The 72089-nt window shown below is 37.2% G+C and overlaps 3 protein-coding genes across 4 annotated transcripts in view; all 3 read right to left on the bottom strand.

Annotated features, from left to right (window-relative positions):
- LOC139694134 (phospholipase A2-like) overlaps positions 1-2672 on the bottom strand; it is a 5456-nt gene extending 2784 nt beyond the window's left edge. The window contains exons 1-2 of the mRNA XM_071592564.1: positions 2390-2672; positions 698-857 (exon numbers count right to left, since the gene is read on the bottom strand). Of these exons, the coding sequence (XP_071448665.1) occupies positions 698-857; positions 2390-2672 (443 nt within the window). The remainder of the gene's footprint in view (positions 1-697; positions 858-2389) is intronic.
- Positions 2673-14679: 12007 nt separating this feature from the next.
- CngB (Cyclic nucleotide-gated ion channel subunit B) lies at positions 14680-47919 on the bottom strand. Of its 2 annotated transcripts, none has more exons than XM_071592061.1 (15): positions 47696-47919; positions 46196-46416; positions 45773-45972; positions 43439-43525; positions 41082-41761; positions 40266-40361; positions 38053-38240; positions 36083-36224; positions 35817-35976; positions 34946-35127; positions 31886-32067; positions 30468-30569; positions 29284-29413; positions 26022-26251; positions 14680-15333 (listed from the first exon to the last, which is right to left on the bottom strand). In XM_071592061.1, the coding sequence occupies exons 2-15, from the start codon at positions 46396-46398 to the stop codon at positions 15312-15314; spliced, it is 2604 nt and encodes an 867-aa protein (XP_071448162.1). In that variant the 5' UTR covers positions 46399-46416; positions 47696-47919; the 3' UTR covers positions 14680-15311. The 2 variants fall into 2 exon arrangements, with proteins under 2 accessions (XP_071448162.1, XP_071448163.1); XM_071592062.1 differs by having other exon boundaries at positions 41082-41305.
- A 1807-nt stretch (positions 47920-49726) lies between these two features.
- On the bottom strand, positions 49727-53020 carry LOC139694379 (mitotic checkpoint serine/threonine-protein kinase BUB1-like). The gene is made up of 4 exons (XM_071592889.1): positions 52888-53020; positions 51702-51808; positions 51482-51605; positions 49727-50114 (listed from the first exon to the last, which is right to left on the bottom strand). Exons 1-4 carry the CDS (start codon positions 53002-53004, stop codon positions 50016-50018), a joined length of 447 nt encoding a protein of 148 aa, XP_071448990.1. The 5' UTR covers positions 53005-53020; the 3' UTR covers positions 49727-50015.
- Positions 53021-72089: the final 19069 nt, after the last annotated feature.

The following is a 72089-nucleotide window of genomic DNA, read 5'->3' as shown; positions in this document are numbered from 1 at the left end:
ACCAGATGATCGTCCACTGAAAGTGCACGAGATAGCAGACATAGTAGGCATTTCAAAAAGTGCAGTACATTGCATATTAACTGAAAATTTGGACATTTGCAAGATGGGTGCCGCCTTTGCTGACACTCGAGCAAATCCAGTGTCGTGAATATGTTTCAATTGAATGTTTAGCAAAGCTTCACAGCAACAAAGCAGAATTTTTGCACCGTTTCATAACCATGGATGAAACATGGGTCCATTACTTTACACCCGAGACAAAAGAACAATTTTCAATCAAATTTCAAAACAGTTATCAATAGGCAATCATCATCACCTGATGATAACGCCTAAGCATTGAAACTAGTAGCACAAAAATAAAGAACAGTGGAAATATAAATTGTGTCCATCATTTAATGAGCTCATAGCTTATCATAGCTATTAAGCAATTTTTTTCACCGTACACTAACTATTGCCACAGAGATTGTTTAGTGTATGATTGGGACAGAATAGTAGCTTACAACTTCTACTCTTGGAGTACATCTATTCTTTTCTCATGAGAAGCTTAATATTCTTAGCCTGGATCACCATAAAATAATGCCAACAAACAACTAATTAATTTTTCTCCAAAATCGCTAATTCATATTTACATTGATAGTTATAAAAATATTCCATATATTTTTACAAGAAGACTCATTGGAATGTATAACATTGACAGTACCTTGTGTAAAAAGCATCATTTTGAAGTCCATATTTCGTATCTCTTCCAGCAATAAAATCTGGGCAGTAGTCATGGTCTTTACAGCATCTGTCAGTTTTTTTGAAATATCCATAATCTTCATCATGCATTGATATATTTCCATCTCCACACCATTTTGTTCCTAAAATCAATGGATACATATGCCAATCATTCTACTTATTATGATGAAGACTAATGAATGATATGTAGTATCACATATACCACTATACATGTAAGAGGAGTTTTAGGGTGATTTCGTGAGTGGATGGGCCTTCTGACTTATGTGAATGAGAAAAAGGAATGGTTAACTTTTTCATTTTAGGATTCACCTCTGTACCTTCCACCTCTCTCGTCATAGCACAATCTCATTGAAAAATATTTCCTCATAATTCATAATATATGGATAAAATTTGTGGAACACCAATTGTATTTAGAATTTTGCACAGGCTTTAGTAACAGTTGTTGCGGTGTCTCTCCATTGCATCCAATGTGGCAGGCTGGCATTATTTCCTTGACTCTGATATAACTGGCAGACAGCATGGAGGCATAGTACAGTTTCAATTGCAGCTTCAAAATAGTTAAAATCAATAGATTCAAATTCTTTAGGGAATTAATTGCAGTGTAATAACAACAGGACAGAGATAAGGGTGTCTTATTCTGGAGGCCTTTCCAGAGTCTAGAAGTAAGGGCATGAAGCTCATTCAGGAGGGAGGAGTCACTTCTTTTATTAAGAGATAGAACAAGGATTGTTTAGGTGAATCCATATTTCTTACAGTTATTATTTGCCCTCCAGAAAAGCATGCCTTTGGTGGATGTATTTCTTGAGCATTCTCACACACCCCTAGAGGGTGCTCCAACTCCTTGGATAAACACTACATTCTTCATTCTTGATTTCCACATCATTTTTTAAATTTTTTGCGCCGTGCATAATATTTTAACAATCAAACATCATTGAAAAATGTTTTTATTTGGAAAAAATGGATATTTTTCAGTCTTCCCTTGAAAAGAGAATTAATTTGTCATCGTTGAAATATAATATTTTTTTGGATTGAGTAAACCAATTGATTAAATATTTGATTGCACTTAAGGCACACACGGAAATATTTTCCAGGAAAAAAATGCAGGCCCATGGTCGAACTTTTACTTTTCATTAGTTGGCATTTAAAGCAAGAGGGATCAATTTTCCCCTGAAAGTTAAAGACTAAATGTTTCATCGTGGATCAGAGAGGACTTTTATGAGAAGTTTTCGAATAGATGAGCATAGAAGATTACGCCAAATCATCAGAATTGTTGAATTTGACAAAATCGAGTAACCGAATCTCGACATTGGCGAGGTTGTGACGTCACTTACTTAATAGATGTACGTGTGATGTCACAATTACTTTTTTCATAATTTCATAATTGCTCATGATTAATTTATTTTTAAAAAATGGAAATGGATTTCCTACAGTTGACTTAATTAGGAAATATTCGACACTGTCCATCCCAGAATGATATTTACAATTAGTTTACGCGATACAGGCTATAATGTTGCGCCACAGTTTCGTAATTTTTGAGATTCGAGAACTGTGTGTCCTTCACGAATGAATTTCCAGGACCTGCTTCCAGAAATCATTTAGAACGCAAGAAATACTGCGAAAATATTTTACGTAAAGTTAGGATTCCCTTCCTCACCGGGAAAAATAAATTGCCGTTGCATCAGTAGGTGAGTATCCTCCGCGCTCTCTGGATCCATGACCCTCAGGAGTTTAGGCACGTCCACCTGGACGGTCAGCGACCGTTCCTGCGAGCGACCGGTGCCCAGCCGGACCGCGAGCAGCAACAGTGCCCACACGAGGGTCTGGCCTACGTTCCACCCGCGGCTTCTTCCGCTCGCGAACAGGAGGCGGTAGCGCCACCTACCGCCAGGTCGGCGGTGCAGAGAGCACTCGTGATTCTCCGCGAGACCGGGATCCATCCTCGGTTATCGGCTTGAAATACAAAACACAATGGCCATCAATTGACGCACGTTTTAAGAAAAATTCTGATTCGACGAGACACAACATTCATTTGCAGAAATGTGTAATCATGAATAATGTAGATGACATCGTCCAAGAGTATCTTATAACTGAGTCTTCCGCGACTTCATCTATCAATTCAATTTTAAATTTTCGAAATCATTAGAGACGGTAAAAAAATTAATGGGTGTCTGAAATTGTCTTAAAGATAACGCTCGCATTCGTTTTCGTTATCTTTGAAAACGGAATTAGACAGTGAAATTCGTAAGGTGTGCTTCTCTATACATTATTGAGTATTAAAAAATTCGCAATTCAAAATAAATTTGGACTAAAGAACCCCTAAATTTTAGCAAATCCCCGATTCTTATTACAATTTCATTTTCGTGGAGAGATAAATAAAGCGCTTAGTAACAGTTATTGGAAGAAATTTGGATTCTCTCATATTATAATCACTCTATATATAAGAAATACCTCCTTCAAAATTGATTTGTATGATTAAAGAAAATTTTCGCTAACTAATTCATTAATTAAACTGAATAAAGGTGAACTTCGTCGCTAATCCGATGTTCCCTCCTCAAACATAATTATGTGACCGTTGTCATGCATACCGCGGATTATTGATTGTAATTCTTCAAATATACACGTAGTTTATTACGGGCGACTCATTATTAAATATGGGCATCGTCTATAAATGGAAAGATTTTATCATTAAAATTTTAGACCAATAGGACAAATTATTGGACATTAAACGGTACAACACAAAGTGGCGAAACAGTTGCTAGTCGTATGTGATTAAAATAAGTGATTAATGAAATTAAAATGGAGGAATTTCACAAAAGAATGAAACAAGCTGTATTTTCCGGCATTTATCTGCGAATTTGTAGGTACTTCGACTAAAATTCATTAAACTTGCATTAAAAAAGGATCTAAATAGTTGAATTACCGACTGTGTCCATGAAATATGTATTATTATATGATACATTGTTGTATTATTATTATTATTGGTAGTCAACCGTTTAATGTAGGTTTCGGATGGACGCAGACATCGATTTACTTCAAGGTTCGTCCAAAAAGACAAAACCTAATATTCCATTCTGCATTAAAATGTCATTCCATTCCGCTTACAATCTAACTCCCTTCGTTCCACCCGAAATACCTATACCTATCCCCTTTCCCTAAACCTTCCTAATTTGTCCAACATTCTCCTCTCTTTATATCGCAGTATTTTCCAACATTCCATTGCCAATAAAAATGCTATGCAACTATCTTTCCTGGATTATTCCCAACAATCCCCAACATGCCTAGCACTTCTTCCTTTGTTTTCTTTTCCATCCATTTTACCTTTTCCATCCATCTCCACACCCACATTTCAAAACCCTCCATTGTGCGCCTATCCTCTTGCTTCGTTGACCACGTTTCCGAGCCATACAAACCAAGTTCTATGTCAAATTTTGTGTTAAACTTAACTTAATGCCCTTACTCAAATTCCCTGTCATCGATTCTTTCTGGAAATATTATAATAAAATGTTTTTTAATGAGGAAAAAATTCAATACTTGATGTTTATTTTTAAATTTCAGCAAAAGGTGTACAAAATGATATTTTTGTTCCTACATCTGCAATTCAGCTTGAGTTCAAAAAGTATAATCTTTCTTTTTCAAAACACTACAACCTAGCGAATTGAGCAGAATGGTTCTACTTAATATATAATCAAATCTTAATCCATCAAAATATAAAATAATACGCACACTAGTAAAACGATTAAACGTGCGTAATTATTTATTAATAGAGTAATTGTATATCCGATTTTAGGCGGGGAGAGGGGGGATAAGTTGTAGGGGTGGATTGTTTTGATTGCGGCAACCAGGGGGTAAGTCAGAGAGAGAGAGAGAGAGAGAGTTTAGGGGATGGGCACCTTTAGACATCCGCACACAAAATATCTGGATTTCCTCAGAGACGAGACCATGGGAAATCTTTTCCTCCCGCCTAACGGAAATTAAAAGAATGGCGGTTGGCCAAGTGATGATGAGATTTAAAAAAAATAACTTGGCATGGATAATACTGGCATCTGCGCTAAACATGCACGAAAACTACGAATTCCCTCCGATGACATTATCTTTCTTCCCCGGTCTAGCCGATTAAATGACTAAACGAGTTTACTTCACCTTTTAGCAAAATTACCACCTAGTGGAGCTTTTAATTTGAAATAGTTGAAGTCAAAAAGTACCAGAAAATATGACATGAATATAAGTTGAAGCTTCTCCGACTGACAGTTTACTAATTAGGAAGTATTAATTACAAAATGGGATCTCACAAATAAGACTCTTGGAGTAATGTTACATATTTAATACATAATGGTGATAACCTAGACTATCATTAGAAAAATTATTTTTGAGAAAATCCACAGGAAATGTGGTGAGATTTCTGGTACGGAACGCATGACCATAAAATCACTGTACTTACTACGCCAATCTTAGAACCCGAAATAAACTCCTCTCTTCCTTGCTATAGATGGCGTCTCGTGTTTGACGACTAGAGCAGTCTACCGCCAGCGTATTCGTAATGATTGTTGGAGGTCTATGGCGTGTCCCTTCCCTCCAGTTTCTAAATTACTAAATCGACACAGGACAGCTTTATCATAATGTAAGCTTTCCCGTCAGATTCCCCGCAGCTATCGATCGTGGCGCCTCGGATACGCGGGAGGAGGTCCTTAGGTGAGCGCCACATGAATCAGCCCTTCGTTCGCGATCATGTGCAATCGCAGGGCGCGTTACGTCCTCCCGCGGCGCCCCATTCGACCGTCGCGGCGGCGGTGACTTCAACGACCGCTGCCACCTAATCTTTTATTGCCCCTAACAGTGGAGGGGCTTGGGAATTTTCTTCAAAAAACAAAGGTTTGGGCCCTCATATATCAGTTGGTTATCCCACATTTCTCCGCATCCCATGGTTTCAATCTTATTTCCTTTAAACAACATTTCCAACAATGGGGAGTCCGAGAAATTGCATTACCGGGAACGATACTTCCATTTTCAATTTTAGAAAAATTATTTCCTGCTTTCGGAGGTCAAACATTGATGAAACCGAAGCCGGAAGTTTCAAAACCATCTATCTACGTGCCTTGCCTCAAAACGACATTTATCAGTCTGAAGATTGGTTTGATAGCTGAATATGGAGCTTGCCCTACGATAGTAATAAACCCAACGGCGAGATAAATTCACACATTAGCAGGGTAGGAGGGCCAGTCCCTCATTCTCTGTAGTTTCCCAGAAAGATCTGATCCCCAAAAAACGATTTTCCTATTTATATAAATATATCAAACATTTATTAAGACATTTAAACACAGAAACGACCGTCATCGTTAGAATGTGATGACTTCGAAACGTTAAAACTACACATGTGAGTGTCCTTTCTCTATGTACCTGTATTTAAATGTCTTCGTCAGTGTTTATATATATATATATATCTTGGAGTAAAGTCTCACGAATGTGAATAATAAATTAGAAGGAGAAGCTAGATGGTGCCAGCGAAAAAAACACAGAGAAACACATAAAAAATGAAACTCACATGTATCCTAATTTCGGTGGTCAAACCACCACCTTGAAGGTGGTTTGACACCTTCAAGGTGGTTTACATCACTTATGGCAGACAACAAATTTGAGCATTTGGACAATGACCAAAAGATAAAGAAGCGCGGGGGTTGGTGTGGTTTCGGAATTGTATGGAAGGGAAAACGCTGCATCGTAACAATGAAAGTTTCCCGCGTATTTTAAAAGGTGAGGTTACAAAGCAGCCACTGGATACGAGTATCAGTCATATTTGTTCGCATCAACAATGGGCGGTGGAGAGTAGAATGCCCCTCTCGGTAGATTTGACTCCCCCATCGCTGGCGCCCAATCGCCCAGCTGAGAGTGAATCGCGGCGATATTCGGGCACGCTCCTCTCCTTCCTCCCGACAGCTATCGTACCTCGTCCACTCCCGATCCTACCTCCCACCAACCGCCAAGACAAAGCCGGACGTGCTCCAACGCAGGAGGCTAGATTTCTTTCGAAAAACTTCCCCCCCCAGCCCTCCTTATCCGGCGTCCTCTCCCCCTACAACACCTGTTCGTCCCCCCCCCCCACTCTCGTGCAAAGGCACGCACAACGTACGCAACCAACGCTTTATCTCGCGTTGGCACGTCCACTCACGCATTGTGATTACTTCCGCCTCGGGGCATTGCTCTTTCCATTCTCTCTGTGATAGGATTCGCTAAATATGGCAAATAGGGAATGACCCTATTAGGCAAAGAGGGGAGTTATTCAGTATTAAATAAATTACCAAACTTTCTTATCAGCGGTAAAATTTATATAATAAAACTAGTACTTCTCTAAAATCTGAACAACTTCGATGGTTATTGCACGTAATTCCTACCGTTAAAGAGTTTTCTGAAAATCTGCAGTCGGCAATAGTTAATAATAAGATTATGAATACCCAATTTTTGTTAGCTCAGTAATTTTAACTATACCACCACTAGAATGAATAATTACATTGAAAAAACCGGTGTAATTTGTATAAGTTCCGGATAGGCAAATGGAATACCTCCTAGTAAGTTCATCAAGTGTGAGTTGTTTTAAATTCCGAGACCAAAGTAGGTTTGGAACAACTCCTGTTCGATTCACACACTCGGATTACATTTTATTTCTAAAATTTCGGATAGTTTCAATCTCCAGTCGCAAATCCATTTATGCCTGAGCATACATAGGTGAAGAACAAGTCGCTTCTCCCTTTTGGACTTCATCTTTTGGATAGAAAACACTTCAAACGCCTTAAAACCTCAAGTTCAACTTTGCGATCTTTGTATGGTAAAACTTGGATAATTAATCGCGTAATCGACATGAAAAACTTTGCTCTCACCTTTTCATGACTTTCTTTAGCCTAAAAAAAGTCGATATTCGTTGAGGGAAAGGCACAGGTGAATATGGTCAAGGAGACTCTCGAAACGAGGGATATTAAAAGTCTGGAGGGAACAGAAGGATATGCATGAAATACATATCTTGACAACTAGTCGACCAAGGAACAAAATGAAACGTTTCGTATAAAAAATCGCAAACATTAAGATATCATAGATATTGTATTGACAAAATTACTGTTAGAATATAAAATAAAAATACTCAAGAGGACAATATGTTTAGGCCCTTGCTTTCACGTGAAGCATGTTCAAGTGGCTTATTGCCAATACACCTTGGCACAAACTAATAGTGTCTCTCGAGGAAACTCAAGTTGACGGGCGGGGAACTTTCATATATAAGAAAAGTTTCAAATACCAATTTTTCTGGAGCGTACTCCGTATTTCCTGTAGGAAGTTGGAAGACGCCTTACCGGTTTTAAGGCGTCATTAACATCAATAGCAACATGAAGTTTCACACCGGAGAAACAGATTTCTTTTAATTTGAATTTTTCTTCGACGGGTCGCAGAACAAGATCGCGTCCAATGCAGTCCTGCAGATTAGGCCACCCGCGTCGTCAACAAGCGTTGCCGGGCAGCGTCACCTCCGAAGAAAACGGCGGGAGAGAGGGCGCGGTTTTCCATCGACACGTCTCGACTGTAAATGCGCCCATTTTCGCCATATTTCGACAACATTGTCGGCATATTTCGACAACGCTGTCGCAGTAAATCGGTAAAAATGGGCGCCACATCGCCCGTTACCTATAAAAGAAAAATTTCACACCATGTGGCCTCAACGGACGCAATAAATGGTATTTTTTCTGTACTCTACCTCTATCGTCACCCATTACATTCCTCAGCATCAAAGGCATAGCGATCGAGGTCCTTGTTCAAGCGCAGCTTCGGTAACTCAGTGACTCTTTAAGTCTTTTGCTAAGAATAGCTTCATGCCAACGCCGGGTTTCACTCCTCCCATTCCCAGAAATCCTTACCCCAGACAAATTGCCCATCTATCCCTAATGGCTTAGATGAACTCGAGATGTTGATTGCCTCCGCTAATAACTACCACTACTAAACAAATTATTTGGAAGAATCAACGTTTCTTCTTATTTACTCATGAAATGAAAATACGAACAGAGTCAATCAGAAATTATGTACCAGAAACGCGATCAGGAACAAATAGCTAATCATCTGGGCTGTGTGATTTTTGAGAACATCATAAAAAGCCACAGTTCGGATGCTATCAACGGAACTAAATAAATATTTGTACTGAAATTTCTGATTTGGCCATACATGTGTAATCGTTCAAGCTGGGCTAGGGGTTAATTTTACCTCTTTGTGTAGGCTTTTTTCTTTCAACACGAGGGCTATCCAGAAAGTTACTTCCATGATGTTATAAAAAAATACACTGGAATAGATTCAGAAAATTTATTATTTTCATCTCAAAACTACATGTCTCAACTATTTTTATACATATTTCCCAGATAGATGTAAACATTTGTAATATCTCTTAACTACTTTTCAAATTCCTTCAGCATAAAATTCTGCCGTCTGAGATCTCAGCCAACCGATGAAGGCATCAAGAAGTTTCTCGTCGAGACGAGCACAAAACATACAGTCGTCTAATTTTTCAGTTGTGTTTCCGTGCAAAAGAGTCGTAGAAATCTGTGGAAAACTTTATAAAGATTATAGATATCATAAAATACCAGTTTTCATGAATTTTTTCATCAATTTTAAGGTACAGTTTATCGTTCACCAATTATGTCATCATCATGGACATTTACGTATGTTCCCTCTAACAAACAACAACTCTTACACACAACTCTTGTCACTCGTCACATTTGGTCTATACAGAGTACAAATTTCCCGATGAATATCAGTAGCTTTGAATTTTTTTATCAATAAAAACCCTATCACTGAACGAACTTCACATTTAGCTGGAAATTCAATTGTATTGTTCATTTTGACTCGTTATTGTAAACAAACAACAAGCAGCACGACCTTCCAACCACTGCAGCTTGAGGCATACTAACCTACTGTGTGCATCAATACAGTGGCCATTCGTCTCCCTCAACTACTTCTCTCGCTGCACAAAAACGGAGATTACTTTCTGGGGAGCCCTTGTAAATAAATAAAGGTGAATGCACAACATTGTACTTGATAGGTTAGTATGCCATGGTTGAGCTTTCCTGAGCGATTGGACCTAATGCTTGTCAAATCTATAGCAGATGGATCCCCACCTCCTGAGTTGGACAATTTTTACATTGGATTACTACGCAATACTCAAATCTGAACTTTGCAATGTTATGTCAATTAAAATAACACCAAATCAGTAACTTTGGCATCAATTATTCTGACAATATGTACTATTAAAAAGAATACTTTTTGGTGCTGAAAATGTCACAAAACATGCATGGAAATGGAGTAAATGGCATTTTCAGTCAGCAAGAGTTCCCTTGATATGTTGAAATCATCTAGAATTTATTTTATCATTTTCCTTCATTCTGCACAATTAAATTGCCGTATTTTCCCACCGATAATGCGCACCCATAACTTTGTAGTTATCATGAATTTGTATTCATATGCTTGACCAGGGCTTCATAATTATATTGAACGTGTATAGATGCCACGTATCTGTATATACATATAGATAAAAAACCATAAACACAGTAATCAACCCGAAGGTTGGTTTAGTGGGTGATGGTAGAGTTCACCCAGTACTAAGCCCTATACGGCGTGTGAAATTCACACATCAGGGTAGGGGGTCAGTTCCTTTCCCTGTGCCGGTTATGGTTTCCCAGGAAGATCTGGTACCTGAAAAATCACATAGCTTGGGTGGAGCTGCAGGTGCCCAGAGTGCCTTGCCCGGGACCCTCAGGTCAGTAGCCCAACGCTCTACCCCTTGGACTACCGCGACCCACACACACACACATATATATATATATATATATATATATATATATATATATATATATATATATATATATATATATATATATATATATAAATATATATATATATTCTGTATATATGAGTATATATATATATATATATATATACTCATATATACAGAAACAGATATAAGGAAAAGGGATAGGAACACACATAAAGGACGAACACAATAGAGGTGGGGAAGGCGGAATCGAACGGATCACAAGAGTAAAAATATTTCCTTGACCGGGACTCGAACCTCGGATCTTTCCACTTGCCGGGCGGATGCTCTTAACCACTTGAGCTATCGAGGAAACGTAATTTACCCTGAGATCCGTGGGTCTAATATGTCGCCAAGCGCCCCGATTCTTTAGCCAAGAGATGGCGTTAGGGGGCTGTTTCACCCACCAAAGGAGAAATAGACAATACACAAGAGGAAAGGACAGTGGGTTAGAATTCATACAACATCATAAAGGAAAGGAACAGTGCGTTTCGTGGCACGCATAGCCAGAAGAAAGAGATGAGCCACATGGCCAAATACACATTCAAACACGAAATCCCGCCAAACGGCGAATAAATACTCATATATACAGAAACAGATATAAGGAAAAGGGATAGGAACACACATAAAGGACGAACACAATAGAGGTGGGGAAGACGGAATCGAACGGATCACAAGAGTAAAAATATTTCCTTGACCGGGACTCGAACCTCGGATCTTTCCACTTGCCGGGCGGATGCTCTTAACCACTTGAGCTATGATATAAATTATTTTATTCGGTTCAGAATATTACAGAGTTTGTTTGCATTATGCATAATATCAGGTCACAGATTATGGGTACATCATGTTTTTCTTTAGTTTAAGTGTATACATGGGTACATACATAATGCATATACCACATATATATCCACTTGCACATACATACGCACACATGCACATCCACACGCACATACATAAGCATATGCATACAGACGCATACTCGTACATTTGACCATTAACATTTAGAAAGTAAAAAGAAAGGAAGACAAGGTTCACAGATATTAGGATGGAGATTTTAGCTAGCAATGGAAAATTATGAATTGTAAGAAATTATCAATGGCAGGGTTGAAATTATCGATTCAATCAGTCATTCAGCAAAAAGAAAAAAAAACTCTTCAACGATGGACGAAGTGTGTCCGGCACCGGGTGGCTACCGGACATCACTTCCCAGAGTTCTGATCGTGGCTAGCGTCGCTCCGGTCGCGACTCGACCCCGGGCGACGAGTGCTTCGCCGTTTCCCGGGACGCCTCGTCCAACGGGTCGACGAGCGAGGACGCGGCATTTCACCGCATCCCTCCCCCCGGCCTCGTCCGAAGAGGAAGAGCCAGCCGTGGTCTCGACGAAGAGCGGGTAATTCGGCAGCGTTCCACAGGGGGCCTTCTTCGACGGAGCACCGCTGGGGGCCGCCAAGGGGCAGGAGGTACCCTCGGGGAGGGTCGGAGTGGCGGACTGGGGCTCATCTGTGGAAGGGTTGTGGTCGGGAAAAATCAGGGGAGATAGTTGCTTGTGGTCCGTATCTTGAGAAGCGCTGGGAAGATCGTCGACACCTTGGCTGTCCTTAATGGGGAAAGAAGATGGGGTATGTGGGATTTTTGACTTTGGGAAACTTGTATGCGGGTCGACTTCCGGGGTCGGTGACGCTTCCTTTATAGTCAATGATAAAGGGGTCGAGGGATGAGCTGTTGGGGACGGGAAAACATCGCAATCAGATCCATCCTCCTCACCTGTCACCAGAGGTTCTCAGGGTGTTTGAAACCCGTGATGCAAGGATTGCGTAGCGAGGGCGTCGATGGCGTGAGCGGGGGGAGGGGGGGCGAAAGACCATCCCTCCTCATTTGACGAGTTCACGGAGACGGGGGCTGGAGGTCGTGTGATATTAGGCGAGGTGGTAGGTACGTGAGCCATTTGTAGATCGGTATTCGAGACCAGGAGCTTGGGTTTGTCTGTCCTCTTCTTTTTCGGTTCCCTTTCCTCCGTTGACGATTTTCGCTCCCGCTGACATTTCCCTCCAATTGAAGGGAGATGCGGGGGACCGACGGGAGCAGCCGGGGCCGCACCCTCGATGAGTAGAAGCGACCGCGCTCTCTCCTCCACAGCCACTTCGGGCTCGTCCATCTCCACGGCGGCGTTAGGGTTGGAGGGCATCGTCATTGCCTCCACATAGCTCTTACCTCCCTGGTTCCGAGGGCAGGTCTTGCGCTCGTGGCCTTCTTGGTTACAGCGGGCGCAAGTGCGGCGCTGACCCTCATAGATGATGATGGCCCGGTTGCCGCCGATGTGGAGGTACGAGGGGATATTTCTCTCGACCGTCATCCGCACAACCCTGGTGCCAGTAAGCACCCGCGCCATCTTGTCTCCCTCCCACCTGTTCTCCCACGAGCGATGGATTTTACCAAAGCGTTGGAGCTCGCCTGTTATGTCTTCCAATGGGGTCTCCACGGGGAGACAAAGAACCCTGACATTACACGGGCTGCCGGAAGTCTCGTCAATTGTTATTGTCGTCCTCTGGTCACTTAAAGACGGAAACGTTAGTTTCCGCGGAGTATTGTCTAAAATCCTAGTCATTGTAGCTTCGGTTGCCAACTTCAGGAATATCAAATGGCGATTGTATCCAAATTGGATAGCCACTATCTCTTCGGGTGTGAGGCCCAGCGACTCTAACGTGAAGAGGTGGACCTCCAACGGGGTAGAGGGCTTCGCCTTCTCGTCAACTTGCAAGGCGAGCGTGTTTAAGCGGCGCACAGCCATTTAAAGAAATCAAATTCAGCACACTAGCATGAAGAAGGAAAGCGCAAAAAAAACGAGCACTTTAAAGGGAAATAAAACAATCACGAACGCTCCCTCCCCGCCACACGCACCCGGCGGTAGCAAACAAAAGGAGCCTAAGCTCTACACCAGGAATCAAGGTCAGTCTTGATCCACTAAACAAAACAGAAGTACGGCCTTCCCGGCGGAAGAAGTCGAGAGTCAAACTGCACGCTTCTTGATGAACTAGATGGTCAACCGCCGCTCGAAACAAAACACGATCGGAACCTCGATTTCCGAGAGAGTCCGGCAGTGCCGCTCTCCAAACCCCGGCGGCCGAAGCCTCGGAGGCCGGCGATTTTAGACACTCGGTGAACACAGGCACGTCCTGCTATCGAGGCAGCTATCGAGGAAACGTAATTTACCCTGAGATCCGTGGGTCTAATATGTCGCCAAGCGCCCCGATTCTTTAGCCAAGAGATGGCGTCAGGGGGCTGTTTCACCCACCCATCCGCCCGGCAAGTGGAAAGATCCGAGGTTCGAGTCCCGGTCAAGGAAATATTTTTACTCTTGTGATCCGTTCGATTCCGCCTTCCCCACCTCTATTGTGTTCGTCCTTTATATGTGTTCCTATCCCTTTTCCTTTTATCTGTTTCTGTATATATGAGTATTTTTTCGCCGTTTGGCGGGATTTCGTGTTTGAATGTATGTATGTATGTATGTATATATATATATATATATATATATATATATATATATATATATATATATATATATATATATATATATATACATACATTATATATATATGTATATTATATATATATGTTATATATATATCATATTATATATATGTATGTATATATATATACATACATATATATATATTTATATATATATATATATATATATATATATCATATTATATATATGTATGTATATATATACATACATATATATATATATAATATTTATATGCGCATGCGCATAAAAAATATATATCGTGATGAGTAAAAATACGCCTATATCGGATGTGTGTGCGTGTAAAAATACGTCTATGTTTGGATTTTGTCAATGTTATTACGTAACGTTGCATCGTCATTTTTTCGAACATCTGAACATTTTCCAATAGATAAGGTGCCCGTTATCGATGGGAAAATACTGTAATTTGTAATGTAAATTGATTTTCCATGTCTGATTAAGAGACGGCCAAATGAATGACCCACAAGTCTTGTGATCAAGAGGGAATAGTGGTTCATATGTAATCAGTGAGTAACGTTTGCCAAAGATGAAACAAGGGTGATCAATAGAATTTGAGACAAAGAAATAATTTTGACAAATTCACAGTTTAATATCACTTGCAAACATCAAGCACTACATAATCATCTTGCTTGCATTCACATACAATTTCTTTGGATGAGATCAGAAGTGCCATTGAAAATTTACCATCACAAATAAATAATTGAAGCTGACACTTCTGTGACAAAGGTGACAAGACAACAAACACCACTTCCCGACACTTATATAACTTTATACAGTGACACTTATATAGTGACCTCAGGGTAAAAACATAAGCATTTCAGTACAACAGTCAACATTCATAAAATGATTCCATATAGTTATACAAAATAAACATGGTCATAAACTTTAGCTTAAATGACATCAATTTTTTAACAAATACCTTAAGACACTTAATATCACAAGGAATTCTATAAAAATAATGTGCGATGCAGCAGTTCACTATACGACTATGCACACGTAAATTTTCCATTTTTGATCAATTCAAAGAATCACTGCAGCTCAAAGTTCTCGTGTTCAAATATCAATGCATACTGGTTGGAGTGCTGATTATTACAAATCTGTTGAGGGTGCATTGCCTCCATCCAGTCAGCAGCCAGCTTCAGCATAGAGTCGTTAAAAGTGTGCTTCTAGTCACTATTAAAGCTGGTGGCTGATTAGCTAGGGCCCACCCCATGCCGACCTGTCATAATCAATGAACTTTAAGCCAAAGCAGTGACACATAAAACACTCATTAACAGTAATAGAAGCCATTATATTTGTTTCAGCACACATTTGACTTTCAATAATATTTTTCAGCCTCCACAAAGGAAGTCGTGAAACCTTTAAAAGAACACTCAAAAATATAATGCACAAATCTAAAAGAAAAAAAACTTAGTACATATGAAAACAATTTTACTGCTGTATTGGTTGAGATACATTAAGCAAATTGCACCTTCCATGAATGGTTAAAATATATCAGAAGCAAACATCTTTTATTCCCTTCCCAAACAATTACAAGTCAATAGAGGACAGGTATTTATCTTCGCTATATTATATATTTCATTTCTGTTCATTCTGACTAATACTAGTGTTTCACTGCAGATGGCAAGCAAATTATTTATTTCAGAGAATTTTGCAGCATAAAAAATCTGGAATCACTTTTCATAATGTTAAAAATATGCAGAAAAATTACTACAAGTCAAGGTCAGACAGTCCAAATACTTCTGAGAATATACTGGCATAAATAATATGCAAATTAACTTCCTATGTTAAGGATTGAATTGAAATCAATAAGTGACAAAAATCAGTCACAATAATTCCAATCACGGGAAGAAAGAAAATTCAAGCTTTTTGCATTTTAGTCCTTGAAAAACTAGGAAATGTTTGAAAAACATCCAATCACTTAAATTAATTGGAGTTTTAAGTTCCAGGGATGGTTTCACTTTGTGCACTCTTAGATATACTAATCCATCAGAATTGTGTTATATTAAAGTTTCTTCACTGATTCAACAGTAATGATCTTTATAGCTGTAGAAAATCTTTGATCACAAAAATTGCAGGGACATCTAACCACTAGAATTAAACCATCATTTAAGAAAAAATTGGGAGATTCAACTCTGAGAATGAGAATATTTTCCTTCCAATTCCATGGATGATCATCTGTTTGTGATTCAATGATAGACATCAATGCAAATGAGTAGTTACTGGTGCATAGGATGCACTGTTTTTCTTCCTCAAAATATAGCTAAAATATACAATGTGCTAAGGCACTTAAGCACAATTAGTCAAAATAACAAGTTGAAATTTGTGCCTAAAACTTTTGCTTTATATTAACACATATTTTTAATTATTCAATGGCATTTTTTTTCTTTTTGCAAAAAAGTAGGTTCTAATAAATATTTCCATATTTTTTTTTTATTTTCTGTAAAAATAATAACTTGAGTGATGTATTTTTTATTCAACAACCAAGAGAGGAAGAATTCAAGTAAAATGAGTTCAGATTCACTCATATCTTAAGTTACGATTTCTCCAGTATTTACGTGTATATATTATTTAACTAGGCAAAGCTGATTATATCCAGTATTCCCGATCAAATGTGAATGGTTTTTATCCTAACTTCAAGAAAAGGGAGCCCTGGCAGTAAACCTGCATTCTTCATCACTGCATGAGTTTCAGTAAAGCCCTATCAGTCATATTTTTTACTCTTGTAGGTGAGTTTATCATCCAAAATATGAGGGGGTTGGGGTGAGAAAGTAGGCAGAATGGCCATAGCTGGATAGCCATGAGCCCAATGTATTTGTGCAATCATGGGTAATCACACTCATTTCATTCACTCATCAACAAAAACATACAAACAGAAGGGTGTTACCTTTAGTTCAAGTATCTAAAAGCATTTTTAAATTAAATATTTTTTTACAGATCATAAAAGTCATTTTCATGTTGACTGCGGCAGATGTGTGGATTTTGTGGCAGAGAATTGCCCAAAAACAACACGGTTTTCTGCTATGGCATTTCATTCAAGCTACAAGTGATTATGTATGTCAAAGATCAAGGAAATGGTAGAAGAAAGGTTTTTCAGATCAGCACCAACTGAAAAGTTGATAAGAACTTAATAAAGACAGGAAGCGGACCTAGAAAAAGCTATGCATAGTAAACGACCTCTGAGTTGGCATTGCTAAATGGCTGGAACTAGAAGAAGAATTAAAATCTTGGATAACAGACCACAGAATATTAAGATTTTCAGTTTCCATAAAAATGAATATTCAACAAGCAATCAACATCATGTTGTCCCAGATTGACATAGGGAAATGACCTACACAAAAGAACTAAAACTAAAATACCACAGAAGATGCCAACAGCATATGAAGACAAGAGAATAAGAGTAGCACAAATTAGTGATTGATTCAATAGAAAGAGAGATTTGTGAAATTTCAAAATTTTGAACTTTGTCAAATATGAAACACGGAAGAAGTCCCACAGATGTTAGATGTGCCCTCAAATGAAATATTAGATCCCAAAGGTACAAAAAGTGTTATTGTTTGAACTTCTGGGCATGAGAAAACATATCACACAGTCATTTTGTCTTGCTGTGATGATAGAACACAACTGCCTCCCCTTTTGATTTTCAAAATTAAACCTTACCCAGGGAATACCTGCCTACAGGTGCGTTTGAGCACATTCATCCTAAGGATTGAACTGATAAAAGGGTGATGAAGTTGTGGATAGGCAAAGTGTGGTCTTGGCACCCTGAAACCTGTCTTGCTAGTATGCAATCAGTTTCAAAAGTCACGGAACAGAAGCTGTGAAAAATAAAATCAACCTGTAAACTCAAAAATAGCTGTAATTCCAAGTTGTCGAATGAGCCAGCTTCAACCTTGAGTTTTTTCAGCACAAAAAGCCATTTATAGGAATAATGAAGGAGATATGAAACAGATGAATTCAGTCTACATATTTTGAGGTGACACCTTCAGGAAGGAGGAGGAAGCCTAGCATTTCAAAGATATGTGAATGAGTCAAACTTCATGGGATGCTATGAAATGTGAAATTTGTTAAATCAATTGAGAGGAGTGAAAATATTAATGCACTTACTTAATGGCACAGAGGATGATTGGTTGTAGGAACGCTTAGTTTCTGAAGAAGAGGCTTCCAAATGATTCTTCATTTGGCTACGGGGTTGATTTTTTAGGTTTTGAGATAGGCAATAAAAAGGCTGAAATATTCCCTTATGAGATTTTCATAGACATTTATATATAAATATATATAAATATATATATATATATATATATATATATATATATATATATATATATATATATATATATATATATATATATATATATATATATATATCCCCTCCCCGGACTACAACCTTGACGTGGTGGAAGGGCTTGTGCGTTCCGATGACCCCTAGAGCTGTGCTGGCGGGAGTAATAATGATTGCTCCCGGTAGGGTCACCCATGCCAGATAGGTCGAAGGTTAGGAGCCAGACGAAAGGTAGTCCACGCAGCGTCTGTTCCTCAGTGAGGCGGCTGCAATGGCGTCTGACCCCAGTGGGGCGGCCAGTAAATGATGGTGTCATGTTAAAAACACTATTGAGGAAGGCAACGGGAAACCACCTCAATTATCATTCCCTAGAAAAATATGATGGACAATAGAGATATTTTGAGTCCTGGCAACCACGGGGCTCGGCCCAATCGGCCGTGTGTCGTGCCCGGCAGCGGGGGAGGCAAGGCTTCCGCGGTCATCATCCCACGAAACCCTTGCAAGGGAAAACCAGCAGCAGCAGGACAGAAGACGCAGGAGAAGAAGACAAAATTAGTTAGAATAGGAACGTGGAATGTTAGGACAATGATGAGGACAGGGAAAGAGGAGAATGGAGAATGTTAAGCGAGAGATGGAAAGGGGAAATATAGATATTTTAGGTCTATGTGAGGTGAGATGGAAAGATAGCGGGGATTACTGGAGTGATAAGTATAGAATAATATACAGCGGTGGGGACGAGAGCCAACGAGGGGTTGCCATAGTATTAAATGAAGAGGTAGGAAGAAGCGTAGTCAACATAGAGCAGGTAACGGATAGAATACTACTAGTGGAGATAAAAGCAGAACCGACGAACTTAGTTATTATTCGGGTATACATGCCACCGAGCAACCATAAGGAAGAAGAGGTCGATAAGATATACGATCAGTTAGAGGACATGATCGCGTGTGTTCCTGCAGGGAAACATTTGATAGTGATGGGGGATTGGAATGCGACGGTAGGCGAAGGAAGAGATGGTGCTTAGGTGGTGGACTACGGTTTAGGCACGAGGAATGACCGCGGGGAGAAAGCAGTTGAGTTCTGCGGAAAACAGGGGTTAGTCATCACCAACACTTGGTTTAGACACCACAAAAGACGCAGGTATACATGGAAAATGCCAGGTGACTCAGGAAGATATCAGCTAGATTATATCCTGGTTAGACACAGGTTTAGGAACAGTGTGATAAATTCCCACAGCTTCCCGGGAGCGGATGCGGACTCAGACCACAATTTAGTTGTTATGAAATGTAGCGTACGTTTCAAAAAGATAAGGCAGGGGCGGCGAGTTAGAAAATGGAATGTAGAAGCATTAAATGGGTTGAAAAGGAAGGAATACAAACAGGCGGTAGAGAAAATCATGGAGGATGGTAGAGGGCTTAGTACTATAGAAGAAAAATGGCAAATGATCAAGAAAGGGTTGTCTAAAGCCGCAAAAGACACTATTGGAACCGTTAATGCTAAAAGGACTAGGAAACCATGGATCACGGATGAGATGATTACAAAGATGGATGAGCGGCGAAAATGGAAGAATATAAATACAGAATTAGGCAAAATGAAGTACAAAGAATTGAACAATAAATTGAGGCGGGCAACAAATAAGGCAAAAGACGCATGGTGGAAGACGCAGTGCGAGGATATGGAAAGTCTCCAGAGGAAGGGTGAAATCGGTGCGCTGTACAGCAAAGTTAAATCGTTATCGGGAAGTAAGAAAGGAAGAGCTATGCTAATAGTTAGAGATAAGGCGGGTAAGGTAATAGTTGATGCAGGAAAGATCCAAGAGATATGGAAGGAGTATATAGAAGAACTGTATAGTAAAGAACTCAGACCAACACAGTTAGACATTGAAAAAGAAAATGACGTAGAGGAAGACAGCTTAGGGTAGTAGTAGTAGTTTTAAGGGGAGGCGACCGACAGCTAAGGTCATTTGCGCCATAGGGGATGGACAGGAAAGGATGAAGGGTGGAGAGAAACCCGGCGTCGGCATTAGCCTACTCTTTACGAAAGGCGCCAAGGGGTCCGCAGTTTAACGTCCCATCCGACGGACGGCGTACTCACTCAAAGTGCCCTCCACAAAGCACCTCAAGTAGGGATCGAGATACCTCTGAAAAATATTCAACACCGCCGGGATTTGAACCCGCGCCCTCAGGGTGGGAAGCCAGTACGTTAGCCCCCGCACCATCTCGATCCCCAGACAGCTTAGGTCCAGGAATACTAGACAATGAGATAGAAAGGGCATTAAGGGAGATGAAACTAAATAAGGCCATGGGGGTAGATAACATTCCCGTGGAACTTTTAAAATGCTTAGGAAAATGTGGGAGGAAGAGGCTATATGGGCTGATCCGTAGCATTTATCAGGAGGGAATCTGGCCGGAAGACTTTGTGAGAGCACTTTTAGTTCCGATTCCGAAAAAGGTAAAGGCCACGTCATGTGAGGACTATAGGACAATTAGTTTGATATCCCACGCAGCTAAAGTTGTTCTCAGGATCATAAACAAAAGGATAGAGAGTAGGGCAAATGATTACTTAGGGGATGATCAGTTTGGGTTTAGGAAGGGGAGAGGTACACGTGATGCCATTGCAGTAATGAGATTATTAATCGAGAGGAATATAGAACACAACCAGGAGGTATTTGCCTGTTTCGTAGATTTCGAAAAAGCGTTTGATAGAGTGAATTGGGAAAAACTAATGAGTATTCTGCAGAAAATAGGAATAGATTGGAGGGAAAGGAGGCTAATCCGCAACCTGTACATGTCTCAGACTGCTCAGGTGCGGGTGGGAAACGGGGAGTCAGGATGGGCAGTGTTAGGAAGGGGTGTAAGGCAGGGTTGCCCATTATCACCGTTGCTGTTCAACCTGTATGCAGAGGAAATGATTAAAGAGGCATGGGAAGAACTCGAGGTAGGAATGAAAGTGGGCGGTGAATTCGTAAAATCAGTTAGGTTTGCTGATGACCAAGCTTTAGTTTGTCAGTCAGCCAAGGGGCTGCAAGCATTGCTGAGTGAATTGGAAATTCAGTGCGACAGCAATGGGATGAGAATCAATATTAAGAAAACAAAGGTTATGCGATTTTCTAGAAAGAAAAAGGCCAAGCTTAACATTAAAATAGGAGGGCAAAAACTAGAGCAGGTAGAACAGTTTACGTATCTCGGTAGTGTTTTGGACCAACACGGTCAAAGTAGTAGGGACGTAAGGAGAAGAATTGCGCTAGGCAAAGAGGCTTTCACGAGGAGGAGGGAGTTGATGACGGGGACTTTGAGTAAGGATGTTAAGAAAAGACTCGTAAAAACTTTGATATGGAGCGTAGCTATGTACGGCGCGGAAACGTGGTCATTGAAGCAGGAGGATAGACGTAGACTGGAGGCTTTTGAAATGTGGGTGTGGAGAAGAATGGAGAAGGTGAAATGGACAGAGAAGAAAACAAATGAGGAAGTACTTGGTATGGTGGGCGAAGAGAGGGGTTTGTTGGGAGAAATCCTATGGAGGCAGGAAAAGTGGATGAAGGGGGTGTTGACCGGCAGTGGGATGTTGAAGACTGTGATAGAGGGTAGAATGTTGGGCAAAAGAGGAAAGGGAAGGAAGAGGATAGGGATGTTGGACGGGATGAAGGGCGGAAGAAAGTACTCAGAGATGAAGAGGGACCTGGTGTAGAGTAGAATTTAGGGTTGTGTTTTGTTAGTAGTCACAAAATATTTGTTTGGTAGTTGTGTCCATCGAAAAACCTACCTTAACCGGTAGATTACCTTAAAAAAAAAAAAATATATATATATATATATATATATAATCATAAAATCAGTACAACAAATCATTCTGGAAATTCATGAAAAATGTACAAATTTTTTTCTTAAAAAGTGTATAAAAAAGGTCTTATGTAAAGGAAGATAGTAAGGAAGGGGAGATATAAAGGATGCATCTCATGCGCAAGTGCATCCTATGCAACATCAAATATGGTGTACCTTTTACAATCATGCATATGTTCTACTTTAGGATGAATATCCCAAAATTTCAGTTTTTCCCTGAAATGTAATACTCATACTCGTTACACAAGCAAATAGGAAGAGACATATGCAATTAAAAATTAAAAACTATCAAGTACAAATTATCTAATGTTCCACTATCCAATAGGGAGATCAATCATTGGTCTTGGTAAGAGGTATTCCCTCTCCTCACATCCATTCCCATTCCCCCCTGCCGCTGCAATTCTAGTGGCTAATGATATAAACCTATTAGAAAAATCGTTCCTTGTACACTCAATTGATTTACATGGGTAATTTATATGCATACAATAGCACTAAAGAAGAAAAAATTCTCAATGATGAACCTTTGAGAGCACAGCTCCATTTAATTACAACACAAGTGTACAACTTACTGCATGCTGATGTCCGAGAAGTTTTATTCATGTTTACTTCAAACAAATTTCAGAAAATGGAGGGACAGTGTGTAAAATAGCTATAAAATTATTTGGAAAACATTCAATGAATACTCGACACATAAACATTATGTGGTGAGCGAAGACATAGATAAGAGGATAGATAGCTTCATTAAATGTCTGGGAATAGGGAAGGTGGTGATCTTGGTTTGTTGGCTCCATGGGAGGGGAGAATGTCATTATGAAGAGGATATTTCCAGAGGAGGCAAAAATAAAGGAGAGAGGAAGTTGAGGGAGGCAAGTTTCCTCCCTGTACTGAATAAGTGAGTTTACTGGCATCACTTACTAATGCCTCCACACAATGCATGCCCCTCGATAAACAACATTCTACACTCTGAATCGCCAAAACAAACAATTAGTGATGGAGCATGTCATCTTTCTACTAGTCTCCCCTCTCTCTTCCTGGACTCCATTTCTCCCTTCATGTGACATGCTCAGGCAGATTATTATGAATGAGCCATTGTGACACTAACACAAGCATGGGGCATTTTATGCCACTGTCAAGGAGATAACCTCAAATGCTGTGTGTACCTAAAAATTCGTATAATAAATTCAAAATTGAGAGAGAAACTTCACCTTATAGCGTTATCCACATAGACAAACAATATAAAAACAGAAGGAATGTTCCAAATAAGAATCACAGTAGAAAGTTTTCCGGATTGACTGAAAATCAATGAAGACCCAAAGGATCTGATAAGAAAAAAATGGAAGCACTGATGAATCTGTCAATTCACAGAAAAAGATCAACTCTATTTCATTAATGGAAATTGCGATTGCAAACTTGTATTTTCCTCTACCCATTAAATATTTAATCTTTAATAATGTTTTGAAATTGGCCCTTTATTTTTATGGCATTATTTACTCCAAAATACTGCTCTACCTACCCATTACTTTGGAAGCCTTTTAAATCATGGCACAGTTGAAAAGTGAGAGGTAAAAGATAGGTACACATCAAAATCCTTACATCACCAATCACTTCTCCAGGTCAGGGAGAGTTTACTTGTGGGTCTTTGCATTACATATTTACGCTGAACAATGTGTATGCAACTAAAAGTTCAAATGTCATCAGTTCATAAGGTGTATTTTTTATGAATAGGGATGGAATATAAAAAGATCTGCTAAACGCCTTACATTTACTGTCCAGTGACTGTTTACATCGTATTCGATGGTTTCTGGCTCAACTTTGTGGAAGTTCATGTTCATTAAATGAAGAACACAATGTATTTTTCCACTGCAAAAATACATTATGTCCTTCATTTAGTGGACTGTTCATGTTAGTTGATAGCTTAAGATTTCTTATAGAATTCAACACTGCGTACAAAATGCAGCTGGAAGAAAAAAGATGGCTCACATGATATAATTGTGATTGACATAAATAATGTTGGCAAACCAGTCACCAACTTTGGATTTCTCTGTTCCTCACCTGAGACATTGTAATTAAAGCAGTGAAGAGAAATGTTCTTCCTCCAGTATTCGCAAATTGTTAGAATTGTAGCCAAGGGCTTTAGATGGAGCCTTAACATGGTAACCTTACAGAAATAATCTATTGACACTATGAGCCTAACCTCAAAGACATCTCCTTTCCCTAGATGCTTCCAGGGGAGCTATGCAACCATGTAGGAAAACATAGAGCTATGATTTGGATATTATAATTTATTTAAGGCAATACTTTGTGCAGGCCAGTCAAATATTACGCCTCAGTCTATTTGGTCTTATCATGATGATCACACAATCTCTGCGAACTATTCTAGTTGATACCTCATAAATAATTAGGACTGGTAATATCATTTAATGCCCTTGTTATCCAAGGGCACTATACAAAAAATTCTTTGGAGTTCATTAGTTAAGTAACATAGCCCTTGGGATCACTCAAGTGAATGCTTCACATATTTCCTTGAATACTTGCATAATTACTCAAAGAGTGCAACCATACTTGAAGATTACTGCTTATTCATTGACATTTATTTTGCCAACACCATGGGTAAATAAAATAGGTTGCCATAGATTGTCAACTAGGTTTTTGGTTTGGTATCAAAATGATTATTTCACTTAGAACATCATTTATGCATCTATAGAAAAGGCTAAAAACTAATATTAGAGTATCCACATTCAGAGTGCTTTCAATTCAACATAGTCAAAAGCTTTAACTACTGCAGGATGCTGGGCAGAGCTGGAATTGTGAAATGAGAGACCTTTAGGTCTTAAGCTTTACTTTTGAATATTGAAGGATATATTAAACTTTTGCAGGGCACTTCAATATATTATTCATCAAATACTGGCTGTTTTGCACAGAGAGATAAATATTCCACAGGGAAAAATCTCAGTTGACATCAGAATTTGACACCACTGCCTTGATTTAAACTCTTTCATGACATGGCCTGTGCCAATATCATAAATATACGCCAAAAATCAAAATAAACAATTTGAAAATATTTAAGATTCTTAATCAATGGATAGAAAATGCTAAATTCTGAAAAACTCTTAATCATCATTCCCTATATTGATTTTTGCACTGACCCACACTGCTCGTTATTCAGCTCTGCAGATGTTAATTATTCAAAATCTGTTTTCCTACAATGGAAATGGTAAATTTAACAGCGAACCCTCCTCTTTCTATATTGCACAAGTACCCCTTAAACTGCTTTTCTCATAGAAGGAGAGAATTTGTAATATTTTCACCCTTCTAAATTTTCAAGGAAACGGCATTGTAATTATTTCTTTTGAAGAATGAAGGTATTGTTTGTATTTAAATAAATTTAGTCCTGGAAAATAAAACATACTTCATTTGAATATTCAAAGCATTTGCCATTATTTCTTTCAATAATAATATCATACTCGAATGCAAGACCGAGTGCATATTTAAGGTTCACGCCAAGGCTCAAGGAACCAAACGGGAGCTTTGGTTTAAGTGTTGGAAAACTTTTATGTGGGTTTAAGATGATGAGGTGGCAGAGAAAATAACAACCCAATGGGATTGCATAATCACCCCATCCTCTGATGAACGGTCACATCACCCTCAAACACATTCCTCGGCCCATTCTTTTTGCTGTTGAATTTGTTCCTTCCACTGGGAACAGATGCAATGCCATCTGCAGTGTTGCTCAACCCTTTGCTGGCATCAGTCTCTGTAATTTCATGAGGACTTGGAATATGTGTCCCATACCTTGCTGGTCTGGCAACCTCATCCACGTTTGGCAATGGATTAACGTCACCAAACACCCCATGCTCCCTAGGTTCGGTCCATGGTATAGGGTTTCCTATGGGCTCCCTATTTACAGTCACGACATTACAGGTCTGGTCAGCATGGCCAACTGCAGAATCATTGTTTTCCCAGGTCACAGCCTTTGATCCGTACATCAGAAGCTGGGCAGCTTTTGAATTGGTTCCAACAGCCTGTCAGAGTTATAAAAAAAGTATGAGTAAAACAATTCTTAATTGATGAACATATTAATTCAATGTATTTTATGCATATGGAGATTCATCTGCAGCAACATTCACTCACTGATGCATTTCAAAGTGGCTCAAATACAACTAAATGAATGTAATTTCTAGTGGTAATCTTTATCATTAACAGTGTTGCTATTAAAAATATGCCAAAAGTACAGCCAGATGAATTTGGAATATAATTTGATCATATCCTTACGTGAAATCACCATGGAGGGTGAATTACTATTCCTACCCTATTGCAATTAGCAATCCAGGTGAACAGAAGTCTTCAATCAGAGAGTTCTATTCAATTAAGAGTGGTCAAAAATTTGATTATTTGCATAATTTTGGGTACAAACAATTGATTTTATACTGTATTGTTACCTTTATATAATGTAAATGCAATGAATATTTTGTTGATTTGGCTCCAGTACATATTGTATTAGTGGAAGCTGTTACAAATCAAAACATTTTGTTTGCCTTTGATTGGCTTATGTTGAAAAACACTTCCCACATAGGTGTTTCTTCACAACAATGAATGGGAAAAAATCACCTGGGGCTAAGGTCTTTTACAGCACGTTTTATAAAGCCCACAACTAAACTTTTACACTTTTCACAAGAAATTTTTCAGTTACCAATGCTGGTGGTTCCCAACCAATAAAATTTTTAACATTACTGATGATCTTTAAACATTATTCAATGATATTCTCTAAAAATTGCAACAGATTTACTTCTATGATAAAGGTTTACTTCTGTAGGTACAGTGACTGAAGTTCTGGGTTCACCATCTTTTCACACTGATGGGCCAGCCCTTTTTAATCATCTTCTAGCTGTTCTATTTGGAGAGAACTGGCCATTCATAAGCCTCCTGTAAGATTACACAGGCCTTGGCACACAATTTGTTCAGGTGAAAGCAAAATGCAGTGTATTTCTCATTGCATGTTACTTCCATAATTGCCATTCATGAACACATATCAAATTGCGATAGCCGCCAATGATATTGGAGTTAAACCAATTAAACTTACTACAATATCCAACTTACAATTCAAGCTAACAAACAACACACAAATTCTACATATTTTTGCAATAAATTATGTGAATAAAATAATGTGTAAACACTCTTTATTGAGTAGCCACCATATGACTGGGGATTTTACTGGTATAAAGGAACTCAAAAATCTTTGGGCAATGAGAAGTGTGAGGACGAGAGAGAGATGAAAAGAGATGAGAAGCCTTTTAAGCCTGTCAAAAATACATTTGCTGGGCCTACACAGCCATGCCTTTCCCACATCATGGGTTCTCATCCCTTTTGTACACTCCTGACAAACATTTCATTGTAAACAGTATTTTATCTTGAATCCCAGAAGTTGGATGTCTTTAACCGGAAGACTACCTAATGTGTGCACCACAACTGTATATACAATGTTTTTATAAAATGTATCCATAACAAACCTTTCCCGACATGTCCATGAGGTACTGAATTCAGACCATCGTTTAAGGGTTCACATGATCGCAGATCGTATTGACAATGATAAGATAACAGCGCTGGCAAAAGCATGTCGATGCTCAAGGGATGTACTTTGAAGAATTTAATGTATTGTAGCAAAGAAAAGAAAACTTTTCTGATACCTATTATACAAACCATGTGCTCTTCAGAAATTCCAAATCTTTTATCTAAAACTAGCCTGCTGGAACAGTGCCATAAGCTTTGGTCTTTAAGCTGAGCTTTTAGCAAATGATTTTGTTTCTTTGACACAAGGAGTTCTAGCCTTGGCTTCCTGTCTCCAAAATTATCATGAGACATTTTATGACATTTTTACAACTTTCAGTTTATATGTTGAGGTAGGACATCATGTTTTTTCAGCGCTTCTTTTATTTATTCAATTAATTAATTTGGAAAATTTCTCTTTAAGTTATGACAGAGGAAAATATTTTTAAATGACGACTCTGTGTTACCTGCCAATGTCAGATTAGGACTATCGAGTCTACTATTGATCCCATTGTTATGAGCACTTTCATGAACAAGAATGGACAATCCAGATCTTGCAGTAATGTAAAATATTACAGATCGACGACGACGAAACTTGACTACTTGATCTTCCTGGGGCAACACTGATGGCATAGGGATAGGAACAGCCTATCCCTGTGAAGAATCATGTAGAACTCATTTAATTTTATGGGCCCAAATTTTATGGGCCTTCAACTTTGTAATAAACTACCAGCTGAGATTTAAGGCCCATAAAAGTGTGGCTGCATTTAAAGTCAATCTACTTAGGTTCTTAAAATTAAAAATGTTTCATTCAATTGCTGAATTTCTTGATTATGCCTGATATGTGTCTTGTATTCATGAATGTATTTTGTCACTTTCCCCTGACGTGTCAAATATCAAGTGTACCAGTTGGAACTACTTGATCGCTGGACAAATAAAATGGATTATTATTATTAATAAATCTTGAAATCCTACAAGTAACAAGTATATTTTTTTACACATACCAGTGCGTAAGTTCAAGAAAACATGTGTCTATTTAAAAAAAATGACAGTACCCATGATTATGCCACAAGAAAACGAAAAAAGGCGCATGTAATACAGCATTCCACTTCTTTTTTTCAAAAAGGACCCTTTTATACTGGCATTAAAATTTATAACCATTTACCAGCAAACATGAAAGATACTAAGTCATACCAGATTTTTAAATTTAGGTTAAAATCTTATTTAATCAAGAGTTAATTTTATAACCTAAATGAATATTTTCGTCAAGGTATGAAAAGTAGTTATTTTATTATAACCATTTCTCATACTTTGCCTACAGCATTAAATTGGCAATGAGCCAAAGTATCCTGAGATCATATTCACTCCTTTGAACTCACCTCTACTCTGGAAACTCTCACCTTCTTTGCATTCCGTTTATATGCCTGTACTTACATGGATGTGAGCACGTATGGCTCAAAAATCTTGAAAAAAAAATCAGGAAATCACTTCACAATTTTGAAACACTTACCTGAATCACAGTGTCGATAAGTTTTGGCGTGGGGGGCCGGTTTGGATCTGGTTTAATGATGACCATATCCACTTCCTTCTCTTCCATCTTCATTTTTTTCTCCCTGTCAGCATTCTCACGCATCAACTGACTACAAAAGCAAAACATCCAGTTGCAAGCTAACAGCATCAAACACTTAAAAACATAAATTTCCCCATGACCCACTTAAACACCAGCAGTTGATTTTTTTTTCAAAATCTATGACTGAATATGCAATGCCCTAGGCTTAGAGAATGTGAAATAACTCATTACAGAACCAATTTATCTACATTATTACTTTGTCACACACTTCCATTTTTCATGCTTTCCAAATATTAAAGTGTATCTTATTCCTCTGAATGCAGTCTCCCAGCTTTCCAATCAAAATTTGGAAAAAACGAGGGAGAGGTAACTATGCAGTTGAGGTCAAAAATAAGCAAAAAACATTGATATTGGCAGAAAGCAGTGGCATTGGCACAGAAGGAGAGAAAGGGCAGTCCCTCCAACCTCTTAAGTCTGATCCCCAGAGCTGCTGACTTTCAGCATTTATTGGAGGGGACATTTCTTGGCATAATAGGTGCCATGGATGACGATTACATTATGATTGTGTTGCATCTCACTAACTCTCGCCACTGTTTTATTTCACAATTCATTGATGACAGTAGTATTGTGCATATTTCATCCCTGTTTTCATCCTGAAAAAATTATTTACGGCTAGTGATGTTTCATTTAAACTATGATTTCCTTTGTTTAAACAATCTGTATGAATGTGTCCAGTAATTAGAAAGGCCCCTTTTAACGATTTGGATACATGAATGATGATGCAGTGTCAGTAAGGATTTTTTTAACTTGGGATAGTTCTAGCACGATGTTGATGATGTGGTCCATTTTTTTCATTATTCAATAGCAACAGTTCGATTTTCTTCTCCCTGAAACCATTTCACCCAGGCTATGCCACTGATTAAATATAGCTATTTGTTAAAGCTCTCTCATAATTTCAATGCTTGTTGGATTGCTTTGTTTGTGCTCCATTCCTACCTCAATTCAAATGCTAAGAATGCCATGAGTCCCTGGAGCTCAAGACGGGAAAAATTAACAATAGATAAAACCATATCAAGAGCTATGCCATTCAAAATCACAGCAAAACTAATGCAATGCAGACCAACCTGGCTTTTTCTTTCAGTACTTGTTTGGCCTCTGGATGATGTTCAAGAGCTTCTCTCAGATCTGCCTTACTCAGAACAAACAACGTTGCAAAACCTTTGGACCTGGAAAATATCAAAAAGAGAGATGGTGCTGAATCTGACTCTAAGAGCAAATGAAAATGTGAAAGCATACTCAAAAGCTCATTTCAACACACATGATATTAAAAATGTAGGCATTGTTAGATTTATATTCACAATTATGATTCGATTGAATGAAGTTGGTAATGACTCCAGTAGTCTCTGGAATATATATATATCATATAAATTCTTGCAATATACACAACTTCTTTCTTCACAGATACTGCTATTGAAAAAAAAGGTGTACATCTGACATGAGTTTAAGTCCCTCCCTCTGCCCTTCTTAAAAGTCCACTGTGCAGATCCATCTAGAGGAAGCCCTCTCCAGCCTCCAGGGTCAATACATCACGTGTACTTCATCATTAAATCATTATTATTATAGGTTAAAGTAGGCTTTGGATGGACACAATCTAACAAACCATTCTCTCGTCTCTCCCTCAACTAAACACAACCCAAGATCCTACTCTACATCATGTCCCTCTTCATCTTTGTATACTTCTTTCCTCCCTTCATTTTATCCAACATCTCTATCCTATTCCTGTTTTGTTTTTCTTTGGAATTGTTTTCCTTTTTGAAATGTTGGTGTGGAGAGTAATGGAGAAGGTTCAGTGGACAGAGAGGAAAACAGCTGAGGAAGCACTAGTAATGGCTGTGGTGGAGAGAGAATTGTTCGGAAAAATCAAAAGGAGACAGGAAAAATGGATGCAGAACTTTTTGATTGGCAGTGACATATTGAAGACTGTGAGATAGGGGAGAACGTTAGGCAAGTGTCAGATGTCCTTAAATGGTATAATACCAATATTAATAATAATATTTACATCATACATTATGAGCTGCCATTCAGCATATATCAGGGGGTTTTAGGAGCAAAACTCTTTAACTATCTGACTGTAAAGTGTCCTAAAAAGAATTGTGGGCGACAACAATGTTTTACAGTTAGAATTTGTGGCCTGCTTAACCCTGGTGGCATGACCATGAACTTTGAAAATCCAGAATATATATTCAAAATTTTAGCTTCAAAAAAATTCCTCAAATAATGAATACCAAGAATTCCTTAAGTACATGTTTTAGATGCATTAATTTATATCATTAACTTCTGACCGAATACATGTTAAGGTTTACATGGTAATGTAGGTTTTACTGCTAAACTTTACTGCACTTCTAATGATTACAAGTACTATGATGACATCAGCTCTCACGAGAGAATTTCATCAGCTGAGTGAGTGGCATGAATGATATAAGATTGGCAGCGGATGCTCTTATCAGAGATCCCAAACGACAGTATCAAATGCAATTCGAACCTGACATCAGCCGTCCTCTTGTTCCCCCCACCAATGTCCAGCAGGCTGATCTCTCCAAAGACGGAGCCCTCTGTCAATGTTGCCAGCACCTCAAATCCCTCACCTCCATCCCCTGTCTTCTTGGCACCAACCACTTCAACTATGCCAGCTTTGATTATGTACATTTCCTTGCCCACTTCACCCTGCAAAATGAGAATGACCATGTTCAGTACACTGTCCCAAGGATTTGAAAATAATACATATTTTTAAACTGTTTATTTGCATTTACATTGTTCATTGTGTTTTTGCTCTGTTCATTATAAAATGTCCAGAGTTTAAAATGAAAGCGGACATTTCTTTCTTTTCATACACAAATTCCAATAGTTTATGAGCCCAGAGAAAGCAATAAACAAAACTAATACAGTAAATGGCCGAAGTTGATAAAGGAGGAGGAATTTTATAAAGATAAGCATTAGAATTTGAAATAGCAGTGACACTAGAAGCTCACAATGGTAGGTAAATAGTCTGCGACTCATAAGGATTATCAAATCTGAACATTCAAGATTATGATGATTCTTAAAAGAGAAGGTACATGGAGTCCAAATGATGACAAACCAGAAAACTTTAAGTGGCATTGAAAGGAAATGATGAAATGTCTATTAGTATGGTATCAAACAAAATATGGCATACGAAATCAATGATATGGTATCATGCTATATTGATGATAAAGTCACACTTAATAGCAATTTCTGATTTCATTTCATTTCAACCACACCTGAAAAAAATCACACCCTCCTCCCTATTGAAATTAGATAGGAAATTACTTCTTATTTCTCAGTTTCTAAATTTTTGCATTTACACATTAAGTAAACTTTTAATCGAAAACAACACTTGATTTCTTGTGTTTGCATTGCCTCTAGCTGTTATAGTTTTGGAAGAATACTTCCTATGACCAACCAAAATGTTAGTCGTTGGAAGTACTGAAAGTAAGAAGCAAAAGCTATGAGCACATTACTCATGTATTTTTAGTAGAATGAATTATGGCATTATTGTTGGGGACACTCCAATTTGAACTCAAGGTTGTTCAAAATACAATAGTGGGCTGCAATAATTTTGGTTCATTTTAACAAATACACCAGCAGTGGAGTTATTAATATATCTGAAAGTTCTCATGCTTAACTGCATTTTTATTCACTATGCTATTATGCATGTAAAATAACAGCATTTTATCATTGATATGACATTGCACAAGGATATAGATACCAACAACACTGGAAGAAAGCATTATTTTACAGCTGGGCCCCTCAATCTTTCCTTATTGATCAATAGTCCACCATATGTTGACTGCAAGTTCTATAATCACCTATTAACCGAACTTAAATGTGTTCATCGCAGTCTTCAAAAAGGAACTATAAAAGATTTTATTGTTGATTGCTTTCCAGTATGCAGAAATATTTTTGTGTCATGAATGCTATTTTTTTCCCACCCATGGACTACAATCTTGATATGGTGGAAGGGCTTGTATGTTCCATGACCCCTAGAGCTCTACTGATAGGAACAGTGATAATTACTGCAGGTAGGGTCACCCATGACAGACAGGTCGAAGGTTACAAACCAGACGAAAGGTAATCCACGCAGCGTCTGTTCCTCAGTGAGGCGGCTGGAAAGGCATCTGAACCCATTGAGTGATGGTGTTATGTTAAAAACACTTCCCTGCATTCACCATAAATTCTTTGTTGAAATTAACATCAATTCAAAATACATATGCATAATAAAATAACCAGTCCCTAAATGCAACCAGGTAGGATAATCATTTGTCCACTGTCTCCAAAGAAAATTTTAAAGTAAACCACAGTCTTCACTTCAGACTCATTTGGTCCATCTATTCATGAGGTGGAGATCATCTTGTACTAATCCTTTAAGTGCATTAAGTTCACATGTTTGTAGTATTTTACCAGATAGTTTCCTTGCGACATTTGTCGTTTCCAAGAAATATAAATATCTTGTAAATCAACACAAGTTTTTTTGAGCTCTATAACTCGAATTATTTGACTCCCTGTACAAAATCTTTCACATATATCATCTTAAGGCACACATTTCAGTAATATTAAACCACTCCTCATCCCCATCCACCTTTAAGCTAACAAGGGCCAGCTGGTAGAGTTCAAGGGAATAGCACAGATTTGAAAATAATCTTATCCCAATTCAAACTCTTTCAATTAGCCTTCCACGAATCATTTCTCAAGTTCTTAGACCAAATTTTATCTTCTGACCTACATGGGCATAAACAGATTAACAAATAATCACAAGAATTAATAATAAGAAATAATCACATGCCTTGGGCTGGTGATCATATATTGTGGAGGGTGGGTGCCATGGGAAACATATTTCTACTGTTAAAAATAGATTGGTAAACATGCACTCTTGAAATGTATAGAAAACAACTGAGGTTAATATTTATACATATATTTACAGGGAATCTCAGTTTACACATGATGCTATAGGAATCACACTGAACTCAACATTATGCAAAGGGTGTATGTGATGCCACCTTGAAGAGTGAAAATATTTAGTGATTGAAGATTAAAAACATTGAAGGATACAATGATTTATTTTTAGTTATAACCCCTAGAAATGCTTTGAAAACTTGGGAATCCATCTCAGGGAACATTGATATAATGACAGAACAGAGTACTTGCAGAGAAAGGCCCCCAGTCCATTAAAGAGTGCCATGAAAGAACAGAGATCACCACTTACCATCTTCAAAAAGGAGTATTCCCAGAAAGTCAAAGGTTCAACGCTCAACTCAACAACCCCACTTATTATCAAGGAATGAATTATTCATTTTACTCGTTAGACAAGGAAATTAAGCACTACTACTAACCATCAACTGCTACATAACATGTAAATGCTTATATGTAACTGCTTTTATGTTAAGGGTTAAGACAATAGCAACAAATTAAGAGAGATTAGGGATTTGAATAGGCAGAATCAAGGGTTCATTTTTCATTTGTGTAATTCATGACCAAGACATAACAGGAGGAAAATGTGAATAAAATATATGAAACAACTTCCACTTACTTTTCTGCAAACATAATCTCCAGGTAAATAGAGCACAGGTCGAAGTTTTAGCACCAACTGTCGAAGAAGCTGGTGCCCACAGTGACGGAAAAGGTGGACCTTAGACAAGGAGCCTTCATGGACATCCAGGGCAACATCACCACGAAGTTTCGATGGCAGCCATTCCAAAACCTCTAGCTCATCTGAATGGAGTTGAATGATGAAAAGAGATGAATGATGATTTCAGCAACAATTAGAGCAAATAATATATTTTAAGGGCGGTATAAGCTCAATGAAAATAAATACATTCCCCACTAAAGTAGTCACAGTAAGCACACAGATAGTCTGAATTTGGTTCACCTTAACGTTACAGAAATGAGAACTATGTACTTTCGTATCACACAGAAAATTTCTTAGGTAGCAGAGACAAATACACATTAATGAGTGAAACAAGGAAATTCATGAGTTTGGATGCAATATTTCCTGGGTAAAAACACACAGTTTCTAGTGTAAAGATCTAGAATAATATTGATTTGTAAATAGTAATTCATTTATTGACATTCATTCCATTCTTAAATTACAAAATTAGGATAAAAAACACTTTCTGAGAACAGCACCTAAACATGAGCACCAAATGTCTAATTTCATGTAAGTATATACTTTTCATATTAATGTTAAGTTCCATTCTTCACTGTACTAAAAAGTGGCTTTGATGTGCAGCTGAATTTCCATCTAACATTAACTACACCACAACTTCACTTCATCTTTTAACATGATGGTCATTCATTGTGTGCTATGTATTTCTGAGTGATTATTCTGGTCCTTAAAAGATCAAGACTCCACATATTTTGCCCAAACACAACAAAGATTTAAGTATTGGTCGCTCACTCACCAAGGACCTGCTGGTGTTCCCATGTGTGAGTCAACCATTGGAACACTCTCTTCTGGGTATTCTCTGGTAAGTGAATGCGTCGCATGTAATGGATTGTCTCGTCTAACAAGCGCTGGAACTCTGAACGCGTCTTTGATGCAGTTGCTACAATGTCTTTTATCTGCCGAAAGATAAAAACAGCGAATCAAAGTGAAAATCCATCTCCCTAAAGTTTTCTTCTGATTCAGTTTAGCCCCCTGAGAGGATACCTAATAGATCCACATTACCTGTCCAATAAGCATGGCAAAGATAAATACTCCCGAGAGCCAGCTCCAGGTCATGAACAAGTATTCTGCTTCATTTACTGGCTTTGGATTTTTACCTATTGACGTGGACGTCTTGGTGGCAAAGTAAAAGCAACGGATGTACCTGAAAAACATCAAATAAGATGGTTTAAATCTTGAACTAAATAAGACAAATTCACATCCTATTGAACATAATGCTGGATTTCATCATGAAATCAAGCAAACCGCTGTTGCTAAAAAAACCAAATTAAGAACTCATTACTTCAGACCCCTGATCAGTGGTTTAATGGTAAGATATGAAATCCTTGGGAAAGAAATAAATTTAGAGTGAACTGGGAAAACTCATGGGCAGTTACTCACACTACATATTACATGAATGTCCTGACTTTGTCCCAACCTTGACATTTTGATGTTGTAACCAATTGCATCTGCTAGTTTAAGTTTAAATCTCAAAGCATTAACTACTGCCTAGTACAAAGTGATTAGGTACTCCAAGAATTGACGAGAAATTAAGGAATATCCTAGGTATCTTAAATATGGAGATAAAATATAGCAAATCAGTATTTGAGCTTCTATGAAATAGAATAACTGAATGAAAATAATTACCAATAATAATTTTTCAAAGAAAATGGCCATCACAATTAGCAGAATAATTCAAGAATGATCTTATTGCAGCCAGAAAAATTATGAATCAGGGCAAATTCAAAGAATTTCCTGTCTATTATAATTCAGAAAAATTAAATATCTATATATATTCAAAACTTCAAAAAATTTAAGATTACCTAAAGTTTCATTTTGTATCTAATTTCATAATTTAAAGAGTCATAAAATTAATATGTCTCTGCCTATTGTGAAGGCCTTGGTGAATTAGAATTTGTTAGCCCAGTACCTTGCTTATTACAACTTTTCTATAATTCACAAGTTTTCAAGCCATAAAAAACCATACTGTATACCAAAGTTATCACTGGCCTTTCCTACCCTGTCATCAATGCCCTCCTTGGGAAAGCATCTTCACCAAACACATTTTTTTCTTCTGTTGTCCCAACTACTTTGACAATTTTGGTCCAAAAACAACCAGGATAGGTAAACTGTTTCTCCACCTCTAGTTTAGTATCTCCTATTATAGCGTCACCTTTCTTTTTTTATTGAACTTTACTCTTTCTTGTAAACCACATAATCTTTGTCTTGTTTGCATTGATTTTAATCCCTCATCCATCACACTGATTTTCCAATGCACTCACAGCAATGCTGGCAACCCCTTGGCTGACTGACAAACTTAAACTTGAAAATCCAAAAACTGATTTTATATATTGCCCAGCAACTTTCATTCCTATCTCCAGTTCTTCCCATACTTCTTTCACCATTTCCTCCACATATATGCCGTAAAGCATGGGTGATAATGGACATTCTTGTCTCACCCCTCTCCCTAATACTGCCCATGCCAACTCTCCATCCCACATTTGTCACTGAGCAGTCAGTGTAAGACATGCACAGGTTAGGAAAAAGCCTCCTATGAACTCCCATTTTCTGCAATGAATTCTAAGTATTTAATGATAATAGTATTTCCATATGTACGATTTTGCACCAATTTTTACGACCAAAAGCTTTTTACGCAAAAAAAATTACTTTCACAAGTACTGCGTACCTAGTAAAAAATGATGCTCTCATTAAAATGTCCCAAAAACATTTTCAAAGTGGTGATTACTAAATTGTTATAACAGCATTTAGTGAAAAAAATGCCCCATCACTTCATTTAAACTTCAGGACCAACATATTTTTATTGAAACTCTATCATGTGATGTTGGGAATATGATATTACTATTAATGTTAGCACTGTGATACATCCCTAGTTTAACATAGATGAGACATTGTCTAAATGGCAGTTTTAACATTTAAACAGCCTCTATATGAGGGCATCGATACAGGTGAGTATCATTCAAGCGAACACTTACGCATTTCCCTTGCCAGAGAAGACCCAACCATTGGAAGCAATTCCTTCCCACGTCGAGAACAAATAGTAAAAGCATGCATGCAAATGGACCAGGTAGAGCATTGAAGCCACAGTCCGGGCAATCCGAACCACATGCGGAGATGCCAGTGCCACATCCAGCTTCTCGCACATATCCCTAAATGATCCGGCCTGAGAAAGGAAATCAACAAAGACATCCATGATTAGTCCTTATTCATGTATTAACATTAATATCGAGCAACAAGGACTTCACTCTTAAATCCTAGACTCCAATGAAATTCATGAACTTAAATGTATATTATAGTATGTGGTCCATAACTTTATTTTCATTTCATAATTTGGCAGCCATCAGAAATTATGCAAGATACATAGTTATCTAATGACAGCTCACTATTCATATTTAAGTATGCACCGAGCTGACTTTGTGTGCATGCTTTTATCTAAAATATTTTAACTGAGGCTATTATCTAAGAAACAAAATAAAAAGGTAAAATGCTCAAATACATAAATGATGGGTATGTTTTAATACAGAGAACAAAATTATCATTTTTTCAATTATTAGGCCCTCATGGTGTAAAAACGGTACAAAATATAGTACAGCTCAATACAAATTAAATTTGTTTTCTGCATTTTCACACTATGATAAATAGCCCTTAGACGTGAGAATTCCTCAGAGTAAAGATCATTCATCTGGACCAGAATTTGAACCCAGATTCCAAAACCTATTGCCAGCCAGGGCTGTAAAATGATGAGATTAAAAACAAATCAGATTCATAATCTGAACTTTTAAATTGGATTTTTTTTCTTTTGATTATGCCTGATAATTTGGATAATCATCATACATAGGTGGTCTGAAAAGTTTCCAACCTAACAAAGATACAAGACATTTTTTCTGATATTTTCTGAAATTTCTGAGGTCGGAAACTTTTCAGACGACCCACGTGTACATGTATTTTACCTCTTGCAGTCTTGACTATTTCATAATCAGATTAAATAAATTTCTTTCCAAGTACATAATCAGCTACAAATACATATCGGCCACATAAATAATTATTTACAAAATTATTTTCTCATAGATTTTGTCATTACACTACACAATGTATTCCATACATGATAGAGCATAAATATATGTACCCTTAGAGCCCCTGTACTCAGTCTCTCAATTACTTGTTGCCAGACAAGATTATTTGATGAAATAAAGGCAGCAAATATGCACAGGAGTTGAATCATACATGACTTAACTACCATAAATGCCCAAATTCAATATTTGGAGAAGCCACAAGCTTGCTTGACAACTGAGTGAACTCAAGTATTTCAAATAAATCATGCACATCAACATAATGGCATTACAATTTAGAAGTTTCTGGCATGTATTTTCAGTACCAAAATATATTATTATGCTGAGAAAGAACTCGTGAACTAGTTGTATTTATGTAACTAATATTGAGAATACTCAACAGATTCTTGGGAAGGATGATGAAATTTCATCGGTATTACTCATAGAATATTTTATTCGACAACTACTCCGGCGCATTTAAGAGGAGAAATATACAGGAAACGCGTCCAACAAAAAAATTAAATATAACTGAACTCAATTATATCTACCAAGTTACATGACTTCTTAACATTTGAATGACCCTTTTTTTTCTTTTGCCTATCAATGGCTAATTATGATAGGCCAGTAATTTTAATAGTATGAGGCAATAAATGTATAATGTATCCATATAATTTAATAAGCATTTATTGTTTGAAACATTATAGCGAGAAATTGCATCAGAGCAGAATTCTACTGCTTCCTCAGTAAAAAGATGATACATGTACCTATATTTCTAATTGTATTTTAATTGGAGTTCTTCTTAAATACTTCTTGTCTTTCTTCCGTACTTATATCAAAAAGCAATCAGATTATGAAATTTCATTTTTACTACAAAAATGTAATTTATTCATTAATTATGACAATTCAATTTAAAAAGTAAACAATTATGTATTATGTCTTTAAGGCAATATTTACAGCCTTGCCAGTAGACTACTTATGATGATGCCAATGAAATGCAATGATGACAGCATGACCAAAGTATGTGCACTGTACTTTGTAGCATTGCTGCGTGCATGAGTGATTGCTTGTGGTCCCCTGCTCTCTGTCACGGAGAATTCCTATTTTTCCTTTCATGGTAAAGCACATGAAGAGGAACTTACCTTTAAAAAGCGTGGAAGTCTTAAGTAAGCATGATCCTTTCCACCATCAACAAAGTAGAATATTATGTCCAGTGGCAACAGTGCGATGATGTCCAGCTGAAATAAGGAATAGGTAGTCATGAAAAAAATGCATCATCCATTCATAAACAGCATTGTGCAATATAGTCCATGAAATCATTTCAATGATAATGCATTATTAAATATTTAATGATTGCATTTCACAAAAATTAAAAGTCCACATACAAATTGTCCATGGTAGAGCAATACAGATGAATTTTTTTAAAAATTGGAATTGCTGGAGTCAGTATTTTAAACTGTTTCCAATTAATTCAAAGAAATGTGGGATATGTCATGAACGTTAATTAAATGGACTAATCCACTGATGTGCATCAAAATATAGAAATTTCTGTGCACAAATGATTTTCCTTGACTGAGACTAGAATGTCCATTCTTCATTTCTGATTAAATATATGGTAGTTCATCACATCTTGTCCCTTTAAAGCCCCTAGACATTCACAGTATAAGAGGATGCATTAGTGGTTTAATTGGTTGAAGTACTCAAATAGAAATTGCGGAGATACAGGTTCAAATTCTTATTGCATGATCAATTTTTGACCCAGAGAGAGTTCTATACAAATTCAGAAGTAAGGTTTTCATTGAGTATAGAAGGCAAGGTATTTCCCAAATTACTTGTTAATTATTTTGATAAAAGAAAACAAGCTACTTGGAAGGAAATTTGCACTTACTCCACATGATAAAAGAAATCATCCTTTATATGATATTGCCTTAAGTTTTAGCATCAAGAATGTCATATACCTTGGATCGTCTCCCCTTTGTGTAAGACTGGACGGTAGTGGTCATTTCCTGAGCCCAGATGCCATGTTCCGTGAGGAAAGAGACCCGCGGTTGGACAAAGATGACATCAAGTAGGTAAACCATATCAGCAAATACATCCAGTGTGAGCCAGGTTGGGGTCATCATATTCACGTTGAGTTCATCTTTGGAGGAGTCATTCAGAGGTGCATCGGGAGGAGATATGGCTGTTGGGACAGTGGACGGAGCATCAGAATGAGTCATAGTCTTTGTTGTTGGCAGTCCTCCTTTGTCAGCAACCTTCTTTGTCAAGTTCTTAGAATCGGTCAATACAAAAGGTGATCCCTTTTGTGTTGAATGAGAAGCTGACTGAGCATTGGAAACTTCCACCAGGGTTCCTTCATGATTCACTTGATGACCAAGATCAGAATTGGCTGTGGTTGACATTTTGCTGGTGGAATCCTGCGCTTTTGTCCTAGGTTCCGTGAAAATGCCAGTTGTGGTCACAGGAGGAGGAGGCTCCAGTGGATCAACAGGAGAAGGGTAATTCATGGCACTCCACCGCAGATTGGGATCCCAAAAGGTCAACGTGTGCTTTGGGAATGATGAGCGAAGTGGGATGGCCCAGCAGTTATACGCAAAACACAGTGATACCAAAACTAGCCAACAGAGGTAGGCTCTACCTGGATTTTTGAGAAAAAAAATGTCATACAATATACAAAATTGGAAGTTTGCTTGTTTGCCCCATATGCAAATCTAAAGCTTTCTATTTAAAACCACCAAATCAGGTATATTATTTCATGGTAATCTAATTTTGACAATAGAGAGTTTTTGGCAGGGGTTACAGCCAAGGGTCAAGGTCTAAATCCCTAAGATGCCTCCTCCATACAATAATTCCCTTAAAACTGGTGCGAACTTATGATGCTGAGGACCCAAGATCCAAACGACTTAGCACTGCAATTGCATTAAGAAATTAAAAAGACTGAGTGGTACGACCAGGCTTAAAATCAAGAAATTGTTCACATCTGTGAGCATACATGTTCTGATAGGCTATGTAAATAGGGAGGAAGTCTTAATACAAAGGATTTCACTGATTCCAACATATCTGGAATTTGACTCCAATGGCAATCGGCCAGATGAATTCCAATTCCAAAATTCATCCTGCCACCAACAAAGTACAAGCCCAGTCATTGGTAGTGGTTGGCATTAAGTTGAAGGAACACTGCCTTTCAAACAGAGTACTGCTCATGCACAGAGCACTGCTCTGCTGGCAACCCCAGTATTTAATTCCCTAATTGAATTACATTGACTGGAGCATATTAGAGGAACATCTTTTTAATGCATAAACTTAAGCATGTTGAGGGTGATCATTCTCTGAATGGTCATATTTACCCGGAAAATGCTATATACCCCTGATAATCATTGATAAAAAAAATAAAGCAAAATTTGCATTAGTATCCCGCTGAAATTTTAAGAGACAGGACAAAACCGATATGCATATACACAATAAAATTAACTCATATGCATGTCATGGTAAGAGGCATTAAGCAGACTATATTATGTCCATTAAGTACCACCAACATGTCTACATGAGCACACCCAAAGGAAATTACTACGCAGGGTCTGTACGATTCTCCATTTACAAGTTTCCTAGAGTTTCCTCTTTCTTTTTTTTACCATAGTATAGCAATAAATGGCAATATTGGTTGTATGTAAATTAAAATAATCTAATAGAAAAGTTAATTCTTTGTTATTGAAAATATTTTCTACATTAAATGAGACAGAACTAAAGTTTTAAAAAATGGTAGTTACAATGCTGCAGCTGTGCAAATCCCCTCTTGTTTTTAAAAATTTTGAACACAGCCTGAAAGGTAGCCAGAACTGATATATGTGCATAGCCAGGAAAACCTAACAACATGTTTCTCTTTTGAATAGTTGAAATGACCTTGGTAAACATTACAGCAATGATACATATTTGGGGAAATGTTCCTCAGCATCTCAAAAAATCACAGCCTTCTCCATAAATTTCACTCAATATGTGTATTTCCCATTATACACATAAGTTTAAAAGTTTTATGCATGCCTGGGTGTATTACATTATCTGTGTTTGTAAAAATAAACTGACAACCTACCATTGGCAACAAAATTGGTTTGTTTCAAGAATCAATCACTTCATGAAGAATAATTACTGCAAATGAATTTTGGATGAATCCAAATGATTAGTAATTGGATTCGATCTAGAGATTGAGTGATTAATTGACACACTGGTCAGAAAAAAGAAGTTTTTCATGCTTATGCAACAGGGTGGGACACCAGGTATTTCGATAAATTTCTGTTTTGTGTGCCTTTGTCAGACTTACTTTGAGGATCCAGAGTTTTCGTACATGTCATGCAGTCAATGCATGTGGTTTCACCAACTGGATGAGCAGACCCAGTCCTCTTTGCCCCTAGAGAAACAGAAATTAATTAGTGTCAACTATAATTCTATTATTAGTATTAGAATTTGATGGTCTATCATTTAAGATTGATTTTGGATGGACACAACATAAGACCCTTGAATTTCTTAGCTTCAACAACCCAGGCACTATCTGACACGATTCAATAAACTCTACTTCAATTCTGCATACAGTCAACCTCCATTTACTCCAGATTTCAAAATACTTTGCACCCATCTTTCTTGCAGCCTTTGGGCATCTCCCAACAATCTTCTCTCCTCCCATGCGTAGCCCTTCCTCATTGTTTTTCCTTTTAGTCCATTTCACCTTTTCAATCAATCTTCCATGCCTATATTCCAAAAGCCTCCAATCAATGCCATCTTGCTTCAGTGACCTTGTTCCCAAACTGTAGAAAGCCATGCCCCATATCAAATTTTTCACTATTCTTTTCTAAGCATCCCCATCATCAACTCCCTCTGAGTGAAAGTTTCTTTGTCTAATGCAATTCTCAACGTCCCTCCCACTTTTGATCATCTTGGTGCAAATCACTTCCAACATAGGTGAACTATTCTACCTGCTATAGTTTTAGCCCTCCAATTTCAACATTTAACATAGCCTTCTGCCTTCTCAAAAAGCTCATAGCCTTGACTGAGTTATTTGGACATGATAAAAAAACAATGCCATTCACTTGCATTGCTCTAACATAAAATTATTTACTAGTTCTATTTTGCTGTAAAAATACTCCAAATGATTCCAGAATTCAGATTGCAAATTCTATCAATTTGAAGATGCATATAAATGGAAATTGTGTGGAAGCAATTGCTTAATTTTCCAGTGCATTCTGAAATATATTCAAACATGCTACTATCCAGTAGTATTTAGTCTCACCAATATTCATTATAAACCATAAGATTTCTTCGCGGCATAGCTCCAAGCAATCCCATTCTTGACAATCCTCTTAAATGTCATCATAACTCTTTCATTTCTGTCTTTACTAAACTGTTACACCTCAGTATGGGTTTGAAGTTTCCTTCTTCTTCTTTCAAAATTCTTCAGCATAGTCACTCAGTTTGACAAAAATTGACACTTCTCCAGACATACACAGAAAATTTCTAGATCTTTTTTTTTTCAAGTTTCCCACAAAAACGAATATTGATAATTTTTTTATGAATGTCCAGTCAATAGTATACCAGCTTTGACCTTAAATTATGCATTAAATAAAAAGAATATTTGCAATTCCATCCACCGTCATACATTATCATGTTTTGCTTTCCAAGATTGAATCAGTTGGTCTGGACTAAGGCATAGGAACTGATTTTTCACTTCTTCAGAAGAAGAACTTCATTAATTTATTCTGATGCCAGGATTACATTTTTGCCGATACTACCAGGGGTGAGGGCCATCTAGATGAGTTGTCACATGTCCTTTAATAGTTAACCTTTTGAAACTACTAGATGATTTGTTGATCAAGGCACTGAATTTGGCATACACTTGTCGATAGTGAAATCAAACATGTGCACTCCTCTCTATGTATCATCAGTTTTTATGTAAATGGTAAAAATTTCCTGAATTTTCCTTAACTTTTCCAGTTCAAAAGAATTCATTGACCTTTCAGGGATTTTCATAATTCTCCAGGCCAATAGATACTCTCATTTTCTCAATGTTTCTCTTCTCAACCACACTTGGCAATACTTTTCCATTTGCTACTCTGTCTATTAATTTTATTTTCTTCATTCTCCCATAGCACTATCTTTCCATAACTTCTGAATATTCTATTCTTCTAGGTGGCAGAAGCTGTGCTTCCTACACATTCACCTTGAGTTATGCTCAATTAGACAGGGGTATGATGTTGTTCATGTACAGAGACCATCATTTGAATGGCTCCATGAATTTGAAGAGCTGTTTATCCATTCCCTCATCATTTAAAGTGAATCCAATATAGTAGTTTGAATCAATTGTAGTGTCAAAATTTTTAAAACCTGTTCTTCACATTCCTCCCTCCAGCACTTTCCTCTGTTAAGCCAAGATTAGAACCTACCTAACTCTTTCTATTGAATAATATTAAGTGTCATTGCTTATGAAATGTTTGCATTAATATAAATTATTGGTTTCCATTCATTTCAAATCACTTAAAAATAAAACAAATGAACTAATCAATGTCCTAAATTGAGTTTATGAAAAGAGGAACACGTAAGTCGAGCGATCGCATTCAATCAGTAGAACTCTGTTCAGGGTTTGGAAGCCAATAATGAAACTCACTTAGGTTCTGAGAGCTGACTGCATTTGACGAGCTGATTGATGTAGAAGACTGTGTGGGTGTTGGTGGCCTTTGCAATTTCGAGAGAAACAATTGTGCTCGTGCTGAAAATGCTCCGACCAAATGAGTCATACGAGTTTGGATTAAATGGTGGTGAGCATGCAAGTCACATGGGACTTGAGAGCCCAACTCCTTTGGTGACCTAAAAAAAGAATCAGTGAAATAAATAAGGGAGAAATACCTGATAATGCTGCGTAATAATGCCACATTGGAAAATACTTAATAGACACAATAAATCACAAGTTGGTGCAAACATTATACTTCAAAAAAGCATCAAGAAGTAAAAAAGGAGTGTAGTACATAGTTGATGTTTGCATACATGTAACAATTTTCATTCATAGATTTGAGTAGTTTAAATAACATACAACAGCACTCCATTTTGTTCCGGTGCCTGCGGTATTTGCAGGGTTGAAAATGCAGTTTGTTTTTGAAGCATTTTCATCTTTTGGTTGTATACATCGGCAGAGTTATTATACACATTGGCAGCATTATGTTCTCCATCCTGAACAATGTTTCTCTCATTCATTCCTTGATGATTTATCAATTCCATGTTTTCAGGAAAAATCATTTTCAAATGCGGTCAGATCTATGGAAAAATTGGATTATATATTTAAATGAAAGCGAATCACAACATTATTTACAGTTTATAGCCCATCCAAGAGAAGCTGGGCAATACTTAGTAGTCTATTGAACAAGCAGGTAGGTCTAGTCCATGTAAGATAATGATATGGAGTTCATTTACATATCCAGATAATAAATATGTGAAGACAGTAATCCAGAGGGGAAAGAATGTAGGGAATCAGGAGATTAATAGGTAAGAGGGTGATTTCCACTAATTCACGAGCAAGACAGCTTTATATCAATAAAATGCCTATACATCTATGATGACCTTTTTTCTTTTAGATGTGGTAAGGAATAAGGTCACACAAATGAGTGGGAGGGGAAGGCTAACTGAAAGAGTGCATGCATGGTCATGCCATCTCCAAACATAGGGCCAGCCAGTAGATTTTCTTAGTCATGGGCCATGCCCATGGACCTAAGTCAGAAAACTGTGTTATATACTACCAGAGAAATGTTTCCCTTGTGTGAAGCATTCAATCATTTGAATATAATAATTTGATGGCAGAAAAGCTTCATAATAGCTTAATGATTGCATTAATAAGAGTAAATCAGATGAATGGAATATTGTACCATTTTTCACAAGACCGAATAAATGGCATAATTCAAAAAAAGGGATGACCAAAGAATCTGTGGTATAAGAGTTTGAACCTTATAACTTCCTATCATTGAATAATTCGAAAAGATAGCAAAGTTAGCATGGTTGAATAATGTATTAAATCTTACAAGGGAGGCCTGTGAAGCATGACATTTTCAGAAATATGTTATTCTAATACAATATCGATAATGAATAGTAATGGTGACGTTATAGCTATAATTCCATTTTATTTGCCCAGAGGATAGAAACCTCCTGACAATTGACGACATGCAATAAAAGGTTGTCATTGATCCTAATAAAATAATTTCACCCGCTTCCCACACTGCCTATTCATCACAATTTACCCTAAATCCAAATATACTTTTCCAATAACTTCTCTGGTAAGGTAAGGCAAATTTAATCTTTAACGTATTTGTATACTAAACTGGGGGAGATCTTTGATCAATGCCATTTCAATCATAGCAATAATTCATTTTAAACTAGGTCACTCCTGACATATCCACTGGATACTTTAGACCAATAATTTTATTCTTCACATAGGACATATTCAACAAGTCGCCCGAATTCGTACTCGCGCCATATTGCATTACAGCGATTTTAAACCGAAAAGTGCCAACTAAACTTAGAATTATAGCAAAGGCGTACTTACAGTTTATTTCAGTTGTTGGGCATCACATGCTGTCTTATGTATCACGCTCGACAACTCTTTTCCTGTCGAAGGTGCTCATCGATCTCAATGTAGCATGTTCGGCGACAAAGATCAATATTCGCGGTCGGTGATTACGAAATAAAATGTCGTAACACGATGCTACCATTAGTACGATTGCCCGGAGGGCGGTATTCGAACCGATTTCACGGAAGAACTTCGCTGACTATTTCATCAACAAGAGATATACATTCCACGCATGCCCGCTCCAAGCATTTACGTGCCTACCAATGATTTCAGAAAATCCGATCGCCACTTAAGAAATAGGAAACATGATTGGTACCTGCTTTTACGTTTGTGAAATATAATGAATAACCCAAGAAAATTTCTGGGACCAACTTGCAGAATCCTAGGAACATTTTTCAATGGATTAAGTGGATACATTTACAAACATTCTCTATGTCATACTCTTGTGTTCTATTGTAAGAATTGGCAAATTTTCCTTCCGGATTGCACAAATAGTGTTGAAGTCATTTAAATGCTAGTTATAGGGCCAGTATTAAGAGTTATTTCCAACACTACTCGTTCGACTCAAATTGTCATTTCAGATGATTCATCGTTTTAAAACGAAATGTTAACTTGTAACCGACTGTAGTGACAATGAACTTACCAACAACGGAGCTACACATAATGTAGTCAATAGCTTCAATAATATTAGTTTCGAGACAAAATGTCTGCATCTTTCATCAAAACTTCTGCATCTCGTATCGTTGTATCACTACCATACCTATGAAGCTAGGTTTTTGAGGGTCACATTCTTAATGTGTGGTTTTCTGCTTAACAAGCTCTTTGCCCTAAATAATTTTCTCTTTCAGCCCTTCAAAATTTTTACTAGCCTTATTGGCGTCTACAAAAATATGTTCTCTCTTCCATCCACACGACATCCTCTAATGTATTCTATTTTCAAACAAAGCCGATTTTTGCTAAAAAAACAAAAAATTATATTATTAATCCATGCCAGGTAGGCAAACAGTAACAGTTTCTAATGCGATTTTCATATGTCGCAGTGACATCCTACCAAATACGTTAGATAGGTATGCATTTTATGTACTACCAGCTTAAGAGCAAATGGAAGCATTCTTCTTAACTAATGGGGAATACTTAGCATAACTCAACATCTGCAACTACTCACACTTTTTTTATGAGAGGTAATAAACTGAATCAATAAGATTAACTGCTCAACCACTAGATTTATAGAGGAACATTTTGGTGAAGGACTAAAAACATAGATTTGGAGATTAATTAAACAATAGTTTTGGTAAATGCATAGGAAAATACTATCAAAGATTGATTATAGGTGGAATCATTCAGTCATGCTTTTTTATTGTTTATAACTGAAGTGATGAAGAATGGAAATAACAGTGACGATTCATGTATCATATACAATCAATACCATGGCTACCTTTAAAGCATTTCAACTTTTATCTGCTCAGCTCATCTCCAGTGAAATTGGACAGGATGAAAGATATTTCAATTGTGATTGGAAAGACTTCTAGACAGTTTTTTACAATTTATTATCACAATATTTAATGCGGTTGGTCCTCACTACATGGTTGTATAGGAGTTTGGTAATAATGTATATGTTGTTCAGTTTTTGTTTTGACAATGGGAGACAACTTAACAGTGACATAAAATTACAAATATGGGGGAGTCATTGCGGTGATTAATTAGATTAAAATTATTGCAATCGTAAAAATTATTTATTCACATATATGTACATTTGGATTCATACTTCATAAGCTTGAAAAAACAATAATCACAATAACATTTTTCAGCCAATGTGATACTTAAAATATAAAAAAAGGCAGTATAAAAACGAGGTATACTCAGTACTGAGATTCATATTTCCTTAATGAAAACGTTAATAAAAATCCAAGAAAACTATCACTAACTTTAAAACCTAAAAAATCTATATGGAGTCACTGAAGGAAACTCCCTTGAAACTTGTCATGGCCACTTTTGTACAATGCCCTTTGTCAGAGTAAAAAAAATTCTATCAAAATTTAATATAAAAAATTGGTCACTTAATGATTTAAAGACAAGCTGAAATCCACTTAAAGAGATTCTTTCTCCATGACCGCCCCCAAAACAGCCACATTCTCCAGCAGCAATGTTCCTTGCATTCAGCTGAACAGCAAAGGAATGTAAGTCTTCAGTCCACAATAACTTACAAATGTTCAGGGTTTCAACTGTTTTATCAAACTGTGAAAAATTGGATTTCGCTAAAAATAAAATTACAACTCAAAAATGGGAACTATTCATGTTAAACGTATTTGAAAGCTCTTATTTTACTGCTTTCCCTTCTGTGCTTTTCTTCCAGCATTGTCCGCATGTTGGCAATGGCAGAAACAAACTCATCCACCTGAAAGAAAGAGATTCCATCCTTGAAAATCCCCAAAAAAAAGATTCATTGCGGGATATAATGGCCATAGCTATACTAAGCATGTGCGTGTGTGTCAGATATTAATAAAATCATCCAACAAGATGGCCACACAAATGACATGTAAATTTAAGTACAAATTCATCAGCCTAAATGTTAAGAAATTCAGGATGTATCATGCAATATATAGCATTCTCAAAACGAAGACACACACTGCTTGGAATTTTTCCATACAATCTAGGGTATCATGAAAATGACAATTACTTGTTGAAACCTGATATTGCCATGATATGATGGTGAGTAATGAGATTGAAATGCCTTCCAAAAATAATAATAATTTCAACATCTTTTACCAAGCTAATCTCTCTCCTTCAATTTCCCAGTCATTACTGGGAAATAGAAGGGGAAGTTCAGGAATTCTATACAGATGATATTCGAATTAGCCATTGATTCATATGGACTGGAGTATTCACATATCGTGGCTTCAAGCATAAGTTTCTTTTACTGGAGGCACATAGCATTTCTGAATCATTGATGGCAATTACTGGCTTAATGTGCAATGTAAACCAGTTTCAACCAGAAACCACACCCCAATCCTTTTCTTCCCCATACCAAACTCAATTCTCTCCCTATTTTTCCATTGACAGCTACAGTAAATCAATCTAAGAACTTAAAATCAATACAAATTTGTTTCCCTACCAATCAAATCAAGGCTAATCGAACTCAATAGCTTGAAACTTTTTGGCCATTTGCACACGATATATTAGAAAACACTGTATACTATCATGATAATCATTAATCCACATCAATAACTAGAAATGACCATTGCTTATGAACTGTATCACAATGAATTAGGAATTACTTTGCAAAGCGAAATTGACAGCAGCAGCAGAAAATAAGACTGCCAAAGACTGAACCAGTTAGAACATGGAGTTTGAAAGTTAGGACAATGTCGGGGACAGGGAAGGCAGAACAAAATCAAGTGAGGGATGGAGATAGGAAATATAAAAATTTAGGGAATTTGTTAAAAAGAATAACACTACCCACTGAAAACAGAGAAAAACATGATCAGTGTCAAAGATTAAGCATGGAAACATACTAAGGAGTGATCAGGCATTTCAAAAGCATGGTTCCACAAGATTAGCCCTAATCAATTTGTTACATTTAATGTTACATAATATATGTACTTAATAATAATATAGTATTTAAAAAGTATAATAATTCAGACAAAAAAGTTATTAAATTGGAAAATGTAGCATGAAGCATCCCTCATTCGTAATGAGTTGTCAAGAGCAAATTAAACATGGATTGATCATTAATCTATTAATTTCTACATATATAAGTGTTACCTCAAATGTAAACATAAATTCCTGAAGTTTTGCCTGAATTGACTGCAGATCTGGTATGAAGTCACATGAGGGCACATTCAACAAGGAATGGAACAAGTTATTCCAAATGCCAGAATTGAAGTGACTGAAAAGAATCAACAATTTTTAGTTATTTCAAAGCAATTATAAATGAAAAAAATTAAAATCACTGGGCACACACTGTAAAATCAGTTCTGCTAACCTAGGTAGTTTCCGATTGATGTTCCAAATTCCATTCTGGCAGGATATGTCCATGTATTCACCAAATATCATGCAGTGCATGGTGAATGCTATTCCATATAAATCAATCTGAAAATGAATATAATCTTAAGCATTATATCCAAAAGCAGGAGAAGGTTTCATGCCCTGCCATATGCACACATGCGTGAAGAAACGAAATGTTTCTGCATGTACACCGCAATCGGGCCATGGAAATTCTATGAAAGTTGCCACTGAACATTAATTCCATTCCTTCAGACACATCCATCAATACATTTACCGCAGATACTCATGTACAAATAAAGGAGCAAATTAACATCACACCAATATCCAGGTGACATACAATTTTGCGACATGTTACAGAATCTGAAAATGTATTGATCCTTGCTTCAAAGAATTATATGTATTTAACATTGTTAAGGTTTTGATATAACTCAAATTGTAGAGGAGAAAAACAGCAAAGTACGCTGCATAAAATCAGTCACCTGCTTCTCCCATTAAGCCCATGAGTTCATCATTATAAACTATGGGCAGTTCGTGAAGTGTGAAAAGTCTGAAAAAATATTTTATTTAACATTGAAAGTTTCATTATTCCATATAGCCACAAACTAAAAAAAAAATAACAGCACACAGCACTAATAGAATGAATAAACTTGTAACTGTTTAATAGTGTCTATCGTAGAGAAGTCTCCACAACTGTCAGCATGTTCTCTGGGTTTCCACATCAAATGTGTATTTGAGCATCAATTTTAAATTTAAGGAACAATTTTTGAGAATCCAAATGCAGCCAAAGCGTAAAAAGTTATGCATTGGAATCTTAATATCTTTTCGAAAACTACCATCTTATTGCTTGATAATTTAGTCATAAGAGGTTTGAACATTATTTGTAGAAATTTCATATTTCACCACCTCCTCTTACAGCTTAAGTTTTCTACTTGTCTCTTAAGACCAATGCGTATCATTCTATGTTGTTAAATATACTCTACTGGCCTTGATAACATTGGTATTACTTAAATTCTCCCTTGGATGAATTATATTTGGAAACTAAACATGATAATACCTTTACCCAGACATTACAGAAACAGACTCAATGGAACCATAGCAAATAATAAATGGGCGACAAAAAATATTAATGGTGATACGTTCGTGTACGAAATGACATATCCTACCTGATATGTCCAAGGTCTTCCATTTTGAATTTCAATGCACTGGCATTGATCTTCAGAAGTTGTGGATGTGAAGCATACATTCCTTGGGAATAGGTTCATATCAATGCACTTGCCCATGTTTATCAGCTGCAACACAGGCAGCAGGCTTTTAAACTGTTCTTCCTTCCAAGAGGATGATGCCACGTTGGGCCTGAAACAACAATTATACACTCAACGTCTGAATTGCATTCACAGTTAAAAAATATCGTCCATCAGATTTCACCGCTTCAATGTGGAAACTTACACATCACCGACTAGAAAGTTTTCAGGCCTGATTGATCCATGAATTACATTGCAGCCGTGCAAGTGCCTCACCGAATTCACTAGGTCAACAGTGAAGAACAACGCAAGGACTTCTGGGAACACAACACGTCGTGTCTGTAAAGTAGGCCATATCACACATTAGTGAGTGGATATATTCCAACACAATCCAATCAACCATCCAAAAAGCCATTGGCTAGAATTTCCCATTTCTCATTCATAATAATGTACTTACCTTGTACATGTTCAGTAGATCTAAAAATGTCCCATTTTGAAGGTACTCTGTCAGCAGCATACTGCTATCTCCATTGAAAAGATATCCTTCCAGAATATTTGAAAATGCTGGAAACTAAGCAGATTTATGCAATTAACAAAATTAATATCTTATTCTTTTCATTGTTCAGTAAACAATAAAATAACCAAGACCCCCCCCCTAGTTGAGTGAAGGTTTGATTAAACTGAAAAACTAAATGACATTCACTTCATGCAATCCTTGAACCATGGTGAAAAAAGAACATTATCGCAAGCTGACCATGAAGTTACGCATGGGACATTCAAGTAAGGGACTTAGAATGGAAAGGAAGTGAGAAATGACATGCAAACCATCTATCCCATTGTGCATGGATCTGATCAATTTTGCTACAACATATGAGCATTGATGAATGAGCAGTGTTACAGAAGAGAAAATATACCCCAAATACAAAGAACTCAAAAGTAATTTCATTTAAAATACAGACTACACCAAAGAGACTATAGTTGCCTATAGTCTTATCTTTTTTTTGGCAAAAAATTAGGGAAATCTTACACATCAAATATATATCCCCAAAAATGATATTAAAATATTAGTTCTGGCAGGAAATACAACTCGGATGCATTTCTCTACATTGGGTTAGTTAAACCGTGATGACATCAGTTTACAAAAGAAAACCAACAGTCAATCTGACCCAAGCAAAAGACATCACTCACCATACGAGGGTCCTTGAGGCGCTCCCTTATTTCCCTGACTATATAGAACTCCCACTCGCATGACATATGCTGATACTTGATGACGATCGTCTCCCCCTCCGCGTTCACAGCAAGGAATAATTTCGCGTCAGCAGTACTGCCGATGACCCTCTGAATAGTCAGCTTCAGTCCCTGGCGAAGATTGACCGAATCATTCGTCTTCAAGTACGGAATGCACTGCGTTATGCGATAAAAGTTCCTCGACCTGCTAACAGGCACTGCCACTCTCCCCAGGAGGGTCTCCAACATATCCGTCGGGTTCTCCACAGTTTCAACACTTTTGGTCGCAGCGATCTCCTGCAGCCCACGCTCGCATTGTTGGGCCAACTGGCCCTTGCCCCACAAGTCTCTGCTGCCAAAAGCAAACATGTCATTCTCCCCTTTCAACGAGTCACCGAGGAGCAGTTTGGGAAACTGCTTAGGAATGCACTTAAAGCCACTTTTGGAGTCGGAACATATTTCAGTTTCCACGGTCCTCACAGTGCTCTTCTGCTTGAAGGAAATCCCCCCATTCGATTTCTGCGATATTAATGAGGTAACCCTTGAGTAACCACTTGCGCTTGATATATTAACTTCATTATGATTGCTCGTATTGGTCTTCCTATCTGATGGGACTTCATTCTTGGAGACATCATTTAAGCTTCTCAGCATTTCACTGAAAGAAACATAAAGGCACTCATTGAGCTGAGAATTCTCGTAAGAACCGATGCCATTTAAGTTGTAATAATATTATCACACTATTTTCAATACACATTGAGGTTCGCTGGGCATGAAAGTTTCACTGAGGGTTCAGGACCTAGAGCAAAAGAATTTAAGGTTTGGATAAAAAGTATGGGGAACAATTTTTCCCCGACGTGACACGGCGACACATTGCAGTGCACATCCACTGTGCAAGCTAAGGTGGAGGGGTCAGACCTTCAACGAGCAATGAGCGTTAATTGCCTGCGATCGTTTGTTCAAGATAGATCGTATGATTAGTGGACCCCTGTCAAGTGACTTGGTGCAAGCGCAAGCGGGATACAAACCCTAGATATCAGCACCAAGCTTTGGTTTCACATTTAAAAAGAAGCACATGTAAAAACGTCAAAGCTTCAGTTATTTTACGGGGCTATATAATAGTCAAAGATGAAGTAGATTTAAACTGTTACCAATATTTTTATGAAGGCAGATTACCTTCAATAGGCAATACAGTTCTATATCTACTATCAGATGTGAATGGGGAAAATTTGACAATATTCCAGATAGTGTAAACAAAAATCTGAAATAATATGTTGAATACACAAGGTACAAACTTGAGGTACTCTAAATGACATGCAATAAAAGTATTCCAATGCTTGAGAAATGCAGGGATCCCTTAAGAAAAGTCATGGCTTCAACCCCCCTAATGGCCTCTGGTGTGTCTGACCTGGTCAAGGTGACCGAGTATCACAGAATCAATCTCTCTAGGGACTTTCTAAACTTCAAACGTAATATGCCAAAGTAACTGACAGACATCACCACACTTAACTTCTGCAATTAACAAATTTAAATGCTGGTATCATGTTTAAAACACCATTGAGGAAGGCTAGAGGAAATCATCTCAATTATCTCCTTATGGTAAACATGGACCAAAGCAAAAATTCTATTCCATACCAATATAATAATTCTCATTTGTATATATACTCGTGTCTCTTCACATTTAGTTCAACTATGTCCTAGCTTATTATGGGAAGTTTTGGTATAGTTTTTAAATTTTTCAAAACTAATTCATAAGTTGAATTTTGCAAGACCTCTCTTTAATACTGTGGCTTAAAACAAAAATTTAAAGCAGTCAATTGATACGACCAAAAGCATCATTGCCTCAAATTACTGGTCTCGCGTTTGCCACTTGCAGAAGAACTCACCACTCGAAAGATAATTCCCAACTTGTTTTCTGGGTAGCGACAGGAGGTCCCATGGCACCAGCAATGGCATTATGATCACCAGCCATCTCTGTTGTTTCATTCACCTCATTAACATTCTGAAAACAAAAACCAAAGTGTTTCAAACAACTAAAACATAAACAGAGAGGAGAGGTTAGAATGGATAAAAGGTTTTGCTATTTGTAATTTTATATTGCCCCCAATATGAAACCCTCTAAAATAGGAAGGAATTTGTCACAGTTGGATTGGAAGGCTTCCAAATAGACTGACATAGTTTGCTCTAAGCAAAACCCTCAATTTTTGTTTACATTAATCATTGAGAACCATATATGATGAAAGAGTAGGTCAAAAAACAATATGACTAAAAAAATAAATCATTGAAAACGTGATTGGCATAAGTGAATATGGTGCATCCAAGGTGAGCACGCTATATTTTTTAAGCAAAAATTTTAAAAACATAACTTGGTGGCCACATCTAAAGAGCCCTTCACTGTACAGCTCGTTTCAATATGTGGGATCACACCTGAAGATGGCATTGCTACGTTGAAACTGGGTTGCACAACTGATGTTTTGTTGAAAATGGATACCAGGGTAATTTCACCGGATGTAAACTTACATAGAGGACTGATTAAAATTACTTGACAATATGATACGGTAACTCACTTCTGCATTCACTTCGTGTCCCTCCACTTCCTGCTCCTCCTCCTCCTCAGTGTCCAAAGGTTTAAACGGAACATTATTAGATGGGAGAAGTATGCCGGCTAATGGACGCTTTTCCTTTGCAGCTGGAGTTTGATAATCCTGAGGAGCACTGTTTTCTTTGGAGCTGTCTCCATCGTCAACTCCGATGTTCTCTTTATCTTCTGGAGGGGGCACAAAGGGTATGTGTGCACCCCAATCTTTCGGGATTGCCTCAGAGGCAAGTGGTTTCCAATTACTTTCATCATTTAAAGGGGTTTCTTGAAACATAATGTTTGAATTGCAGTGAATGGAGAATCCTGGTGCTTTAGGCATCTGAAGACCAATCTTCTCTTCCTGATGGAGCATGTCGGGGAATGTAGCATTGTCGTCACAAGGTATTTCAAACTTGGGCGCATTTGGGTGAGGCTGCTGAGGTGCAACTGAGAATGAAAGCAGATACAAGGATGATAAAAAAAAACTGAACAGCTAAAATCACATTCTCCGCACGACAGTTTACCTCCGCAACAGAGCCGAAAATCAAACAAAGACATGACTACCACTAGATGCGCATTTAATTACACCAAAAAAATATACATTTTGCATTGATAGGGATGTGTCACATCATATTGTGAATTGCTTCACGTTGATTCCAAATCATCTGCAATATAGATTTCAAATATTACGTCCAATATTAAAAATATCAATGTTAGTAACAAATGTAAGATTTAATTATCTCCAAAGTTTAAGATAAAATGAAGTATACATTACATTATTAACATTAACTCCATTAAGTCCATTTCTAAAAAGCTACAAGTCAGTTAACAAGTCATTGTAATTTACACACAATCTACAGATGTTAACAAAAGGTGCAGAATGGTTAGTTTCCTAAATAAAACTGCAACTGAAGTTTCGCATCACATTTTAAATCGACTTGCAAAATGGAGAAACTGACCAATAAGTGAACAAATATTAGTGAGCATAAAAGTGAGATATACTATGGGCATACACAAGATCCCTTAAGCGGAACATTTTCTGGATGCTACAACAAGGTCACATTTGAATTAACATTGACACAGCACATTAATTAGATACACAAAAGTTTTTTTTCATCATATTAGCACTTGAAATCCAACTAATAATAGGGAAAATTTATTTTTGTTACTTTGGTGATATGCATCTGCATTTTATGCCAACAAATTGCATTGAAAATCTCGCAGAAATTGACCCCCGGTTACCTGAAACATGGAATTTGGAAATGGGTGGAGGGTAGAAGTTGCAAGCTTTCTTCCCCAAACCATTGGTTAAGAAATTAAGTGAACTGGCAGCTGCATAAATGATGTGGCATTTCAAATATTTAATTTAAAATGCATCATTTTTGTCTGCTTCTCCCTTCTGAGGCTTACACACTATGCAATTGTATCCAGAGCTTAATCAGCACAAGACAAAATGCCAATCACTTGATTATTATCACAAGTTTTAATGGTGTCCAAAATTCATTTTGAGTTGAGGATAAATTGTTTAGCCTCAACAGCACATGAATTCAATTCAAAAGAAAATGCATTAATAAGTAACAGCTGAAAACATTAAATTTGTTATCCTCAGCCAAATTACATTAGGACACACAGTATAATGCTTTAGTACTAACCTAAAAGGGAGTCGCCCAGAGATTGCGTGAAAGTTGAGGAAAACAACTCATTCATCATCGCGTTGGCTGCTCGGGTGTTGATAGTTGGTGATGGGGCAGACAAAAAGTCGAACGGCTGCATGGGGCTTGGTTGGTACATCTGCTGGAGTCCCTTCTGTCTCTCTCCTTCAAATTCCTGAATCATTAACAGTTTTAAATGCAGTAGTAATTATTTGTTTTGCATGAAATTGTGAATAATAAACTGCCTACGTTGATAACACTGTCCCAGTCCTGTAGATGTTTTAATAAGGGTATATGGTATGTCGTGTTGCCCACATTAACAAAGTTCACAGTAAGTAGTCGCAAGGTATTTGCGGTGAGGATTGTGTGACCCAAGTATTTGAAGAAATTTTCATTAGAAGTTAAAGAAAAGGAGAGAGAGATTGTATTTTTCAAGCATTTTTTCTGGGGTGGCCATGATTCGTTCGAGTAGGATAATTTAATCCAAATGTTTATCATGCTGTCTGTATAATTTTTAATAGTTTTCTGGGCATCATTAGTAAAATCACACAACTGATAGTTCTGTAATTGTAGCCACTGTTAGGTGTAATTGTAATCATCCCATGTCTCGGGGGGCTACCATTATAGTTTAACAAGCGATTGCTTTGCCTTTGCAGATTTTCAGTTATCAGCATTTTTCTGAACATATTTTATTCAATTCCTGACTAATTATTCTTTTAGATGGGCTCCTGGTGCTCATAGCAGTATTTAACTGATAGAAAACATAATGACTCCATTATTTCAGCACGAATTATATATTTCTCAAGGGCCAGCTTCTTCAAGGACACACCACGTGGGTACTAGTTGTGTGGTTTCTACGGGACAGGTTGAACATGATTCTGTCAGTACTATAAACAGTCAAAAACACACATTTGAATTTTCCATCATGCATAAGTTTATGGTTGTTGGCCAGTCCTGGTTTAAAGAAGAGTTCTACTGCACACGGTTTTTAATATTCAATTCTACAACTCCCTCCCCATTGACTAATGCCATGATAGAGAGGAAGTGCACGCATGTTCCACATTGGACTATACCTTTAGTGACAGGGATAGTGACGATTGCTCTGGGTAGGAACACCCACGCCAGATAGATTGTGTGGAGAGTACGAGTCTGACAAAAGTCATTACACACAGCACCTGTTCCTCGATGAGTGTCATAATAAAACCTACAGAGGAAGGTAAAAAGAAAACCACCTCAATCATTCATCTCAAGAAATGATGGGCACAAATATAATGATGAATTCTGCCAGCTGTAAGTCTCATTCCACCAGTGCTAAGGCTGTGTATGGCAGCAGGGAAGGCAAGGCCTTCACAGTAACATCAGAGTGAATTGATGTTCGCACAGGAACTGATCAAGTAGATTTAAATTACATTAATTACTACTCTTAACAGTCAAGTAGATGGCAGCAAAAAAGAAGATACAGAAGAGAGTCACACTTATTAGAATCAGCATTGGGTAGAATATAGAAAAAGGAATTAGAATGTAACATATGGCAGTCAAAACTCTCTTGAAGTGATGACAAGATGATGGGTAAAATAGAAGTAGGGCTGATTACCCTAAAAAAGGAAGAAATAAATCCGCAAATAAAATAATGGAACAGAAAACAAATCTTGTGTGCATTTTCATGACTGTGTAATGCCTGTAAATTGGTATGGAAGATATCAGAAGACCACAGATGATAGGTGAATTGTAGAGAGAGGGTAAAAATCTTTCATTTCATTCAAAAGAAAATCACAAATGTTGGCTGTTAACCTGTTATAAATAAATAGCACTACAACCTAGTTGGAATGTATTAAGAATTTCTAGTATGCAATCATTTGCGTTGATGCCTGAGACTTCATTTCAATACTTTCAAGAGGAATGTTGTTTTGAGGTGGGATTTGTACATAGATACAGGGGATAGTTAGTTGGTTGCTAAAAAAGGCCAGCTTATCATTTGCTAGTATCTCATCAGTGGAGATGATGAATCTAAAAAAGTTTTCTTGGGAGTTTTCTAATGTTTTGATGGGCATGTAGCTTGTTAGCAAGACAGGGTCAGCAGGTGTGAGATGAATTGTTGTCAGTCCCAAAAGATGGATATTTTTTAAGAATGCAGGAAGAATCGAATGAAAATATTCCAGAAGGACAAATACAGGACAACTGGAGTTTGATTACAAATGCTTGTCACAAATAAAAAAACGGTAAACAGGAGCATAAAAACAAAATTATTTATCAAAAGAGAGAGAAATGGTCACAGTAGAGAATTGATGTTCGCACAGGAACTGATCAAGTAGATTTAAATTACATTAATTACTACTCATGCTCTTTTCAACTAAATTTTTAGCGGTGAACTTTAAAATTAAATGCACACCTATGTTTTTGTTGAAGCAAATAAAACAAAGTACAAGAAATTATTAATTCTTGGGGTCACTATTTGGGATCGATTCTATACAACAAATTATGCACTATTATGAAGTCAGGTCTGAGAAAGTCAGAGAAAATCCAACTTTTTTCATTATTCCAGATCAATAATTCAAAAAGGACCTTGGTAGAACTACATCTCACATACCTCTCTCCGGCCTCCATATTGTTTCATATTTTTTGGTGTAACAAAGTTGCTGTTTGGAGCCAGCACACAGTTTTCCTCCACCAAACCCAAGGGTTGACTGCATGCTCTGGCACCCTTCTCCCCAAAATGATCATCAAAACTATTTATATCATTCTCCTTGGACATTTCTTTATTCTTATCTTCTTCAGCCTTCTTCCTTTCTTCAGCCAGCTTTTTTTCTTCGGCCAACTGCATTTCTTTGACCCTCTTCTCTTCAGCCTCCATATATTTAATAGCACGTATTTCTTCAAGACTGAATTCAGTACCTCCAGAATAAACCTGAAAGAGAGAAATACATATATTAAGCATAGATTATTCACAGTAGCAGATTCATTAACTGGAAAACAGGAGGAAGGTATCTCTTATCTCCCTCAGCCAGTTGTTGAGGGCAAAACCTATCAGGGAGAGACCACCAATGAATTATTATAAAACCATCTCAATGAATTTAAAAAATCAATGGATGTTTCAAATGATCCTTATATCAAAAATCTATGTTTGATACAAATTAATAATCCAATTGTTTTCCAATCCATAGTTTTCTTCATCTCAAAATAAGATTTTCAAAATACCAGCTTATGCTTCTAAAATGAATATGCAACTATTTTTTGAACTCTAAAAATTAACACAAGGTTACACAACATCTGATGCACTTTCATGGGACAATACAATTAAATCAAAGACTGATATATCTGGCATGATTTTCAATAAAATTTACGTAGGAATTAAGTTCTAACCCATGACATTTGAGAGAGCCAAGTAATATGCATGAGATCAAGTTCATTCCACTTGATTTCATGCACATTACTTTCATAATGACCCAATATTTAAGAAGTTTAACATGATATCATAAAACTAAAAGCCTATTTATCAAGAGGATGTGTCACAAAAACTGTTGATCATATGACCCGAGCAACTAAGAACAAACATAATAAATGACGTATCGGAATAGAAAAATATTTGACATGAACCCTGTAACTTAAGAGTCACTAGACATGCAAAGAAATTAGTTTTCCACTTTAAAAGATTTAAATTATTACTGTTTAGTTTCATATCCACATGTTGTAGGAACAAACGAAAGGAAAACCTGGTGCATATTCACTTAATTACTGCCCCATCTGTCTTCACCAGTAGTCAGAATTATGAAAGCACACAGACTTTCACAGAAGCTCACGATTTGGGCAACATCGTATTTTGCCCTAAGAGCACATTACAGTTCATGGTACAATTGTCGAAGTTTTGTACGGTACACCGATCACCCTTATGCCCATTCAAAGAACTTCTATTTAAAAGAAGCTCACACTAAAAAATAATGGCTTCAAAAAAATTTTAATTCACAATCACTTTTAAATCAAATCATGATCACACACTATTTTAATTACTGGTGATAATTGTAAGGAGAATCGATAAGTTCCTAATCTGATAAATGTCATAAGGTTCATATGATACTAATCAGTATGCCGTCCGCCGGATAGGATGTTAAGCTGCTGACCCCTTGGCGCCTTTCGTAAAGAATAGGCTAATGCCGACGCCGGGTTTCTCTCCACCCTTCATACTTTCCTGTCCGTCCCCTATGGCACAAATGACCTCAGCTGTCGGTCGCCTCCCCTAAATACTACTACTACTATGAATGTTGCATTTTCACTTGGTGTAATCCTTCTTCACAAGATTTCTTGAAATAAGACCTCCACATCGAGGTATTTTTTTCACAAAATTTCTACTAATTTCCGCACGATTGTATAAATAAAGCATTGTTTTAGAAATCTAAAACTACGAGTTTTCGCGGCATCTTCCAAAGGTCATTTTATTCTGATCATTCTTCAGTTGCAGAAAAGTGACTCTGATGGCTTTTAAGATTTACACAGGTTTTCATTTTTGATACTTTTTATGTCTTGTTTTTTTTTTACATCTTGAACCTTTTATTTCACCGGGGCATTTGAAAGCATGTTCACATTAAATTAGTGTCTCCTTTGCATTACCCATTTTGCTAAAGAAGTAGGCTTTGTTGAATCATCGGCAACCCTGTTATGTACCTCTGAAATGATATTACATAATCAGTGAAGCTGGATGTCACTCATTGGCAAACTGAAGCTCTTAACTGAAGGCTGCACCACACACGTGATCTGTTGCTCGACTTAAATTCTCGAAGAAGGAAGTTTAACAATCTAACTATTTTCATAAAAATTCCCACATCACTGGGTTTTTATCAGTCGTTTAATAGATGTTCTATTAATGAATCTATGAATCTTACCCAAAAACTAACTAGAGAGAAATTGGCGATTGCATGACAAATAATAAGGCAAGAACTTGGAGATTTGGCAAGTCTAGACAATGCAGATGGTTCAAGAGCACGCATTTATATCCGTACTGTCTACCTTGGGGCCAAATTTCATGCTATATAGCTCACATAATGCAAAATAGCATAGGTTGGTGATTTGCCCTGCCTAATTTTCAAATTCAACTTATGTCCATAATACGATTGTTTCAAATTTCAACGATGAACTTATGCACCTCACCGTGAATAAAGAAATAAGCATTACCAACTGGCCCCACACATTGCAGTTCCTTCTTCACAATCTGAAGCGATGAAACCCACCCTGAAATAAAAGGTGGGACGAAACAAGTCCAGTGCAGGACAAAAGAAGATCCTAGCAAAATGACTGAACCACATGCAAAGAGTCCAACATGCTATATAAAGTTACTGACACAGCTGAGGTAACTGTCTGAGAGAAGGTGCATGATGCAAAGCGTAACTTTCGATAAGGCGAAATGTTAACCTCAAAGATTGATTTGAAATATCTTTTGTCAAGGCCTCTGAACTGCTATATGGGCTTTCAGCCTTTCCTTTCCAGAGTGAGTTATCCCCCAAAACTCAGGCCCAGATAGTTGATGTCTCAGATCTGTAAGGAAACCAAAGAACTAATCCATTAACTTTAATGTCATACCTTATCCTTGCAGTACATCACAATCTTTGTTGGGTCTGGAGGCTCAAAAATGGCAAGGGGGCAGTCAAAGTCATCTTTCTCCACCTTCCTCACTTTGAAAACATTTTGAGTGTAGTGAAGGCCTCCTGGAGTTGACAATCCCTTCTCAGAAGATTGATCTTCGTGCACTGAAATATTTCCACAGAAAATGTATACAGGCATGCCTCAATCTTCATTATACTTTTCAAAGATCAACTTAAGGAAAATAGGGCATGCACTTCTCATTCTCTCCTTTCTCAAGCTCAATCAAAGAACACTATAAGTGTAATATGCTAGGGAACAATCACAACAAGGAGTCCCAAAAAAAACACATTTAGAGAACAATTCCTGTTACTCAAAATGGCAACTACTATTTGAAGGACTATTAATATTCCCCATAAAAAATAAAGTTCTTTCTCAGTCACAGCATGGTTTCACAAAAAATAAAAGTGTAGAAACTGCGTGCAGTGATTATGCAACTAAAATTGCCCAAGCTTTAAGTGATAAAAAGCATGCTATAGGGGTTAACATGGACCTATCAAAAGCCTTTGATTCTGTAAAATCTAGCATTCTTTCAACTAAACTAGGACATTATGGTATCAGGGGAGTAGCTCATCTCTGGCTTACATCTTTTTTGGAAAATATGAAACAGTATGTAGAAATTGTCAGAAAAAATAGTGCTACCTACAAACCAACAATGAAAACTATTAAATATGGTGTTACACAAGGTTCTGTATTAGGTCCTTTACTTTTCCTGGTGTATATGAATGACATTGAAAAAGCCATAATCTCTCCAGAGAATAATAACATGGTGCTCTTTGCAGATGACATAAGTCTAATAGCAGGGCATATGAAATCATCTTAATTAGAAATAGATATGCATGCTATGGTGAATTAAGTCGCTCAATGGCTGAATGTAAATAATTTACCACTAAATGCAAGAAAAAGTTTACTTAGTATTTAGTAATAGAGACCTTCAGTCAAATATTTCTGTAGAAATAGGAAACCATTTGTCATCAGAGTTAGAACATACCACCTTATTGGGTTTAGAAATAGACAACAAGTTTAGCTGGAGGTTTCAAATGGAAAAATGTAGTAAAAAATTATGTTCAGCCCTATTCCTTTAAAAAAATCTTGCCAACTATTGTAATATAAAAATATTAAGCCCAGTGATATATTTGAGTCAATAGCTCGATATGGCATCGTCTGCTGGGGGAGCTCAGCACATGGAAACCTCAATCAAATACTCGCACTTCAAAAACGGGCATTAAGGGTTATATTTAAACTAAATGCAAGAATATCCTGCAGGGAGTACTTCAAATGTAACAAAATCATGACCATTCCCTGTATATATATATGTATAATGTGATTTTGTATGCCTGCACCAAAACCCCTTCATTGGTCAGAAATAGGGATGTTCACGAGTACGAAACCAGGGGTAAGGATAATTTTCATAATGGCCATTGCAGAGTCGTAGCACTACAAAAAAACTCCAGAAGTTTCAGGAAGACTGCTATTTAATTGACTTCCTGAAGAGTTAAAACAAATACTCCCCCAAGAAAATAAATTTGAAAATATGTTGAAAATTTTTTAAAATGTTTTTATAGCATCCAAGAGTACATAGAAAGAGCGGTAGGGAATTCTGTTTTTTAAATCTTTAATACTCATATATTTCATGTACATTAGTATTCCTATGAATTTGTATGTATGTTAATGCACCTATAAATGTAATTGAATCTTAACAAAGCCCATACAATTATGCATTGTTCTATGGCAAATAAATACATATATCTATCTATCCTTTCTCTGGGCAAATAATTTTAATCATAAATAACCTAACGAAGATACTCCTGTCACAGTTCCAGGTTAATGTTTTGGTTTTTACTCTGTAAATTTACATTTTTATTTTGAGAATAAGCTGACTCTGTATTATCCACGCTGTGATGTCTGCAAAAATAATATGAGCACAAAATGTGACGTGTGCCACACTTGTTAAAAACTAGTCTTATAGGAACCAAGAAAGATCATTACTATCAATGTTAGCAGAACAAAAGTCGTGAGGTTTTCAATATATAGAGGAGAGCAAAGTTAATATTAAAAACGAATAGCTCATAAACTAGAGCATGTGGAAGCGTTTACCAATTTGGGAGTGTTTTGGACAAAAACTGTCAAGTCAAAGGGGCATAATGGAAATGGGTTTTTGATAGGTAGATCATCCCAGCAAAAGAACACAGAAAAAAAAAGGATCGAACATAAGCAAATATCTGTAATCAATGTCATTTATATTAAGATGAGGTAAAAACCTTACTTTTAAAAGGAACTGCTGCCACTGGAGTGCTTGTGATGGATGCAGCAGGCCTCTTTGCAGATCCATTAGTCCACTTTCCAGGTTTCCTCGTGTTCTCTCGGTTATAAATATGAGTCAGAGGGAGCTTTTCCAGGGGAACAGTACTCTTTGAATCACTAACTTGGTTGTCCTTTGTAAGAAAAAAAATAATTGAAATAATATAACATATCTGAACATAATGGGATTTTCACAGATACCATTCGTGAACCAATACAACAATTTCTGAGAGTAAAAATCATTTACATTGACCAGGAATAATTTTTACACTCTGAAATTGTTGCATTGAAATGCATATTAGCGGATGACTCTGTTAAAAGTTACTGCTGCGGCATCTCCTGTAGTTTCTTACTATTTATGATATAAAACCCTTAAAAAAATGTGGTTTATATCACTATCTCATCCAAAACTTGCTCTCCCAATTTTTCAATAATTTTATCGTTCTATTCCAAATAATTCATCTCAATAACAGCGAAGTGTTGAAAAAATAAAAAGTTACAACAATGTAGCAGCAGGGACTCTTCAAATATGAGTAAATTAGAGCCTAAATTATGATTACATGGAGGGGTGAAGAAATAAGCAGGAATAGCATATATAAATACATCGTTGTTATTCCTTCTATCAAGGCTTTTACAGTAGAATGAATTTCAAGGATGTACAATCACATTTCTTGGTTCGCTATTGTCCCATTTCCTCCTCATTAGAAGTCATTACTTTAAATGAACCGGACATCATCTTCAGCTCGTTTGTTTTTACAGTAAAATAGTTCACAACCCAATTGTTCATTTTTAATACAGATAATTGCTATCAATGCAAATGATTATTTGGATCATTTAATGTAGTTTACTTGTTGCAGATTTTGCTTAGTTCTCTTTTCCTTGGTACACAATTGGAACACTCAATTTGGGGTCTTGGACATTGAGAATAACGGCAAAACAAGAGCGGAGTCATCTGCAAGAGTCTTATAACTTTTGTCTTACAACTGGGAAAATTTTTTTATCGCTGCCACACTAGAGATCTCCAATAGCAATGAGATGTGTGGATTTTCCATTGAACAACACAGAGAATGGTACATTTTGTAATGTGGAAGGCTCAATGAATCAAGCAGGATTGACTGATTAGCCGTTTTCAGTCTTCAGAATTGATTTAGGGAGCATTAACAGCTCATTTCATGTCACACCATTTAAATTTGCATTAGTAAAAGGAAACCATTGCAATAACATGTCTTGTTAAACTATATTTGTCACCAGGATTTCATTATTAAAAGGTATTCTATCTATATCTAAAACAATTCTGCATATATGGTAATTTAAGTGAGTAATCTGAGAAACAGTAGATATAATGATAGTCTTCTTTATTTTGGGGTGAGATTGAGACTGGAGTCTCTTCTACCATCTTAACCCCTAGTGCTGATCATGGAAAATGTTTCTGCCATAGTTTGCCAGATATATAACATCTGAAGGAAATGGATGTGTGCACACACTTTCAATATTAAAAAAGAAAATTACAGTTAGATGGTAACTCTTAGGGTAAAATAATTATTACATTATGGTATTATCAGATGAAGTTCCACGGGATTCCAGAAATAAACATGAAAAAACCTAAATTTTCATGCATAACCTAATAATAATATAAATAAGCCTAAACCAGTCATGCATCTCTTCTTACCAGGAGGTTGGAATTGCTACCACTGCAACACCCATTGTCATTTCATTCACCTTAAATATCTGGATCCCTGCTGGTTTCTGCTGTGGCTGCAGACCCCTTTGTGACTTCAGGATTCCAGCAGACCCTAACACAGCTGGTCCTGTCCTCAAACTTCCTACATTTTCAGTTCTCCCCTGAGTTGTGGGAGCCAGTCTGGAGAATGCAAGCCTCTGCTCACTCACTGCATTTGATTCCATCCAATCATCCTCGGATTTCATTGCAAAATGTCTAGCAAATCGATCTTCAAAATTCCTTCGAATGAAAGTGACGAAAGGTTACATTCATTAACATTCGAACAAATAAAAACTTTTTCATGAGTGGCTCTAAATGATAGAATGGTTTCCAAGTTATTTTTGGATCCAAAACATGTCATCAGCATAATTGAAAGAAATGGTCATCCTTAGGAGATACGTCAACCTCTCCCCTATAACAGTGTTTTATCATTATTTAAGAATGCATCCATAAGATTTAAGAACACAATATTTTTAGGACTCAAATAATATTAAACATTCATGGGTAACTGCACTGATCAGAATTATACCCACAGTACATTTTACATTAACAGATTCTCACTTAGATAATTAAAGTGATGAAAAAGTAGTCTTAATAATAAATTCTACATTTATAGAAACAAACCTCTGAGCCTGTGCTAGTTCTGCAGCAGGTTGAGCGCCATACTCATAGCCCTTGGCATAAATACGTGCGGCTTGCTTGAAGTCTCCAGTTTTTTCATACTCCTCAGCCCAACTCTTATAAAACTCTGCACACTTGCTACCAATCCCATGCTTATGGATCATGTCAAAGGTCTCAAAGGGATTTAATTGCATCTCAATCTGTCAAAAAAGTGAGCCTTAAATAACTGACAAACTTCAGGGCGTTCAAAATCAAAATGTTCGTTTACTCATTCTAACCAATTATAGCACATAAAGGCTTCTTTTAATAAGCCACTTGCATAGACTAATAGAGTACAATTCATTCAAGTCACACCATAGACACGCACATATGAGGCATTGAAATATGGAATATATTAGGAGGTTAAAAGAAAGAAAATATTTTTAATACAAGAATTTCCTCGAGCAAGAATGATGTTACAATATAACTTACATATTTAATCCAAACCTTCACGTAGCGCACATCTTGGTGGTAACGCTCATCATCCTTAAATTTTGCTAAGCATTTATGAATAAGCGTCGATACGTCTGCCACTTCATTACTTGGGTAGGCCTGAATTACCCAGCAAATGTATTTGTACCAAACATCAAGGGGGTCATCACCTTTGTACTTCCTTAACTCCAATTCAAATTTCCTAATTTTGGATATATCAACAAAAAATAAATAGAATTTAACACATATTACTGCTTAATAATTTATGTTAAGTTGAAACTTCGTACGATCTAGATTCATGATGCAAAATGACATTATAAGTAAAACAGAAACATACTCTCTTTCCTTTAATAGCTCATTCTGCGATTTTATATTACACTGAGCATCTAATGCGGTGCCCAAACATGATGCCAAACGACCTTCCTTTAAGGGTTGAATATTTTCCTTGGAAAAATCTATTTCTGACGAATCCATTTCTCAAGTCAGACGACTGTACGATAGCGAAGTTTTACCATGTAACAGGCTCACGCTTCCTAAACAAGTGGAAACATTCGGAATGGAATAGATTTCACAAAGCTAGATTAGATCCAAATGGCAAACGGTCTTTAAACAATATCCCACACTCCATCACATTACACAAACTTTAGTTACTTGTTTGTGGACAAAGCACACCTGAGCATTTCAAATTTCTTAAACGGGCACTCGGAAATTCGACCAATCAGAGTTGACGGCGCGGATTCACATGTCGACAACAGCGACAAACCGTCAAAGTGGTTGAAGTAAGACCTACAGAATATATTTTCCATAGGTGTGCGTTAAAGTGCTAATTTCAAGATTAATTTCTTCATATTTCAAATCAACTAACTCTATTTATTTTCAGAAAACCTTTCATATTATTCGTGCTAAATTCGATATATGTGTCGCATCGTATCGTCTGCTTGAAAAGGGTATGAAGAAGTTATGTTAAATGTTTAATACAAAAATCTTCCATTGTAATGAATTTGTACAGATGAAACGATGGAATGCAGCCATAAACAATTCATCGTTTGTTTCAAGAAGATTATAGAGCTATATTGGTTATTCTGCTTTATCTTTTTGACCTATTGCTTGACCAAGGTAGGGATTCGCAAATGTCGCAAAGCATGTTGGGTAAGGCGGGCAAGGGAACGTACTTTAAATGAAGTGCCCGAGGAACAGCATAACCCAGACGCTTAACATTGCGGAAAAGCGGTAATTAAAGTCTATTCTTGGACCAAAAATTAGTTCTACGCCTTATCAACTGATTCCTATGCCATATCAATCAATAATAATACTCGAATTAAAATTTTTTCATTGTGCGTAAAATTTTAACTGAAAGCTTATTGTTTATAAAAGTTATTTTTATTCCATGCTACGTTTGTTTCGTCATAAAAGAGAGAAACTATAGTTATACAACAGTTATTTTTCACTTCACTAGGAAAAATATTCATATTAGAACTGAAAGTTTTTCTGTCTAAAAGAGATAATGAATGTGAATCTCATCCTAGATATATTCAATGCATGCAGACCAAAGTATAATCAAAATGGAAACAAGTCTGAATCTATTGAAACACAACTGAGTGCCACTTATAAATACACCGATCACTGGCATAATTTGTGACTCTAAGAAAATTAAAATGCCAAGATTAAGCCAACATAACTGATCTTATGAATTCCCCACTAACTTTTGCTCTGATCTTCAGTTCTACCCATGCCTCTTAAATGCTACTAATTAGTTTATGAAAACTCTTCCTTCCACGTTTTTTTAAACTATTTAGTACTTACAATGGAATGTTGTCAACCTTCACAGCCTTATTTGATTACAATTCCCACAATATCCTTTCCATCTTGCCATCAAGTAAACCTGGACCAAAGCCATTTTGATGCACATCTTGTTCTCTGTCTATGTCTAAGCTTGCTTCACTAATGTCTTTACCATACAATTCCTCAATATATTCCTTCCATCCCACTTAAATTTTTCGCATCGGCCCGTGAAGTCGAAGATCCATGGTTAAAGTCCCTCACAAGAAAACCTTTTTACACTTGTGATACGCTCGATTTCAACTTTCCTATCATTCCTGTCTTTTTTTAAGTGTCCTTATTAATTTTCCTTATATCTATATCCTTGTGCAGAAATGTGTTCGACATTTTGGCGGGTTTTCGTGTATTTTACAATAATAAGCTGCACAAAAATTTTCTTATTATTAATGGTGAATTTTTTTATGATTGATAATATTTTACAATTTTAAAAAATATAAGGCCTGCAAAAATTAAATTTACAACGCCCATCACGTAACACATATCGTCGCTGTTTCCGACAATTTAAACTTTTTAATTGCGGAGACGCGGTCGTAACGGTCACGTCCTAGAATACACCGAACAACGTTGTGCATCACTTGGATAAGAGCGAGGACAGCCTGCGGGACTTTTGACGATACCGGCGCTGGGTAGGTGATGACCTCACGTTCGGCAAAGTCGACGCTTTGTGTCCATGCTCAGAATCGGCGGGCGAATAATCCGAGTTGATTAAGCGCCGCGACGGTCGGACGAAATTTCGGGATATCGTGTGAGTTGATGTTGAATAGTGCTGACCCGAGAATCGACCCTGGATGGCACCGGAAGAGAACCAGGCACAATCCTAAGTCAGTCTCGTTCTGGCGCACAACGAAAGTCCTGCCCCCAGGTAGAATTGCTTGACCACCCATGTCGGGAAGTGGAGTCGCCTCATCTTTAGCGGGAGTGTCGGATGCCTGACGCGGTCTAAGGCCTCGCTCACGTCGAAGAACTCTCCGGGAGCCACCATGTCACTGCTCTCGCTGTCCGTGTGGTTATCCTTGTTTCTCGCTCTCTCATGGACCTTCAAGTGCCGCTCGCGAAAGCCAAACTGCTCGGCCGGCAAAATGTCAGCCTA

This window comes from Hetaerina americana, unplaced genomic scaffold (assembly GCF_022747635.1).
Source record: "Hetaerina americana unplaced genomic scaffold, ioHetAmer1.1.p SCAF_5, whole genome shotgun sequence".
In the NCBI taxonomy this organism is placed as follows: domain Eukaryota; kingdom Metazoa; phylum Arthropoda; class Insecta; order Odonata; family Calopterygidae; genus Hetaerina; species Hetaerina americana.
This window is presented reverse-complemented; position numbering and strand designations above follow the sequence as displayed.

Bases quoted from the DNA above. Each gene is read 5' to 3' on its own strand.
- CngB (XM_071592061.1), bottom strand. From the start codon at position 46,398: ATGATTTTTCCTGAAAACATGGAATTGATAAATCATCAAGGAATGAAT. The intron at 38,241-40,265 runs GTAAGTTCCTCT...TTCCTTTCTCAG, and splicing joins GACTTCCACGCTTTTTAAAG to GCCGGATCATTTAGGGATAT. The intron at 29,414-30,467 runs GTTGGTCTGCAT...TTGCTTTTGTAG, and splicing joins GTACTGAAAGAAAAAGCCAG to TCAGTTGATGCGTGAGAATG.
- LOC139694379 (XM_071592889.1), bottom strand. From the start codon at position 53,004: ATGGGCAAGTGCATTGATATGAACCTATTCCCAAGGAATGTATGCTTC. The intron at 51,809-52,887 runs GTAGGATATGTC...ATTCATTTTCAG, and splicing joins GAAGACCTTGGACATATCAG to ATTGATTTATATGGAATAGC. The intron at 51,606-51,701 runs GTTAGCAGAACT...GATTCTTTTCAG, and splicing joins ATCAATCGGAAACTACCTAG to TCACTTCAATTCTGGCATTT.